This window comes from Cryptomeria japonica, chromosome 7 (genome assembly GCF_030272615.1).
Source record: "Cryptomeria japonica chromosome 7, Sugi_1.0, whole genome shotgun sequence".
NCBI classification, from domain to species: domain Eukaryota; kingdom Viridiplantae; phylum Streptophyta; class Pinopsida; order Cupressales; family Cupressaceae; genus Cryptomeria; species Cryptomeria japonica.
The window spans coordinates 12616977-12689065 of record NC_081411.1 but is presented as its reverse complement, the minus strand read 5'-3'; the positions used below and the strand labels follow the sequence as shown (position 1 = coordinate 12689065).

Sequence of the window (72089 nt, the reverse complement as noted above, 5' to 3'; positions counted from 1 at the left end):
TTAAAAAATGTTTTTGGATATTTTTCTTACCAATGCTTTTTTGGGTACCATTATAGTATTAGCAGAAGAAGAATGGAAGGGTCGATTTGTATGGTGTGGTTGTGATAAAGTTATAAAGAAATAAAGGAGACATTAATGCCAAAAGTTAAGGGAAGGATTCCGAATTAGATATGCATTGGCAATGTGAAAAGAGAGAGAGAAGAGAGAGCAGCCGAGATTAGGCAAAGCTGGGAGGTGCTAGTAATTCTTATTACGCAGAATTAAAAACAAATAATTATTTTCAGTTTAAATTGCATGATTGTGAGGATGCATTCATGACAGGGGAATACAATGAGTCAAGAAGAAAATGGGTATAAATCCCAATCCGTTTCATTCAAAAGCGTCAATGTAGGTTCAGAGAAGAAAGTAGGAAACCACATATATCGCAAAGGAATTCTGAAGTTTGTAAGACAAATTTGGGGCGAGAATTATCAAAGAATACAATAATTTTAGATTGTAGCGAGAAGAATGTGTAAGGGCTGAAACGGAGGACTAGGTGCAGCTGGGAAGATGTTCGAATAAATAGAAAGTGTAAAGGTCACAAACTCGGTCCAAACAGAGAAACTATTGATAGGAAACAGATATTTGATTGATTGAAATATAGTTGTGTTGTTTTAATTGAAATTGTATATCGGTGTGTTGTAATTGGGAGTCATGTGCTTATCCCCAGAATCAGTTTCTTACACTACTTTTATTTATATATACATATTATCTTTTTTCATTATTTATATGATCATGATTGTAAATGGTACTTAGTATTGGTTTTTCTTTTTTATTTTTTTCTACAACTATCTTATGTGATGATGAATTATAAATTGTGATCCAACATGCCAATGTAAACAAAATCATACATAGTAAAATCCAAAAACAAAACAACAATCATTATGAATTATAGAAATATAATCTATGCTACTCTTCCCTTCTTTTTAGAGATTGAGGTTCTACAATATTTTAACTTATTAGAGAGTGAATATTACATAGTAAAATGTTTGATATATAAAATCAATAGTTGTGAACTTATTGTTGGATTATTTGTCAGAGTGTGATTTCTTTTAGAAAACTAAAATATGCTCATTTGAAAGTTCATAATGTTAATCTTTGATAAAACAGTACATTTTTTTTTAGTAGCCTCTCCTCATCACAAAATATATAAAATACCAAAACAAATTAGAACAAATATCACTTAGAACTAAGGACCTAGGAGAATCCATTCCATCAAATTTGTGTGGGGCACAATCCTAAACTTATCCCTTTTTCATGTAGTAGCCTTGCACTCAGCAAGACTTGATTCATGTTGGGCTTATTAAGAACCTTTAAACTCACTATCAGACCAAGGTCCCATTAAAATACTTACTAATAATTAGCTTGATAAGAATAAGATGGACCTTAAGTATAAACTATTTAGATTAGAGAAATATAATCAATTAACAATAGATTCAAACAATTTGCTTACGATTTTTCAGCATTTGCAATAAAGTATATATTTTAAAAAATATTTAGTGTTACTTTAGGTTTTGATTTGGAATTTTAAAGTGTTACTATTTCTATATATTAGTTTTTAATATGCGAAAAATGATCTTCTAATTATAATAATATATGCATTGATACAAAAAAACCAATCACACAATAATATTAATAATGTTAAACTAACATAAATATATATTAGTTCATTTTTCTTAGATTAAAGAACACCAAACAATACATTTGAATATATGCATGTGCCACTATTAAAAACTAAGATAGATTATTATGCACGGTCTTGTTTGGTGGTTTGTTGATTGTTGTGGTCATTAAGGTTTCTATTGGTGGGTTTTTTGTTGTTGGAAGCATCTCAAGGATGAACTTTATGACATTGTTTGGGTTGGATTTGGTTCTTATGGATGGACATAGAGGTGGTGTTTTCCCATCTTAGGACTCTGTTGGTGGCAATTCTGGTAGGGTTTGGTTCATGTTTGTCTTTCTCTATGATTGTTGGGGTTGTGTTGGTTTATCTAATATTGCACTATTCTTGTCAAGATCTTGCTACTAATTCTTAAGAGAAAATCTTAGTTTTTTGCTTTCCTTGTTTTGGCTTAAGAGATGGTTCTCTTTTTTGGGTTGTCATCATCCCTGTTCGAATCTGGTGCTTTCAAGTTTCCATTGTGGTTATGTGGGCTTGAGCTACATTTATTTTGATCTTCCTTTGTGGGGTTGGCAGCTATGGATTATGGTGGTGGTATCCCTTATGGAGTTGGTGATTAGTCATATGGGAGAGGTTGGAAGTGGCTTTGGGAAGGCTTCTCTTATATTTGGCTACTTAGAGGTGGGTTTAGATCATGTGAAACTTTTCATCTTCTCTTATATTTGGCTGATTAGAGGTGGGGTTAGATCATTTGAAACTTTTCATCTTGGTGGTTTCTTCCTCTGTTGTTTCTATTGAGGTAGAGAGACTTGCCAATTAGAAACCTCTCTTAATTGTTGTAGCTAGTTCTTTCATGATTAGCTTGTATTTGTATGGTTGTGGGTTGACTACTAGTTACTTGAAGGATATTTTGTTGCATCTTTCTTCTATGTAGTGGGTTCAATTCTTGTAAATTCCAAGGGTTTTAGGTCCCTTTATAAAATGTTGTACAGGGTTTCAAAACCTATTTTTCCTTTTATAAAAAATGATTCTAATATAAAAGATGAGCATAGTTGATACTACTAATTTTAAATTTTAAGATCTTTGAAATAAAATAATAGCATTTGAGATGTATCTTCACAAAACCATTGAAAGAAAACATATCCTTGTCCTTTTCTAAAAATATTGACAAATTATGCCCTAAAACAAGATTATGTGACCCAACAGATTAGGAAAAAATAAAACTCATAAGTTCTTAGATTAACGAATACCAATTAATGAGCCAAAAAAAAGTAGCAATTGAGATGTTAAATGTTTTTTGTCAACTTATGAGATACTAGAGCATAACCTTCAATTTAACAAGCAAATACTAGCACCAAATAAGTCCCATAAATTCTTAGATTAAAGAATACCAATCAATACATCTAAGTCAAATACCAATATCAACAAAAAAAAATATTAGAGTAGTTGATAGCATAATCTAGAATTTAACATGTATTTCAAAAATAATTGAATGAAAACATACAATAGTCTATTTCCTAAAATATTGTCAACTTATGACCTAAAACACTATTATGTCCAATGAGGAAAACTCTAGTTTGAAATAAAACCTAAAATTATTATATTAAAGACTACCAATCAATACATCTGAATACATATATTGATTGGTATTTTGAATATATGTATAACATATTAACTACACTAATATCAAAACAACTAATCAATAATATTTTTTATAGAAAGTTTGAGTGTAGTTGATACTAATAATCTCAAATTATATTAGTTGTAGAAAAACAACTAATCAATAATATTTTTTATAGAAAGTTTGAGTGTAGTTGATACTAATAATCTCAAATTATATTAGTTGTAGAAAATAATGATAGCATTAAAGACGTATCTCCACAAAACAATTAAAAGGAAACATATAGTAGTCCCTTTCATAAAATATAGTAGCCCCTTTCATAAAATATTGTAGCATGGTACTGTCCGTGCCGGTGTCAGCCAGAGCGTTCTTTAGCATCTCTGACTGCATGGCTACGGCATTGTCTACCTCAAAAATCTTGTCATCCGAACTCTTCAATCTCACCTTACATTCCTTCGCCATGGCTATAGTGAGATCCTCCGTCATTCCTATCTGGAAGGGAATGTTACAGAAAGGACTAAAACAAGGATTGACAAAATTTTTTGGGGAAACTCGCTATGTAATTTGGTATATATTGGGTTTTGTTTATGTTCTTTAGAGATTCTTTTGGGAGGTAGTTATGTTTTAGGTTTTTTTATGTGTCTAATTTTTATGTTGTTTTTTTTTTTTTTTTTATATTGTGAAGTTTAAAGGTGTAATTATTGATAATAAGAGGTGAGATGTAATTAGCATGATTTATTTTGTTTTGGGAGGTGGTTAAGTTTTAGATTTTTATAAGGATGGGCTTTCTTTTTTAAATTATTATTTAATGTTTGTAAAATTTAGATATGTCATTATCAATAGTAAGAGGTGAGGTGTAATAGCATAAATTGTGTTGTCTTGGGAGATGATTATGGGAGATGGTTAAGTTTTAGATTTTTTTTATGTGTTGTGTAATAGTGTGATTTATGTTGTCATGGGAGGTGAGGTGTAATAGTTTGATTTATGTTATCATGGGAAGTGGTTATGTTTTAGGTTCTTTTAAGTTTTAGTGTGATTTATGTTGTCATGGGAGGTGAGGTGTAATATTGTGATCTACCTTGCCATGGGAAGTGGTCAATTTTTAGGTTCTGTTAAGTTTTAGGTGCTTTAATTATTTGATGTTCATGAAGCTTTAAGCTGTAATTATCAATAGTAAGAGGTGGGGTGTAATAGTGTGATTTATGTTGTCATGGGAGGCTATGAAGTTTTATCTTTTTATACGTTTTGACCTCTTATCTGTTTAATATCTGATATTTGTGAAGCTTAAAAGTGTAATTATCAAATGTAAGAGGAGAGGCGTAATAGTGTGATTTATGTTCTCTTGTGAATTAGTCTTCTTGGGAGGTGATTTTTAATTAGTAATATGCTTTATAAATAGATTGTTAACTAATATTTGAAGTTTTTTTTTTATGAATAGGCCTTCTCTATTAATTAAAAATATTAAAGTACATATTCACAAAAAAAGGCTACGGGATACAAGATCACCCTGCGATAGTCACACAACCAGAAGCCAGAGTAAAAAAAAAAAGCTATTCATCAAAAAAATTCCTCAAGCAGCCAAAACAGAGGCAACCAAGGGAGGAGGATCTGGATCCTCTTTCTCGCCCCATACATCAGTGGGGTTAGGAGTCAGGTCTGACACAGACTACCCATCTTTAGGATCTTTGTTAACTTCTCCTTACTCCCGCCTAAAAGGCGAAATCACCAGAGCCAGGTAGTGAAACTTGGAGGTGGTGGCAGAAAGCTACCCAAAGACAGAACCAACAGGAGGAGCCAAAGTCACACGAGCACCAAAAGGCCACCCTGAGGCAGAGCGGTGCCTCAACACATCGTCTCTCCCACCAAAGGAGCGGTGCCTCCATGCATCGTCTCTCCTGCCAGAGGAGCAACGAGAAGCCTAGGACCGCGCGGTCTAAGGGTGACGGGAGAGGAACTACGGCCACAAGGTGGAGTGCGGTCGGTCGAGAGAATCCAACAACACTTTGGCAATTGCACAAAGGGCGTTGCCCCAGTGTTGGAGGATCTCCTATAAGTGGCCCACCTCTAGGGCCACTTTGTTAGCTTGTACCTGAATCTGTATTAACACATTATTGCAAATGCAAGCTTTAGCATTAAGCGAGACATTAATAGCCAAAAAGTTGTGAGTAAAAAGAACTGCATTTTTATCCTTCCAAAGAGTGAATACGATCTCCTTTATGAAAGCATACCATATCTGGGAAAATTTGAAGGGGATTCTAAGCGAATCGCCCAAAAGAGCCATATGTCAAGAAAAGGGCTCAGGCTGAAAAGGATGAAAGAAATCATTGATTGAGCTCCAGTAGTGTTGATCTCGTCTATAGAACCAAAAAATGTGCATAAAAGTTTCTAGGTGACCACAAAATGGTCACTAGGGATCAGCAACCCCCAAATGCTTAAGTTTGGAACTGAAAGGCAACCCTTGAAAAACTACACACCAAGCAAAGTGTGCAATCTTGGGTTCAGTGGTGGCAGACCAGACAGTAAGAAACCTAAATCTCCATGAAGTCTAAGAAGACTACAAGTGCCATTGCTAGTTGAGAATATGGACCATAGGCAAATGGGGAACCAACCAAAGATACCACATTTTGGGTTTGTAGTTGGTGAAAGGAGTCTAAGGATACCACTTTCAACGTTTCCACCAAGGTCTGATAGACTAAATGCCAAGTTTATGTAACAAATTTGAGGGTAAGGCTGAGACTAGAAGGTCATAAGTATGTTGATCTGGTCGAGACAAATGAAATTGGACTTAGAGGTCATCCCATTATCAGAGGCTCATAGAAACTCTAGAAAAAAGATCCATATGTGTGTTGATTTCCCATTTGTGAAAACGTAGAACACTAACACTCTAGATTTTGGCCAGTGGTAACCCTTGCATCTGAAAAAGAGGTGACCACCAGAGGTTGTGTTGATTCATGGACATCCTATCACAATAAAATATCACCTGCCCATTGAAGCCAAGGCTTGATAGCTTCCCAAACACACCAGATGCTTTTAACAACAAAATTACCTTGGATCTGAACATGGTGTTTCATAATGAGTAGAATTTGAAAACCAATCCCCTTCCAAGCCATCCTGTTGGCAGAAACTCCTAAAGAAATACAATGTCAAAGAAGGACTTTCCAGGCCTCGTCACTAGACAAGGCTTTGATTATCCATTTAGCACATAAGGCAAGCCCTTGTTTCTAGGTAGAAATAAGGCCAAGCCCTCTGGAATCCTTGGGAAGACAACAATACTCCCAAGTGACCCTATGAAATTCTTGATGGTTAGACCTAGAGGCCCAAAGGCAATCCCGTGGAAGTCTTTCCAACTTCATGTAAGAGGCCTTAGAAGGAGCCCAACATGAGGAGTAATAGACATGAGCGATAGCCAAAAGCTTAGAACAAATTTGGAATTTACTAGCTAGAGAGAGGGACTTGGTAATCCAATAGGCTATCCTTTTCTCAATCCTTGCTAAAACAACATTCCAAAGATCCACAAGCAAAGCTTGAAAATAAAAGGGAATGCCTAGAAAGCAAAATTTTTTGTCATAATAAAGCCATTTCTAGTTATATTGAAGAATCCAAGGCGGGGTGGGAATAAAAGACTTCCTATAACATTGTGTCTTGTGCCATTGAATGGATGAACTAGAAGCCAAGAAAAAGGTGTCCAAACATCAAAGAGTGGTCTACAAATTGTCCTCTTCTTCAATGAGACTGAGGAAGGAATCATCAGCAAAATGACCATTGACAAGTTGAGAAGGTGACCTAGGTAGGGAGATACCATAGACACACGCATCAGAGATAGCATTACCAAGTAAGTAACCAAACCCTTCCACCACAAGAACATATAAAGAAGGACCCAGAAGACATCACTGACGAATGGATCTAAAAAGGCCAAAAGCCTCACAGTGTCAACCATTAATGGTAATACAGGCTGATGCATCTTTGAATAACATCTGGATAGACTGAATGAATCGAGGACTGAAGACAAGGGCTTTGATCATAGCCAAGATAAATGGATACTCAATGTGATCATAAGCCTTAGAAAAGTCAATCTTAAGAAAGATTGTTTGCTTTTAGAGCGTCCAGCCCAGTCCATCCCTTCCCAAACAGTAACAATATTATCCAGAATAAGCCTAGATTTGATAAATCCAGTCTGCTCTGCACGAACAATAAGAGGTAGGAGATGACCAATCTTGAGAGCCAAGGCTTTGGCAATTATCTTGTATGAGACATTGAGCAAGGTAATAGGCCTCTAATTGCAAATGTCCTCTAGGTCCCTAGCCTTAGGGATAAATTTTATATTACCCCTCTTATGTATCTCTCTAAGGGATTTAGTATGAAAAGCTTCAAGGTAGATCTTATGGAGATCAAGACCAACACAAGGCCAAAGGGCTTTATGGAATTTGCAAGGGAAGCCATCACACCCAGGGGCTTTATCATCTGCCATTGAAAAAATGGCTTCCTTGATATCATCAATGGTTAGTAAGAGATCACAAAAGGTCTGCCTAGAGTCAGAGAGCCATTTGGAAATAACAACTAAGCAATCTTACAAATCTTGGGCTCTAGCCGAAGAGTCTCCCTATGTTGTGAACACCTTCTCATCATGACGAACAAAAGCTTGTAGAATATCAGCCAGCTCGGTGAGAACAACCTGCCCCTCTTTTATTTTCTTGATCCCTATAGAGGTATGATGGGTGTGAAAAGACAAGAAAAATTTCTTGGAGGCCCTATCACCCACCTTTAGTCAATGTAAACTGTCTTTGATTTGAGCTCCTCTGGCAAAATAGATGTCTGCAACTTATTTCTGATGGCAGAGCTAGGCTAATCAGATTTTCAAGTTCAAATCAAAAGGATTGAAGGCCAAATCTTCTATAGAAACATAGAGATATTTGGTGGTCACATCATATGACCACTTGTGGTACATGGAAATTTGTCTACCATAAATCCACAGAAACCTCATAGAGCAGGTAATTGCATCATTCCACCATGCAATCCAACCAGTGTGATGATGAAGCCTTGGCTCTAAATTGCAAACCCTTTGAATGTGGGCCACCTGATAGACTTATAAAGCACTGAGAGGGTGGGGGGTGAATCAGTGACAGCAAAAAAAATGTACTTTAAACACCGAATAGTAAAGATAGTTAACCAGTTTGCTAAAAATCATGCATGCAATACAAAATGATATTAAAGCATTGAGAATAAGTAAAACATCCACCATAACACAAGTATTTATATGTGGAAAACCTAATTGGGAAAAACCATAGTGAGATGGAACTCACAAGTTAATTATCTACAGTAATAGGTAACTGAGTAGTTAGGGTCTACAAAATGCTCTGCTAGGAGCGAATCCTATTAAAGATCATAATGCCCTATTAGGAGTTGTACCTTGTTAAAGGTAGAACCTTGTTCAAAGTAACTTCGGTAGAGGATTTTAAAAAACCAAACTAATGGATCACTTGGTTAGAGGATTTGTACATAATTCTTGTTAGAGCTTACCCTACTAGGGGATTTAACTGTTATAGTGATTAGAAAATAATAGGTATGGATGATCTAATAATATAACATCTTAGAATTATAAGATTTCCACAATCCATAATGATAATTCTATTGTTTCTTCTAGATTTGATTGCCTGACATTATTTACATCAACATTTTAGATCACACTCTGTGATCCATCATTAGGATATTTGGAGAATGCTAGGATAAGATAGCACATCTTGCTCGTATAAATCCTCTTTAGCTCATTCAATACTGCATCACCGACTTACTTCTGTAATTCACAGCAACTCAAACTTGTAACATCAACTCTATCTTGCATCACTTATCATTATTCAAAATAGTTCAGCACAATGTCATTATATAGACATTAGATTTCATTTTGGCTCAAGAATCATATCACAATTTCTTAGGTGTGGTGTATCTGGACAATATAATATAACTCATCACAGATTGCCACCAAATTTATCAGTTAGGGATAACTCATCACACAATCAGTGAATACTAGTTGGAACACCGATATCAGTTAAGAGTTAACCACTTCCAACACATAAATCGATTGTCCTCCATTTGATTCTTTATGATCTTCGCTAAATCAACAAGCTTCTTTTACAGTATTCCTGCATATATCAATTAGACACCCTCTAAACTGTTTGAACTTCACTATACATATAATATCAGTTTTCCAATGCAAAGGAAGTAGGAGTAATACCAGTTTGTCTTAACTAAGATGACTAAGACAATTTGAACATATGTGTGTATACATGTGCCATCAATGAAAACACATGAAGTCATCTATTACAATCATCATCAAGCCAAAACCATCGTCGTTTGATTATGTAGGACAAATATGTTGAGGTAGAACTGTGTCTTGGAAGGACGTAGTCTAGGTGGCTTCCATTCAATGCTAAAATTTATGGGGAAGTGATTGGACAACGTCTCATCAACAAGAGGAGTCATGGGAAGATCTTGATCTTCAAAAAAAGAAAAAAAAGATTGCGCATTTATCATAGCATGATCAAAACTTTTAAGAATTTTGTCACAGCCAGCTCTGAAATTAAACCAAGTCTACCAAACCCCACCAAGGTGGCAACAATTGGTGTTGGGGTCAAAAATTTCCAACTTATTATGCATATAGTACTAGGCTTACCTCTCACCAGTTGTCCAGTGAAAAGGAAAAAAATTGTCCTTATCGGTTGCCACCTCAACCATATTGAAGTCCCCACACATGACCCAAGTTGAAGGTGGAAATTTTTTAGAAATATAACATGATAAGTGTGATCTATTAAACACATCATTGAGAGAATAAACATTAACGATCCTAACAAAATGATTATCAATTGATAGGAGAACCCATATAGCGTAGTGCATGGGATCAAAACATTGAGAAATAACTGTAGATAGCCAACGAGGTGAGATGAGTGTAGCAACTCCACCTCAACCAACTTCATGCTGGGAGAAAAAAATAAGGCTATTAAGCCAAATATCATGGCATGAAGCATTGAGCATGAAACCGAAAATTTAGACTTCCTTAAGGCAGAGAACATTGAGGCCTACAACACATTGACAAGTATCTCAAACAAAATAATTTCTTGTGTGGTTTGTGAGACATCGAACATTCCATGAGATGTAATTCATGAGAAAAATTTCATATCATCCTCATCCCCAACAAAGGGGAATATATTACACAAAAAATTTGAATTGACACAGGATGAGAGTCCCTATCAAAAATAACTCGTCATTTTTTTGAACCACCATCTACAATCTCAACACACCCCAAAGGGCTGCGAGAGTGGCACAAAGAGTGTGGAGTAGAAATCATAGATGTACCCTAAGGATTGCACACCCAAGGGGGTCAAGAGGCACCCTCAGAAGACTCCTTACCCTGTTGGTCAGGTTTTGAAACTGAAGTGGGTAGCATAGCAACTGCCTGGGTAGATGATGTCTACAGAGGAGGATCTGCCATCAGTTGGGAACTGGAACTAATGAGAGTCTTTTCGGATGAAGCCACAAAATGTTTTCCTTTGCTAACTATAGTCAATTTCAACTCTGATTAATTGCATATTGTAGATCTTTGTATGATGATTTTGCACCTCTTTCTATAGCTTCATCACATGTTCCTATACACAAAAAAAAGATAGGAAATTGTTGGGGAGAAAGGGGTTTGCATCAGTCAAACCCTAGTTTATGAATTCACCTTGAAATTAAATTAAATTGGAATTGTAATTGAAAGTGTGTTGTTAGGTAGGAGAGGCTAGAACTAAAATTGAAATTATTATACCTTCATAGGACTTCTTTGTGTTGAAATTCTCATTAAGATTGTTGATGTTGACTTGTTGTTGACTTAGAAAGAGAAGGTCATGGAGGCCATCACAAATGCATAAATCTATCACAAACTCCTTGTCTTCAATGCCTTAATGCTTGATCTCTTTCTCTTGAAATGGAATTGACGTAGAGATTGTCTTGTTGTTGATAGATGACAGATAACTCTCAAAATGAGGGAAGATACCTTGCATATATACCTATCCCAAGTATTTAAAACATGGACTACACTAGGTACAAGAGAAAATATTTCTCACTAAAACAACTCGATCATTGTGTGATTTCAATTCGGGGCCAAACTAAGGGGGGGTGCCTTATGCACCATTCTCTCTCCAAAGCGGGCCTAAATTGTGACCAAGGTCTTGAATTAGGCAAGAAAGCTAGACACATATTGTAGACACCCAAAATTGTCCTATCTAATTAAATAAATATTTTATTTATTTAATTATCTAAGCTTAATTCTTCTATTAATTAAATAAATCTTTATTTATTTAATTAATTCATTTATCCTCTTCTAGCCTTATTTCTCATTTAAATAAATACATTTGTTTATTTAAATTATCCTTTTCCTAAATTAAATAAATATTTTATTTATTTAATTGATCCCACTTCTTCTATTAATTAAATAAATCTTTATTTATTTAATTAATTCATTAACCTTTTCTACCCATGACACATGTCATTCATCTCTTAATTCATACACTACCTACCCCTTTCATTATTTTATTATTTCTTTTACCTACCCTCTAATCATAGCTGACCTCCTTTTACACCTCTCAATCTTATCCCTCCATTTCATATAGTGTCTTCTATATAAGGAGATGCTTTCTTCATTATCAAACACTAACTACTTGATCATTTTGACGACACTATGATCCTACTTGCAACCACATTTCATTCTTTGTTGAGCTCTTGTGCATATAAAATCTGAGAGCAAATATATCAAGCAAGATCAATGGAGATAGGAAGAATGGAGATCAAAACCCTATTGGACATGTGATGGTCTAATCTTTGTGATTTCATGTGATTTGCATTGTCTTAGGTAATCTTCATATGTTATGGTGGATCTCTGTTGATTGTTAGGCTAGGGTTTTGCCGTTGAATCCATTTAGCCTTTCAATATTGTTGTTATTGTTATCCATTTTCACCATATACATTTTGGCACGCCCGGTGGGACTCTTGTCCCTTTTGCATTTAACCTTTTGTTGCAAATTTTGTGTTTGAAGTTGCAGATCTGACATTTCCGACAACATTTTTGACATTTTCGCATCTGCGTACTTTCGGATCGCGTCTTTGAATTTTTGGCGCGTCTGCAACACCTATAATCGCGTCTGTGTTTTCGAGAATTTTTTATTTTGCAGGATTCAAAAAGGCGCGTCTGTGTCGTTTTAATCTGCATCTACATATGGAAAGAGCGTCTGTGATTTTTATTCGTGTCTGTGTCTCACAGAACCGCGTTTGTGTCTCGGAATTGTGTCTGTGTAGAAGGTAACTGCATTTGTGTTTCACCAGTTTTGAAAATTTTGAGTTTTATTGATTCAGTTTTTGGATTTTGCATTTGAGGTTTCAGATCTGGTTTATTTTTGGACTAACATTTTCAGATCTAGACTAACAAAATTGGTGCAGCTTGTCTTGGAAGCAAAATCGTTTGGTTGAAGGCCCCTATTTTCACAAAGTCTTTTTGGGTTTTAAAATTTACCTAACTTGTGTGCTTGCAGGAAGGGGTGATTATTTGAAACAATCCAAACTACTAACAACTCTTTGTTGCAGGACCTTGGCAAGGGTTTTTTTGGATTTTGTTGTGTGCCTTGTTTTCATAGACTAGTAAACACTTCAATTGGTGCACTAAAATTGAATCATTGTCTTTTGTGTCTTGAGAAATAGGTTCTTTTTGTTTAATCTTTAGAGGGCCTGTCTTCCCGTGTGGTCATTAGGACTACTAGTGAGAAGAGAACGACCCAAGTGGTAGCGAGGAAAACCCACCTCATCCAAACCACTATAATCAAATGTATTCATGGTGAAAACTATGAATAACGTGTGCTGATTAGATCATAACGACACTATGTCTCCCCATAAACCCGTTTGATCAAATTTATTTGATCATTTGTAGGGCGTAACCCCTACTGGCTGGGAGCCTTCTATATTTACAGAGCTGAAAGTGCTGCATGTATGGCCACATGAGCGGATGCCCTTACTAGCACCTTTTTGTTTTAGAAGCCCAAATCCTTCTAGTTGTTGGGGCAGGAGGTCGGACCTCTGGTAGCGGCCCACACACATACGGTTCTTAGTAGAGATACAAAGTTCGCCATGGGGATTTTTCATGGGGACTGATGCTTGGCTGACCCGAGAAGTGAGTGCCAAGGGTGGAGCCAGTGAGGTCAAGCATCTAAGTATCCGCTCTGAATAGTGTAGCCTCGGGGGTAAAACCCCATGTGGGATCAACAATTATTGTCTTGGCCAGCCATAAGAATTGTGCTTGACTTATGTTAAACATTCAAAACATTCAAAACCAAACAGCAAAACATTGTGTCTTTTGTGTCTTCAAGTGTATGCAAAACATTTTTACGTCAAACAAAACACTTTTCTTGGAGTCATTTTGAGTCTAGACATTTGCAAACATTGGGTCTTCATCAACACTCTGTCCTCTTATCACGAAAAATAGTTAAATAGTCAGATTGGGTCACAACAAAACAACTTCATAGATTGGAAAAATTGAACAAAATTTGCAGAAACACGTCTGTGTCGGGCATAATAGCATTTGTGTTGTCTAGCCGCATCTGTGTACCAACAGTCAACATTGCATTTGGCAAACCAAAAAATCTCAGAGGCGCGTCTGTGTTAAATAGAGAAGCGTCTGTGTCGAGAAACCACATCTGTGAAGTATACAGGCACATCTGTGTCCAGAATTGAAAAACTGTTACAGTCCAGCAAACAAACAGTTAGTTTCAGAATTCTTGAGCTTCCTAGGTCATTTCTCCAGGGTTTCATTTAGCAGTCAACCTATCTCTGGGTCTCACAAAGTCCATCATTGCTTTACATCTTGCATTACATTCACAATTGTCTAAACCTGAGTCAAAAGGTCACTTGCTTGTCCTCATCATACTTTGTCAACACACTACATACAACAACACTTTGCTAAGTGGTCCCTCATCAAGGTTTCTTACCTTTGGGTCTCATTTGGTCCTACTTAGAGTCAAGATCAACTTACCTCATCAAGAGAAACTATCCTCTCTTTGGAAGTCACACCTACTCTACTACATACATACTTGGTCTTACACTTTGGACATTGCAAGTAAACTTCAGACTCATTTACATTCCATTCAACTCTTGGTCTTCCATACTCTTTCCATTTTTCATCTAGTTTCTCACATCTTGGTCAATACCTAGTTCATGGTTGAAACCCGTCTTCAAAAATCTAGGAGAGAAACTAAAGAGGCTCAAGAGTCCGCAAACATGAGTTCTTATGAGTACGACAATGATATCTTTTTCAATTCTAATCATACTACATTACCTGACATGGATGTCTATAGAAACATTCCAAATGTTGAGAACATGGACACTATAAACAACAATACTACACACAATGACAATGTGGACAACTTTTCAGTAGATTCAATAGATGTGGAAGAATCCATTATGAATCCGCATTTCAATCGATTGGTTGAGGAAATAATGAGGAGGGATAGACAATACTTCTTACAAATGATGGCACAAAGTGGAGCCAAGATACCTCATGATTTTGACATGTCTCAAATAATGGAAAATCGACCTTTGCAACAACCTCACTCCAACATGGATCAGAGGAGACCTAATAGTGGAGGAAATAGAGGACCACACATGGTATCTGAATCACCATCAGCTTTGCTTCAAAAACCAGAGGTCCCACATACACATGGTCAAACATATGATACTTACCTTCGTAGACCATTATGGAAGTCTTATGCAGACAAATATGCTCAATCACATACTAATGCTAAGGATCAACCACCAAAACAATTGGATGTTCAAAGGAATGCTCAAAATTTGGACACAAGGAAACCTCATGTCAAATTTGGGGACAACACAATGGAACATGACATGCCTGTAGAATATGGTATACATGCACAAAATAGATATGGTGTTTCTCAACATGAATCTATACCAAGTGGTCCACATACACAGCATTACTATAGACCTCCTCCATATGAACATGTGTATGCTCAATATCATCCATATATGCAACATGCTCCTCCTCCAATTGGTGCCTCAAGCATGGGGTATGGTCTAAGAAGTCGAGCTCCACCTAAGAGCAATTTGGAGCAACAAATCAGGGACTTACAAAAGAAAATGGAGGACATAAATACACCAAAGCCAACATACACAATGAGAGACATATGTCCTTATCCATTTGACAAGAGCATTCCAATGCCTCCATTTCCTACACACTTTGTGACGCCTAAATTTGATAAGTATAGAGGAAAAGGGGATCCTAAGGCACACATAAGACAGTTTTTCATGGCTTGCATTGAGGTAGCAGCAGAAGAGACATATTTGATGAGATTATTCCCACAAAGCTTAGGTGATCAAGCTATGGAATGGTTCTCCCAACTTCCACCTGGAATTAAGTCATGGGGTGACTTAGCAGAGGCATTTATTCAACATTTCTCCTACAACATAGAGACAGACATATCAGTCACTACTTTGTGCAACACCAAGCAAAAAGAGGAAGAGTCTTTTGCATCATTTTTACAAAGATGGAGAAATCTAGCCAGCAGATGCTCTTGTGAAATCCCACAAAAACAAATGGTAGAAATGTTTACCCAGAATGTTAACAAAGACATTGGCTATGACTTAAGGAAAGCTTGTTTGTCCACCTTCAAGGACGTCATTGAAAAAGGCTTAGCGACAGAAAAGGTCCTAATTGAACAAGGAGTCATTAAAATATTCAAGGAAAACAAAGATGACTTTAAAGGAAAAGACAAGCCAAGATTTTGGAATAAAAATAAGAACACAGTCAATGATGGTGTTGTTGATGCCAATACAGTGCGACCCAAATTCATCTTTTCTGGATCAAGTTCTACAAACAATCAGATGAATACTCAAACAACTTCCAAATCATGAAGGAAGTACACTCCATTGGGAGAACCACTTGAGTCAGTTTTCAAAAAGCTAGTGGCAAACAAGGTAATCACAGTTCCAGATTTTCCTCCATATGAACCAAAGGTTAAACCAAATTGGTGGAATGATGATGAATATTGTGAATTTCATAAGAGCAAGGGTCATTTGACAGGAAATTGTCATCGACTGAAGAACATCATACAAGATCTCATTGATAGAGGTGACACTGAGATTGAGGGACATTCGTCTAATCAAGAACATGAGATGTTTAAGGAACCATTCCCAAAGCATGACAAGGGAAAAGCTAAAACCACAGAGGATCAAACTAACTATACTAGAGCATCTTACAACTATGATTCGACCATAAATCACATCTCGATGGACAATTATGTCTCTACCATTATCATCAAGGACGAAGCATCTGAGGATTCTACTCGGAGACCCAAGATTGTCCTAAAAGGTGTTGGATCTTCTTCTGAACCTACCTCTGAATGTCATGTTACAACCCGTCGAGGTAAAATCACTTTGCAAGGTGCTCCAACTAAAAACACTGCTTCTTCAGCAACCAAACCTGAGTATGACCTTGTAGAACAGTTAGGGAAGACACCCGCGCTCATCTCCATCCTTGAGCTCTTACGCATATCTCCCACACATAAAGCCATTCTTGATAAAATCTTGAGAGATACTGCTGTTCCTACTGATCTGAACGTGGACCAGTTTCAAGCCATGGTGGGATACCTTTCCATTTCACACTCCCTTACTTTCATAGAAGCCGATGATGCATCCGTAAGTCAGCCGCATAATGCGCCATTACACATTGAAGCCTTCATACACAAACATCGAATAAAAAGAGTCCTGATAGATGGAGGAGTAGGTCTAAACATTTGCACATTAAGCACTATCACACAATTGGGATATTCTGATAAAGCTGTGAATTCTACAAATAAGATCACCATTAAGGCATATGATGATGAAGAGCATTCATCCAAGGGTACAGTCATCTCACCTCTCAGAGTTGGGCCAGTTACAAAGGATGTGGTCTGTCAAGTCCTGGATTTAAATCTCACTTATAACATATTGTTAGGATGTCCTTGGATCCATGAAATGAGGGCAGTCCCATCCACATATCACCAATGCATTAAGTTTCCTCATAATGGAGTGGAAGTAACAGTTAATGGCGATCCTAATCCATTCATATATTGCAATAACCTGAAATCAAAGATTGAGACCATCATTCCCAGTAATCGTGAGGTTGTTCCTTCCTTGGCATACATTGATCCTGAGTCATTAAAACCTTCGACATCAAAACAAGGTGAGCTTAAAGGTAAGTTTCAAGACAAGGGCATGGGGGGATATACTTTAAATCAGACCATGTACTTACAGCAAGTCATAAATTCCCCAAAAGAATATGGGAGACCACATCCTAACAAGCAAATCTCCATCATGATGCTCAAATGGGACCCTACTACCTTTGAAAGATGGGGTGAACTAGAAGAGGAAGATTTGTACAAAATGCTTTTCTGAGATAATGAAGAGGAAACACAAGATCACATCAATATACCATGTGAGAAATATGGCAAAGGCTTCAAAATTCTACAAAAATTCGGGTATGATGGAAAAAGCCCTCTGGGGTTACGAAAGGAAGGCATCATGGAACCTTTACAACCTGAATTGACTGTCAAGAAGGAACGCTCAAAAGGACTTGGCTTTTCAACTTCTAAAGTCCACACCCAAAGGACAGAAGAGGCCTTGCAAATCAAGGCTGCCAAAATGCAACAAGAGGATCGCTATTCCACAGATTCTAATGAATGGGAATGGGGCTTAGACAAGTCTTCTAGTGACTACGAGCTCACCGAGATATTCAGAGAGCCAGATGAACCCACAGAGGAAGAGGAATTTTATAACAAGTTCAGAGTTGGTCAAGAAACGACCCATGAGGAATCTACACAGTCCTTGTCTCAAGGTTCTAGGTTGAAATCACATAGGATGAGAACACCTATCCTAGAGTGCGCTCTAGTGATGATAATTTGGATTCACTCGCAATCGAGGCTGATGAGGAGAGTTCCATCGACGACCTCGATGATTACCTTGACATACCCGAATATAACCACATCTTTACTCTTAGCCCCGCTAACTTCGAAGACATTAATGGCCTTCCCCTTGTTCACCACCAAGTCATTGACTGGGATCATGAAGGACCTGCACAGCTTGACACATTCCAAAATGATGAAGCTTTCATTAACTACCTGGGCATACGAGATGATCTTCCTCCGGGAGACCATAAAGTGGGATACACTATAGAACTCAATAGCGCGGCATATTTTGGTGAGAATGTCGGACCTTCTAGTAGCAAAAATGTGAAAATAAGAACAAAACAAGGGTCTTATGGCGAAAACCACATTGTGGCACTATCTGACCCCAAAAAAGTAAAAAGAAAGGACGTATCTGAGGGTGAAAACCTCTCTGAGGTGCCCGAGGATGGAAGGCTCGACATTCTCCCAGCATCATATGAGGAAAAATCATCCATGTTGGTAGAGGAGACTATCAAAACAAACATTGGTACAGAAGAGGTTCCACACAACATATTCCTAGCTCAATCACTGACAGAATCTAAAAGGTCAAAATTCATAAGTTTCTTCAAAAAGCAACAAATCAACTTCGCCTGGTCATACGCTGATATGCCTGGATTGGATCCGGATTTGGTAATGCATCATCTGATAGTCAAACCAGGGGCAAAACCAGTAAAACAGAAATTAAGAAAAATGCATCCACAAGTGGCATTACTAGTCAAAGCTGAACTTGAGAAATTACTCGAGGTCGGATTTATACGCCCAATTGATTATCCTGAATGGATCTCCAACTTGGTACCTGTTAGTAAACTAGATCGCAGCATCAGAATTTGCATAGATTTCAGAGACATCAACAAAGCTTGTCCAAAGGATGACTTCCCATTACCAAATATTGACTTGATTGTTGATCTCATAGCAAGTCATGAAATGCTCTCATTAATGGATGGATTCTCTAGTTATAATCAGATAAGGATCGCACCCGAGGATCAACACAAAACAGCATTTACTTGTCCATGGGGAACTTTCTGCTGGAATGTCATGCCTTTCGGGCTAAAGAATGCAGGTGCCACATATCAAAGAGCCATGACCACTATCTTTCATGATCTCATGCACGTAACCGTGGAAGATTATGTTGATGACCTCTTGGGCAAATCAATAGACAGAAATACACATTTGGACATACTTTTAGTCGTCTTTGATTGGTTGGAAAAATACAAAGTAAGATTAAACCCCAAGAAATGTGTCTTTGGAGTAACCTCCGGGAAGCTCCTAGGATTCATTGTATCCCAAAGGGGAATTGAAGCTGATCCAACAAAAGTCAAGGCCATCTTGGAGATGCAACCACCAAGAAATATCAGTCAACTTCGATCCTTACAAGGCAGACTCCAGTCCATCCGCAGATTCATAGCACAACTAGCAGATAAGTGCAATCCTTTTCAGCACTTGCTACATAAGAACATCAAATTCAAATGGGATGACGACTATCAATAGGATTTCCAGACGCTCAAAGATTATCTTCTAAATCCACCAGTTCTGATGCCACCAGTTCTAGATCAACCACTGTTATTATACATTTCAGCTACTCCAACAGCATTGGGGGCACTCTTAGCACAACAAATTGATGAAGGCAAGGAAAAAGCAGTATATTATATTAGTCGCACATTGGTGGGATATGAGCTAAATTACACACCAATTGAGCACGCATGTCTCGTTGTGGTCTTTGCTTCATAGAAATTATGACATTACATGCTTACTCATAAGACAAAGTTAGTTGCAAGGATAGATCCATTGAAATACCTTCTCAATAAGGCAACACTTACTGGGCGACTAGCCAAATGGGTAATGATCCTGAGTGAATTCGAAATGGAGTACATGGATAGAAAAGCAATAAAAGGACAAGGCATCGCAGATCAATTAGCAGATGCTCCCATGATAGATGATGTTCCTCTAAGTTCAGAATTTCCAGATGAATCCATTTTGACAATGTCTCATGCAAAGCCATGGCAACTATACTTTGACGGGTCATATACACAGCATGGGGCGGGAGCCGGCATCCTCTCTATAACTCCTCAAGGGGACTCTATACCAAAATCATACCGCTTATCATTTCCTTTCACCAATAATATAGCGGCATATGAGGCATTAACAAGAGGATTACGAATTGCAGTTCAATGGAAGATCCAGGAACTTCGTGTTTTTGGGGATTCCCAACTGGTCATCCGTCAAGCAACTGGTGATTACCAAACAAAAGATGAGAAGCTAATGCCTTATAAACAAATGGTAGATGGTCTGAAACAAAATTTCACAAAGATAGACATTGAGCAGATACCAAGAGAGCAGAATCGCGCCGCAGATGCCATGGCTACAATTGCGTCACTGATCGATCTACCTCCAAACGAGACCCACTATGAGTTCTTGGTGGATAACCTTTTGGTCCCTTCATATGAGATCATGCCTACTGAGACACTATGCGTTGTCAGTCCCGAATCCCAGTTATATGGTTCCATTTTCACATACCTACGTGACAATACTTTACCTCCTGATCTATCAAATAACCAACGTCGCACTTTCATTCGCCAATCCTCTCGATATGTCATTTTAGCTGATATCCTATACTGACGAGGTCTAGATGGCACTCTTCTTAGATGTTTAGAAAGCGATGAAGCTCAGATTGCATTACGAGAAGTGCATGAAGGGATATGTGGTCCACATGCTAGTGGTCCTACCTTGGCCAAGAAACTCATCAGGACTGGATATTATTGGCCCAATATGGAGAAAGACTCATATCAGTTTGTTAAGAAATGTAAACAATGTCAAATTCATGGAGATCTCATACATGCGCTAGCACAAGAACTTCAACCACTTGCATCTCCTTGGCCCTTTTGTCAATGGGAACTCGATCTCATAGGCAAGATTCACCCTCCTTCTTCCAATGGTCATAAATTCATTATCACTACCACAGAGTATTTTACAAAATGGATTGAAGCCGTGCCTCTCACACAAGTTACTGGAAAACAGATTGCTACATTCATCCTCAACTATATCATTTGCCATTATGGTATTCCTGTTTCCATTATCACTGATAATGGGCGTCCCTTCAAAAATCAGGATGTTCGCGAACTCTGTGACCGCTTCTATATCTCCCATCGTTTCTCCACACCATATTACCCCCAAGGTAATGGCCAAGCTGAGGCGTCTAATAAAACAATCCTTAAAATCCTAAAGAAGATAGTCGACGATGCTGGTCATAATTGGCATATCCAACTTAATCCGACACTTTGGGCCTACCGCACAAGTGTCCGTACACCCACAGGAGCTACACCCTATTCACTAGTCTATGGTTCTGAAGCCATCTTGCCTATTGAGGTCGAGCTACCATCTTTACAGGTCTCTTTGCAAAACATCATCATTGATGAAGACTACAGGGTCTCTCTCTTACAAGAGCTGGAACTACTGGATGAACGAAGACAAATTTCTTTTAGTCATCTCAAAGCTTACCAACAACGAATGAGTTGCAGCTACAATCACAAGGTCAAGCCTCGCACATTTGAGGTAGGTGACTTGGTTCTCAGAGAAAATCCTAAGAATCAGCAAGACAGAGAGAAGAAGGGCAAGTTCGAACCAAACTGACTTGGTCCTTACATCATTACAGTAGCATATGGATCTGGTGCATATCAGCTCTCAACTACAGAAGTTGAACCTTTGGAGGATCCTATCAACAGCATGCACCTTTGCAAGTTTTACACATAGCTCTTCAGAGCATCCTAATTCAAAAAGTACAAAAAAAATAAAAAAATTCAAAAATACAAAAAAAATTATAAAACAAAAAAATCATTACTTGGTGAAAACCTGGCAAACAGGTGCCTTGTGACACAAAAACATTGAAAAATCAAAAAAAGTAAAGAGAAATAATGTCGTCCAACAGTGAAAACCACTTCGGTGGCGCCCTGGGCAATTACCATGGTGAAAACTGGGTCACCAGCGCCATGTGTAGAGACATTGCTCCTCCCTCCTTCAGGATTCTCTTTCATCCTTTCACTTTGCACACACTCACAACCAATTCATTCATAATAAACTTACCCATTCCCATCATGGCTTGTTATTGATCTACCTAAGATTGGTTCACCATTCATAATAAACCTCCCTTTCCATCCATAATAAATCAGATCCTATCTGTGGCTAAGGCAAATCCTACGTCTAGTGATGGGTGTGGAACTAAGAACATCACGTGTTTCGAGGAGTATAGTTTCTTCTAGCTTTCTTCAGTCTATCCATGCACAATCTGCAATAAAGCAACATCTGCATCACAGATCCGCAATAAAGTTCCGTCTTCTTCGCGATAAGGTATCAGTTTCATGGATTCAGTCAGTTTCAGATGAGACAAAGCAACAACAATGGGCTTCAACAAATCAAATCTTTCAACAGACTCAGACAACATTTTGGTTCAGTGCTATCTATCCTTTCTGTGAAAGTAAACATTATGACCACAATCAAATAAGACTTATACAAGTGACAAGAGACACTAAACTTGAGGACTACAGTGGATGTTGGTGTTGAGTCTTGGTTTTCTTTTGATTTTATCTTTTTGGTGACATGTCTTTTAGCTTTTCTAGGATGTCTCTGACTAGAGATTATATCTCCAAGATGTCTTTGACTAGAAAGGCAAGGATGGGGTATCGTCACCTATTTATATTTGCTGTCTGTGGATTGTCTCTTAGTAATGCTATGACTTGTCCAAGGATATGAGGACACTGTGAGTCTAGTGTGAACTGGGGCATTCCTTGTTTGTGATTGTCTTATCTCCATGCAAACAGGTACAATGACTTTCTAGGTCGAACATATGCCTCGATTGTCATAACCTATTTTGCCATAATAAAGCTCAATGATGATAACGCATAAGAAGCTCTTTCACTTTCATATCTTCTGTCTTTCATCCCCCCTTTTCTTGATTGCCTTCCATCATCCTTCTCGAGTCCGCGTAGCCTGCTATCACATGACTGAGTACAATGACACACCAAAAACATTTGCATTTCATGTAGTTGCACCTGCATTACCACATATCAGCATTTCATACATACATATAGATATCACAATTGCATCACATCCTGCACACAACTTGTTAGCACAATTTACATTTGCATTATCATATTCATCTACATTACATACATTCACATTTGCATCATACATAACATTATAAAACATAAAAGACCAAAAATATTGCATTACATACATATTTGCATCCATAGCATAAAACATACATCATAAAACATCTCATCACATAGGTACACATGCATATAGCTGCCGCAAAGATGAATCATCTCATATATATATATAAAGTGTCATGGTACAATGATGTCAAAATCATATGGCTACAAGCAACTGCAGGTGTCTACAATGCAAAAATGATACAAAACTGATACATAGGGAGCCCTCTAAGGCTATGATGAACTCCCTCCCTCGGAGCCGCCTGGCCTTGGTGGAATCTGAGCCCCTGAAGGACCCACCCCAGGATCATCCCTCCTGTCTCCTCTATCTGGTGGTGGTGGAGGACCCATAACCCCACCACTCGATGCCTATCTCCTCTGGCTCCCTCCCATAGCTGTCGTTGTATGCGACGGTCTATGGAAGCTCCTCACCTGCTGATCTGCTGGCACTACACCATAGTAGAGGTCTCTCCAGTAGGCTATCTACTCTCCTGCCCATAGGACATAAGCATATCCTGCCCCTGTATCCTCAGCCGCTTGTCTCCCTGGCCTCAGTGCTGTCTCAGCCTCTATGTAGCACTGGATAGCCTGATCCCGCTCTCGCTCAGTATCCCTGAGCCTCGTCCTGAGCTGATCCCTCTCCCTCTCTAGATCCTGAATCTCATCTGCCTGGCCCTGGCAGATCTCCCTCAGATCTAGTAGCTCAGCCTCCACTGGGTCAACCCCCTCTGCCTCTGCCCTGGCCTGTGGCTCATCCTCTGCGAGTGCCTGCCCCTGTGCCTGTACTGGTACCTGTCTCTGTCCCTATCCCTGTATCTGCACCTGCCTGGGACCCTGTGCTGCTGCCACCTATAAGGGCAGTCCACCGCGACCCCTCACCACCCGAGCCTGCCTCTCCTCTCCACCATCCCTCCGAGGTGCAACTCGCCTCTCTCCAACTACTCCTCTCCTCCTTCGTCGGCCTCTACCCCCATCGCCTCCACCATCATCTTCGTCACCACCACCATCTCCCTCCAGTGCCTCTCCTGGATCTGTTAATCGGGGGAATGGATGCTCTGCCCAATATGCTGTATACTCAGCATCCATCCCAGTGTCGTTGATCTCGGACCACATGTCCCAAGGTAGAGGCATCATCTCCACCAGCTGAGTCACTGCCTGATCATATGACAGTAGCGTCCCAAACTGTGCCTGATCCTTGACTGTGCGGGCATACATGCCTAAGCCTCGGGGCATCCTCTGAATCCGGCCAAATTGTCGGCCAACCCTATCTACCAGCTATCTCTCTAGCACATAGGGCATCCGCCCAATCAGGTACCTGCTCCGGAAGGTGTACGATAGCTCAACTGCATCATCCTCCCACTGCTTGCAACCCAGATATGGTCGCCATATGACCTCATCAATGTCATCAATCACCCGCCGCCAATGCTCTAGCCTACCAATCCATGGCAGCAATGTGATCATATCATACAAATGTACAAAGCTGTGCCCATGACCTCTGCCCTTAAAGTGTATCGGTCGGGTAACTGGCAGATGCTCATAAGCCCATACCTGCAGCAGTGTCACTCCACAGCCCAATCCCACTGATCCATGATAAACAAACTGATGAAGCTCATAATATAGGTGCGCCAACACACATGGTCCCGAGGCATATCTAGTATGCTGTGTCACCAGTGTCTCTAGTGCTCCCCCCCAGCCCATAGCCAAACCCCATGTCGCCCTGTCCGGACACAAGAAACCACTGATAGCTCCTCCGATCACTGTCGATAATGCTAACCCTGTGGCTGTGATGGTATCCCATGCCACGTGTCCTGCCCTCATCTCCAGTCTAGGGTCCTGGAATACTCATCTCAGGGCCTCTCTGTCGCCATCGCGATCGTATGGGATCAGCTCTCCATCGATCGACACCCGCAGAATCCTATATACATCCTCCATGGTGACAGTCATCTCACCCATCAACAAATGGAAAGTACACGTCTCTCAGTGCCATCTCTCAGCAAGCACAGTCAACAAACCCATGTTTGCCCGAAACTCGGGCACATACAGTACTTGTCTCAGACCCATCTCCTCGATGGCGGCTCGATCCTCGAACGACAACTTCGGTCGCAATCTCTGTGTGGATGGGAATCTCTCCCGTGACTCCAGCATAGGCAAATACTCTTGCAGTCAAGCAACTCAATCATGTTAGTTATAGTGGCATTCACTGTTTATCACAAAATGCTACTCGCTATCTAAATGCATCTAGCTATCTACCCTAGTGACACTCACTGTTCATCACAAAGTGTTGCTTCTATCCTAGTGGTACTCCTTGTTCATCACAAAGTACTACGTGTGTGACACTCCCTGTTCATCACAAAGTGCTACTCATATTTCAGTACTCCCTGCTCATCACAAAGTACTCTATCTTGGTACTCACTATTCATCACAAAGTGCCTTAATCTATCCTAGTCTTTCTAGAGGACCTGCTTGAGTGTATCCTCTCAGCAGCTTATCCAATCGATAGCGTATGTTCATCACAGAACTGCCGATTTGACCTAGAAGATGCAAATTCATACTTTTTCAACGCAAACATGCTTACATGACATAAACACGCTTTAGGACTGCACAGACGTGCCTGCCCGACATAGACGTGCCTATGCTCTGCACAGACATGCCTGAGAGACACAGATGTGCCTTCTTGGCACAAACGTGCCTATCCATCACAGACGCGGCCACAATTGACACAGACGTAGGTCCAGACATAGACGTGCCTGGCACAAACACAGACGCGCCTAGTGAACACAGACGCGCCTAGTGAACACAGACGCGCCTAGCACCAACGCAGACGCGCTTCAACATTTTTTGACATTTTTGGGACCCTAGTCTAAGCACATTTATTATCCTATTCGGCATGCATTAATGATAAAATTAAATGCGTCAAAGTACAAGGAGGTTTGGTGGTACTTACCGGCTCTCCTGCCTCTGCTGGCCTCTGGAATCGACGAACGTGGTCAAATCTGTGAGTGAAGGCCATCGCTGCTGATTGCTGCTGCTCAATCTTTGCTCTGCAATATGCTCTCGTGGATGTGTAGATGACAATGAGCATGTATTTTCCCCCGTGGTCTATCTTATAGCCTACCCTAGCCCTCGCCTCCCGAGTCAGTCTTCATTATCCCGTGACTCTGTCACTTTATCCGGTCAGTCCATTCTATCCCGTCTTTCTTATCAAGAGATTGTCTGCAACCTTTCCAAACATTTTCATCCAATCTCTCGAGGGGGCATATCATTCCCATCCTGGGGCAACTCTGTATCAGTCCATCTTATCTTCTTTGAAACAACGCGCCAAGCCGCATTGTCTCAAAGAGGGGCAAAATGTAGACACCCAAAATTGTCTTGTCTAATTAAATAAATATTTTATTTATTTAATTATCTAAGCTTAATTCTTCTATTAATTAAATAAATCTTTATTTATTTAATTAATTCATTTATCCTCTTCTAGCCTTATTTCTCATTTAAATAAATACATTTATTTATTTAAATTATCCTTTTCCTAAATTAAATAAATATTTTATTTATTTAATTGATCCGACTTCTTCTATTAATTAAATAAATCTTTATTTATTTAATTCATTCATTAACCTTTTCTACCCATGACACATGTCATTCATCTCTTAATTCATACACTACCTACCCCTTTCATTATTTTATTATTTCTTTTACCTACCCTCTAATCATAGCCGACCTCCTTTTACACCTCTCAATCTTATCCCTCCATTTCATATAGTGTCTTCTATATAAGGAGATGCTTTCTTCATTATCAAACACTAACTACTTGATCATTTTGATGACACTATGATCCTACTTGCAACCACATTCCGTTCTTTGTTGAGCTCTTGTGCATATAAAATCTGAGAGCAAATATATCAAGAAAGATCAATGGAGATAGGAAGAATGGAGATCAAAACCCTATTGGACATGTGATGGTATAATCTTTGTGATTTCATGTGATTTGCATTGTCTTAGGTAATCTTCATATGTTATGGTGGATCTTTGTTGATTGTTAGGCTAGGGTTTTGTGGTTGAATCCATTTAGCCTTTCAATATTGTTGTTATTGTTATCCATTTTCACCATATACACATATAGTGAATTGAGTTGGCCCAAGCATACTAGGCATTGAAGTCTAGAAAATCCTACAATGAGGCCTAGATAAGAATGAATTTGCATAAAGGTGCAATTTTGTGACACTACAAGTAGTATCGCTAGTGTAATGTTAGGAACCACATTCTACAAAACCACATTATTAGTTGAATTTAAAAATCTACTGGTATTCTTAGTAGCTATATCTACTTACTAATTAGGAGGTAGAACTGGGGTGTCATGTTCAAATATTCAAATTGTGTAAGGTAGGTAATGACAAATTCTTTCAATAATATTTGATAGGAAATTAACACTACTCATTGAGAATTTGGAAAATAGTGGATTGAATAATTGATTCCAACATAATGAACAACACAAAAATTAGAGTCCTCTAGCTCATGATGTGAGATGATTGGTAAAACATAAGAAATTAGGGTTTTAAGAGAAATTACCTTTATCATTTGTCTTATTTATACTTTTTGTTTTAATATGCAAAAGGGTCTACCAAGAGGGGAAAATGTCATGTAGAAAACTAGATCAGCCCACTAGGATGGAGATTCGGAGGTGAACCGTTGAGGAGGATCTAATAGATGAGGTGGGCTAACTAACCTTGCTTTGTGTGATTGTTTTTGTTTTTGATTTGTTCATTTGCATGTAACCCGATGTGGCCAAGTGGAGCTACCCAGATAGACTGCCATGGTGCCATCAGGGTGCCATGGTTCCTGTTGGCACCATGGTTCCATAGGGGCACCATGGTCCCCTATGTTGAATGCGAAGGAGCAAAGAATGAAATAGAGTGTGCATGAAAAGACGTGCAAGAGATAGGAATAAAAAAATATTGCACAATGGAAGAGGTAGATAGAGTTTGTCTTCATACAAAAGGTGGAATTAGAATCATTGAAGAAGAATTTCAAGAATTAAAAAAATAGTTAAAAAATAGAGAGAAGAAATGAGTTAGAAGATGAACCGTTGTAAAGGAAGACAAAGCAACATTGAAACAGAGTATTCTATTGGATCATTATTCAAAATGTCAATAAGATATAAAAGTAACATGGATATCTATTATCAACACATGAACCTAAACTCAGTGTTTAGAACATAGGTCATCATACAAGATAATAGTGCTTTAGAAGAAAGGCTTCATGAAACAATAACATGATGAAGAAATGCCAACTCATAAGCCCAGTAAAGATGGCAAAGACACCAAGTACAGTCAGATCATATCCAAATTCATGGACTTAGTTATGAATAAATTTGGACAGTACAAGTAAGACAACATACATAGCATGCTTGTTAGTCCTAGAAATGATAGTGACAATTATAGGCATTAATAGTTGTCACAATTAAAATCGAAAGTGCAGACTTGAAGAGCTGCCAATCATGAGATATATGGCAGCCATAAGACTATAGAAAACTGGAAATATTTATGAAGACATTGATTACTCTATGCCACATGATGACTAGGGAAGGGATTGAACGCATTTGAGAAAATAACGAAGGCATCTTCTTGAAAGCTTTGGAGATGATTAAGGGGTTAAGTTAGCACAATAACCCAAAAACATTTTTAAGAGAATGAAGACTATTTGTAAGCATATGACGGAGAAATGGCTATATTCAAGTTGATTTGGTTGGAGAAATAAATATGTCAAAATGGGCATTCAATGCAATAACCTCTTTTGTTCTTTCAAAGAGGGAATGATGCCCTTATTTTCATATAGAATTAATTGAACGTAGAGCGAGATGTAGGGGCTTGAGGATAGCATATTACAAAGACCTTTTCATGTATCCAATTATTGTGTAAAACAAATAAGGACAGCTCATCATTTCGACATCTTGTTGAATCTTCTTAGGAGTAACAAAAGATTGATCTTCAAAGCACCCTGAAAGTGAATTGAACTGGTTATAGGTTATTGAAGGAATTAAATTCCTCAAGTGTACACCTAGAAAGAGGCAAGGAAAAGGTACTGTATAAGGGCATTCTTCACAATATCTTAGGAAGGTTTTTTTTATGTTTATGAGTAGTTATTTATGGGTTTTAGCATAACCAACATGGTAACTATATTCCATGAAGAAATAGAACAATTTTTCAGACTTGTGCTAAGATTATGTACTTTTGGATCAACAAAAGCCAATCATTTTACCTCGTTCAAGACTGCAATATTGTGTAGAATGGTGAATTATGGACCCTATTTTGTGATGAAATTGTTTGCTCCTAAACTTGTAGAATCATCAAACTCTTGATTGCCATTCTCTCCTTCCCCTTCCTATACATGTTTGATCACTTTGGTTGAATCCCCTTCACGCATTCTTAGTTTCAGATTCTTAAATGACTTACTTTAATTCATATCCTTCTAGTATATTTATATCTTTTAGTGCATTTCTAAAGACCTCTTGACCGTTCTTATGTTCTTGCTTGCTAGCTTTTAACCCATTTTGTGTTAAACATCTTTGCATGTGGTTGTTTTTTGTAGCAGAATGATATACACTTGTATTTGATATGAGTAATCCATTTTAAAAATATTAAACATACCTACCATAGTACCTATAGAAGCAGTGCAGTTGCAGTCCATCATCATAAGCCCAAGTTGAGTTTCATTAAGAAAATTTTTATCATTATTCACATCTTCCAAATCCAGTTCAATGGCCTTCCTAGCCACACTTCCAATAGTAGTGTTATAAGAAACAATAGTACCCATGTTCATGGTTGCAGGTTTAACTTCATTTTGTTCAAAGCAAAGGGAGAGAAATACCAAAAGGGGTGCACCACCCAACAACAAAAATGATAATAAACTGAGAATCATAAGGAGAGAACGTTTACATTTATCCATTTCTGTCAATCCAAAATCTATGATTATTTTTGTTTAATATGTGGACATCAAAAGCCAATTCAATTAATGCTTTGAAGTAATGAGGTTCCCCAACATAATATCTACCATACTTAAACATTTAAAATCTGTCCTTGAAGTTGTACAATTAGTATTTGAAATCAATTAATTCATCTTGACTTACAATGTTACATGTTATATATTTAAATAACGTAGAATCATGTGAAACCCATGTAAAATATAATTTCACCATAATTGGTACCCATTAATTAATAAATATTGAAATCAATGAAAGGAACATATTGGAAACGGTGATCATTTACACATATATACTTAGTGCTATTATTACTTTAGTACATCAGACTATATGTTCAAGGAAAAAAAATATGAATGGCATGAGATTATTACAAGAGAAAGCTTAAGTCCTACTTAAGAAGAATTAGCCTTGTTTTCGAGGACTTTCCAAATAAGTTTGACATCAAAATCTGTTGTGGTGTTAACTGTTACTTCGAAGTGCAGAATCTTAATTTCATTATTAGTGATGAAATTCTCACCAAGAAAAAGCCGACTGAAATCAGGCTTATTTGCAACAGCACCCACATCAGCCTTAGCCCCAATAAGAATCATTACATTTTCTCTCAAATCAAGTACTTTAAGCTGCTCGTGACCTCTCGAAATTGCTTTGCATATTATAATTGATCCATCGTCCTTCAGTTTGTTATCTCCTGCATAAAAGTTTGTCAGGAAGTCTTTTACAGCAAGGCATGCTGCCAAAAGCTGGACCTGCTTTTGAAGTGATATTATTTTCTCCAATCATAAGAAGTCTTGGAGATGGAGCTGCCTCCTTGAGGCTATCGGCAATGGCAATTACACCTTCATCCTTAAGATTCATACGGCCAAAGTAAACTTCCGTTAGACCTAGATGTCCAGAGATGATTTCCCTCGGAAGATCCCCACCTTTTGTCCCAAACATGTTATCTGTTGAATCGAGCATTTTCAACCTGCTGCCTTCGCTCAAAGGTCCTAATAAAGCTTCAACACCTCGTGTACCTAATGTCACTTGAGGAGAATTTGAAATCCTCCAGGGTAATGCATTTCTTAACAAGCACTGAAAGTGTCTTCGCTGCATCATCTCCTGACTCGTCGTCATGGAAATGCAAACTATTAATCCTTTCAACAGATGGAAGAAGCACGCAAATGGCTCCAGCAACTTGTACGGAGATATAGAAGTATCTGAATTTCAATTCTTCTAGCATTTTCTGAGATTTGAGGTTTGAAGAAGTTTTCGGCTGAAGGTTCATCAAGAAATTCTCGTTTTTGTTTCTCTTACAAATATTTTTTTGGATATTTTTCTTACCAATGCTTTTTTTGGGGTAGCATTATAACATTAGCTGAAGAAGAATGGAAGGGTTGACTTGTATAGTGTGGGTGTGATAAAGTTATAAAGAAATAAATGAGACATTAATGCCAAAATTGAAGGGAAGGGTTCCGAGTTTGATCTGCATTGGGAGTGTGAAAAGAGAGAGAAGAAGAAAGAGCAGCCTCGAAAAGGCAACGCTCGGAGGTGCCAGTAATTCTTTCTACGCAGAATTAAAACCAAATAATCATTTTCAGTTTAATTTGTCTGGTTGGGAGGATGCATTGAGGACAGGGGAATACAATGCGTCAAGAAAAAAGTAAGTATAAATCCCAATTGGTATGATTCGAAATCGTCAATTTGGGTTCAGAAGAAAGTAAGAAACCACATATATCACAAATGAGGTTTGAATTTGGAAGAGGAATTTGGGGCAAGATTTAGCAAAGAACACTAGATTTACATTAGATTGTAGAGAGAAGAATGTGTAATTGCTGGAACGGAGGACTAGGTGCAGCTGGGAAGTAGTTAGAATAAACTGAAACAATGTAAAGGTTACAAACTCGGCCCAGTGAGAAAATACTAGTGGGAAAAAGATTGAATGTGAGAAATAACATTGTAACGGATATTTGATTGAATGAAATATAGTTGTGTTATTTTAATTGAAATTGTATATCGGGGTGTTGTAATTGGGATTCATGGGGTTATTCCTAGAATCAGTTTTCTACATTTATATATATATCAATCAGCTTTTTTCATTACTTATATGATCAAGATTTTAAATGATACTTAGTATTAGTTTTCTATAGATAAGATGTTTCAAAATATGTAAGCATTATCTTTTTTCTTCTTGATTTTCTGCTACAGCTATCTCATTGGACGATTAATCATAGTTTGTGATCTGAAATATCAATGCAAACAAAATCACACATAGTAAAATCCAAAAAGCAATAGATAGTAAAATCCAAAAGCAAAGCAACCATCATTATGAATTATAAACATATAATCTATGCTACTCTTCCCTTCTTTTATGAGATTGAGGTTCCACAAAATTTTAACTATTTAGAAAGTAGATATTTGATAGTAAAATCTTTGACATATAGAATCAATAGTTGTGTACTTATTATTGGACTACTTGTTAGAAATAATGACTTTTAGCAAGCTACACATACCATAGATCCCTACAAACTATAGTGTGATCACTTTTAGAAAACTAAAATATGTTTTTTTGAAAGTTCACAATGTATTTAACAATCATTAATGACATTCTTTTATTAATTTGACGAAATAGTCTACAATTTTTTTTAGTAGGCTCTCCTCATCACTAAATATATACAACAACAAAACAAAATAAAACAAATATCACTTAAAATGACATTGCTTACCAGTATCTTTTGTCCACAAATTCATTTTAGCTATTAGATAGGGAATTGACCGTTTAGTTCAACCTCTTGAGCTAAGAGCTAAGGATTAAGGGTTAAGGGGAATACATTCCACCAAATTAGTGTGAGGAACATCCCAAACTCATCCCTTTTTCATGTGAGAGTCTTGCACTCATCAAGGCTTGATTCCTATTGGGCTCACTAAGAACATTTCAACTTCACTATCAGACCAAGGTCCCATTGACATAGATACTAATATTTTGAAAATTGAGAAAAAACAAGAAGATGAGCTTGATAAGAATAAGATGGACCTTGAGTATAAACTATTTAGATTAAATAAATGTAATCAATTAACAATAGAATCAAACAAATTTGTTTATTATTTTCACCATTTGAAATAAAACATAGATTTTAAAAAATATTTAGTGTTGCTTTAGGTTTTGATTCAAACTTTTAAAGTGTGACTATTTTTATCTATTCTTTTTTAATAAGTAAAAAATTATCTTCTAATTATCATAATATATGCTTTGATACAGAAAACCCAATCACACAATAATGTTAATAATGTTAAATTAACATAAAAAAATTATTGATTCAGCCTTCTTAGATTAAAGAGCACCAATCAATGCATTTGAATATATGCATTCGCAAATATTTAAAACTAAGAGAGTTTATTGAATAAAAATATGGACATATTAACTATTGATCTAAACCCATATTGAGTGGAGTAGTCAAGGGAAATAATAGTATCAAGTAAAACCCATGAGTTCCTAGATTAAAGAATACCAATCAATACATATGAACCAATAATTTAGTGGTTAATAGTAAGCTTAAATTAAAGAATACTAATAAATAAAAGCATGGACACATTAACTAAATGAATATCAAAGATGTTAATCAATAATTTTTGATAGAAAATAGTTTAGTTGATACTAGTAATTTCAAATAATACCAGCTTTGGAGAAAAATAGTATCATTCGAGATGTATATTCACAAAACAAGTGAAAGAAAACTCATACTAATCCTTTTTCTAAAATATCTTCAACTTATGACCTAGAATAAAATGAAGTCAAGTACGATAAGAAAATACCAATATGAGGTAAGACCCATTAATACTTAAATTAAACAATATAAATCAATACATCTCAATCAGTAAAATTCGTAAAAGAAAATAATTTCAAATATCAGTTTTGGAAAAAACATAATAGCATTTGATATGTATCTTCAAAAAACAATTGAAAGAAAACATACACTAGCCCCACCCATAAATATTGTCAACCTAAACTTCACAAAACAATCAAAAGGAAGCATAGACTAGCAATTCATGACTTCAAATAGCATTAAGCCTAAGAAACAAAAAAAAAACAGTCAAATAAAACCCAAAATTATTAGATTAATATTACCAATAAATACATCTGAATATATGTATGTACCTTTACTAAAACACAAATATTAATCAATAAAAACATGAACAAATTAACTAAAATAATATAAAAAGATTAATCAATAACATTGTGATATGGCACATAAGGGATTCGGATGACGATGCAGATGATTTTTTTTGGGGGTCCAGAGTATATCTCTACCTCTATTTATGAGATGTTTGGTTCCCTTTATTTTTTGGTCGTGTACATGGTTGTGGGTTCCTTCTGCTGTGTCTGGCTCTATCTAGCTGTGGACGTGGTTGTCCCTATGGTGAATGGAACTGCTGGTGTGGCAGTCATTTTTCCTTCTATGATTCCTAGGTTTCTTTGCTCTATGTCTTTGCAAAGGTTGTTTCCATGAGTTCAGCTGACGTTGTTGCTATGGAAGGTTTTGGTGAATTTTTCTTTTACTGGCTTTTATGGTTGCTATCTTTTTATTCAGTTCTTGGTGGTTCATTGGTTGTTGTGGTCATTTAGGTTCTTATTGATTGGTGTATTGTTGTTGGAACCATTTCAAGGATGATCTTTCTGACATTGTTTGGGTTGGATTTTGTTCTTATGGGTGTGTGTTTTCTTATCTTAGGACTTTGTAGGTGGCAATTATGCTAGGTTTTGGTTTTTGTTTGGAAGGTTTGGTCTGTGTTTGGAGTATTTGAGTCTTTCTATGTGATTGTTGGGGCTTGTCTCTCAGTCTATTGGTAATTTGCACTACTCTTGTGGAGTGGGTGGTTGGCCTTGTGGGAGAGGTTGAAAGTGGCTTTGTGAAGGCTTATGTTCTCTTTGGCTTCTTATAGGTGGAGTTAGATCATGTGAAACACTTCTTCGGAGTTTTGCGGAAGTGGGTTGGAGTTGCCAATTGGAGGCCTTTGTTGATTGTTGCAGCTAGTTCTTTTATGATTAGCTTATGTTTGTATGGTTGTGGGTTGGCTGATAGTTACTTGAGTGACATTTTGTTGCATCTTTGTTCTATGTAGTGGGTTTCAGATTCTTGTAAATTCCAAGGGTTCTAGGTCCCTTCAAAAAATGTTGTGCAGGGTTTCAAAACCTATTTTTCTCTTAATAAAAAATGATTCCAACATAAAAGATGAGCCTAGTTGATAATAGTAGTTTTAAATTATATCAATTTTGGAAACAAATAGTAGTGTTTGAAATGTATCTTCACAAAATAAATACATAAAATCATAGTGGACTTGATATTAGTAATTTTAAATTATATTAGCATTGAAAAGAAAAAATAGCATTTGAGATGTATCTTCACAAAACGATTGAAAGAAAACATATCTTTGTCTTTTTCTAAAAATGTTGTCAACTAATGACATACAAGAGCATAAGTCCAATAGAAAATGCACATTCTAGCACCAAATAAAGCCCATAAATTCCTAGATTATAGAATACCAATCAATACATCAGAGTCAAATACCAATATCAGCAAAAATTCTAAGAGCAATTGAGAGCAATTATCTAGCATTTGACACGCATCTTCAAAAAACATTTGAAAAAAAACATACAATATTCTCTTTCCTAAAATATTGTCAACTTATGACCTAAAACAATATTATGTCCCACAGGAAAATACCACTTTGAAATAAAACCCAACATTATTAAAGTAAAAAATACCAATCAATAGAAACATGAACATATTAACCACACTAACATCAAAAATACTAATCATACAAAATAATTGAAAGAAAACATACCGGAAAGACATACACTCGTCTCTTTCTTAAAATATTGTAAAATTATGACCTAAAACAACATTAATTCTAGCACATTAGTAAAATACTAATATCAAATAAACCTTGTAAGTTTCTAGATTAAAGAATACCAATCAATAGATCTGAATCAATAACAGTTTTGAAGAAACCCCAAGTAGCATTTGATGTATCTTCAGAAAACAACTAGAAAAAAACTAAAAGAAAACATGCACTATTCCCTTTCCTAAAATATTGTCAACTTAAAACTAAAACAACATCAAGTCCAATAGAGCAGAAAAATACCAATACCAAGTCCAATAGAGCAAGAAAATACCAATTACAAGTCCAACAGAACATGAAAATACCAATACCAAATAAAACCCAACATTCTTAAATTAAATAATAACAATCATTATGTCTGAATATATGTCTATACCATTATTAAAACCTAAAATAAAACATAAACACATTAACTAAATTTATATAAAAAATATTAATCAATAATATTTTTTGATAGAAAATATCAGAACAATTGATATTTAATAATTTCAAATTATATAAAAAAAGAAATGAAAAGTAGCATTTCAGATTTATCTGCTCAAAACAATCCAAACCCTAATCAGCTTATCACCTAAATCAGGATAATTCCAGTATCAAATAAAACCCATAACTTCTTGAAGCACAGAAACTCATTATAAAACTCATTATAAAGTTACTTGACAACAAAGCGTAAGTACCATGTTTTCAACCTTCACACCTGACTTCTTCCTGAACTTCAGGCCAGCCTTCTTCCTCAAACGCCCATTTTGTATGTTAAATATGCCTGATTTCTTCCTCCTCTTCAGGAGTCAAGTCATTTTGTATGTTAAATATCTCTCTGACCTCTTCTGCGCTTTTATCCTTAATCCTGTCTGCTACAGTTTGGCATATTAAATCTTGAAGATTGTGTATAACCAGGTACTGGGTGGCCATGATGAGATTAAAAAGGGTTGCTTGATCAAGGTCCTTCACGAACTCCTGATCCCATATCTTCACATCCTTCTCCGAGATGGTGTTGGCGGCATTAACATGATATGCGCAGTACTCGACCACCTTCGCCATTATTTCACTGGAAATGTTGTTCAAAGGCACGGTGCCGTCCGTGCCGGTGTCACTCAGAGCGTTCTTTAACATCTGCGACTGCATGGCTACCGCATACTCTACCTCAAAAATAGTGTCATCCGAACTCTTCAATCTCACCTTACATTCCTTCGCCATGGCTGCAGTGGGATCCTCCGCCATGCCTGTCTCGAAGGGAATGTTACAGAAGGGATTGACAAAAAAAGGTTGGGGAAACTCGCTATGTAATTTGGTATAAATAGGGGATATTTTTGTTTATGCTGTTGGGGAAACTCGCTATGTAATTTGGTATATATAGGGTATTTTTTGTTTATGCTGTTTAGGGATTAGTTTTTTCATTTGGGAGGTGGTTGTTAAGTTTTAGGTTTTGATATTTATTATTTGATATTGGTGAAGTTTAGAGGTATAATTATTGATAATAATAGGTGAGGTGTAATAGTGTGTTTTATCTTGTCTTGCCATGTAGTCTATAAAAGCTTGGATATTAGTTAGTTGGTTAAGTTTTTGGGGTTTTTTCATGTTGATCACTTATGCTTTCATTATGGATAGTAAGAGGTGAGGTGTAATAAAATGATTTATGTTGTTTCGGGAGGTGGTTATGTTTTAGCGTTTTTTTCATGTTGACCTGTTATGCTTTGATTACCCATAGTAAAAGGTGAGGAGCGTGATTTATGTTGTCTTGAGAGGTGTTATGTTTTAGGTTTTTTTTAGGTGTTGACCATTTATGCTTTTATTATTTGATGTTGGTAAGCTTAGAAGTGTAATTAGAGATAGTAAGAGGTGAGGTGTAATAGTATGATTTATGTTCTTTTGTGAATTAGTTTTCTTGGAAGGTGATTTTTAATTAGTAATATACTTTATAAATATATTATTAACTAAGATTTTAATTTTATGTAATGTAGTTACCTTAAATTTTTATATGAATTTTATTTTTTGTATGTATCCAAACTTTATTTTGAGTAAATATAAATATAGTTTTATTTGTTACTCTTTTGGACATCCATTTTTTTATTTTATTTACTTAAGCTTTATTTTATAGTTAGTTTCTTTAGGTGAACATTCAATAGTAGATATATTTGAGTGAGAGGTGTGGGTGGTTGTGGCAATAGAAGATATATAGGGTGGTTGTTGGAGGAGAGGTGTGGGTGTCAGAGTTTGATGTTTCCAAATACTAATTTAATACAATAGAGAAGCATATCTTTGGGTCCACTTGAAAAATTAGACCAATTTAGGCTTATTGAGTAACTTCTCACTCAATCTCCCTAGCTAAGAAGGTCGAAGACCAAGAATAAGAAAATAAAGCACTCTTAGAGAGGTTGGAGCAACTAGCAACAAAACTAGTTGAAGTTGAAGTTAAGACTGAAGAAGTCCATGATAAGGTTGGAGATAAGGGAAAAATGGTAGCAATAGAAGATGAGGTCCCCATACCTGACCCAGTTCTTGAGAAAGAACCATTCTTGAAGGCTTTGAGAGCCATGAGTGGTAAAACCTTAGAGGTAGTGGCTCTTTTCAGTGGAAAGATGGATCCAGATGCTCTCATAGAATGGATTGAAGGCATAGAAAATCATTTTGAATGTCATGGAATAACTGAAGCCCAAAAAGTTAAATTAGCAAAATCAAGGTTGAGAGGGGAAGCCTTAACTTGGTGGAAGTTCATCTAAGAGGAAAGAGTGAAAGAAGGTAAGCAACCAATAGCCACCTGGAAAGCAATGGTATCCAATATTAGAGAAACCTATCTTCCTAAAGACTATGAGATCCAACTACATAGGAAAAGACAAAACTTGAGACAAAAAGACTTAGATGTCAGTGGCTACACTGAGGAGTTTCAAAAACTATGCATGAGATCCAAAGTAGTAGAGGATGAGAGCATAAAAGTAGCAAGGTATTTGAATGGACTACAATCGAACATATAGGAAGAGATGAGTTTGTTATGTCCACAAATAGTTCACAAGTGTTATTAACTAGCACTTAAAGTGGAAGAGAAGAATAAGAAAAAGAAAGAACAAAACAACAAAGGCAGCAGTAGGGGTAGAGATGGTAGTGACCATAGAAGAAGTTTTGGTGGAAGAGGATATCAAAGGTCCCAAGGAGAATCCAAACTTATTGAGAAAAGTGGGGATTAATATAGCAAGAGAATCTATAGAGGAAGGGGATCTAGCAACCCAGATAGAGGTAGATCTAGTTGACCAGGAAGAGGGTCCTACTTCTCCACCATGAAATGCTACAACTATCTGAAGTTGGGACACCCTACCTACAGATGTCCAGATAAACCCACTTCATCACAAGGAGGTGAAAGAAAAGTCAATTATGTGCAAGAAAGTGCAGCAAGCAACAAAGCTCATGAAGTGAGCTTAACATCAGAAGATGGTGAGAGTTTGATGATGAGAAGAGTCTTGATAAAGGTTCCAATCAAGCAGTAACCTATTCAAAGAAAGTCATTGTTTAGAATTAATTACAAGATCATGGGAAAGGTATGCAAGGTGGTCACTGATTCAAGATCCACAAATAACATAGTTTCAGAAGAAGTAGTGAGGAAACTCAAACTAGAAATATTCCTTTTCACACATCCCTATAGAGTCACATGGTTGAATAGTGAGCAACATGTTCTAGTCAATGAACAAGCATGGGTAGAATTTACTATAGGAGGGTATCAAGATAAGATCTTATGTGATATTCTTCCAATGGATGCTTGCCATCTACTTCTTGGTAGACCTTGGCAATTTGATAGGAAAGCCATACACAATGATGAAAAGAACTCCTACTCATTTCAAAAAGATGGTGTTACATACAAAATTCAGTCTATAAATGAAGAGAAAGAGGGTAGCAGTTCAAAGAATCAAAATATTTTAATAGTGAATAAGAAAGAGTTTATTAACACACTTGAAGAGGCTAAAGGAGTGGGATTTTCACTCATAGTGGCACCCAAGGAAGAAAATAAGGTGAAGAAGGTTGAAATACCACAAGAAGTGCAGCAAATACTTGATAACTTTAAATAAATTATAAGGGATGGAACGCCTGCAAGCTTACCAACTCCTAGAGCCATTAGCCATCAGATAGAATTCATACCAAGAGCCTCTTTATAAAACAAAGAAGCCTATAAGATGACACATGAGGAGAACAAAGAAGTGGCAAGACAAGTGCAAGAACTCCTAGATCAAAATCTAATAAGAAAAAGTATAAGTCCTTATGCAGTACCTATTGTTTTAGCACCTAAGAAAGGAGGTACATGGAGATTATGCATAGATTCTAGAGCCATTAATAGAATCACTATTAGGTATAGATTTAATATTCCAAGGATTGAGGATTTGATGAATTGTTTGGGAGGTGCAAAGTATTTCACAAAAATTGATCTCAAGAGTGGTTATCACCATATCAGGATAAAAGAAGGTGATGAATGGAAAACAACTTTCAAAACAAATGAGGGTCTTTATGAGTGGCTAGTTATGCCATTTGGTCTTTCTAATTCCCCAAGTACATTCATGACACTCATGAATGAAGTGTTTCATGATTTCATAAGTAAATTTGTAGTGGTATAATTAGACGACATACTAATATTCAGTAAAGCTAAACAAGAGCATTTGAAGCATCTTGAAATTGTTTTGAACAAATTATATGATGAATAGCTAACAATCAATTTGGAAAAGTTTGATTTTATGAAATAGGAATTAGTTTATCTTGTCTTTGTGATCTCAAGTGGAGATTTGAAAATGGATAAAACCAAGGTGGAAGCCATCAAGAATTAGCCTACACCCAAATCAGGAAGTGATGTCCAAAGTTTTCATGGCTTAGCACAGTTCTACAGGAAGTTCATCAGAGGGTTTAGTGAGATTTGTGCACCAATGCTTGATACTATACAAGGTGGAGCTAAGGTAAAGTTTCAGTGCTTCCTAGTTTTGACAAGTTAATTACTATTGAATGTGATGCCAGTAATATTATAGTAGGTGCAGTGTTGAGTCGGAATAATAGACCTCTAGCTTTCTTTAGTGAATTGTTGAATGATGCTAAAAAGAACTCTTCCTATGATTCAGAACTCTATGCTTTAGTTAAAGCACTTAGAAAGTGGAGACACTATTTTTTTCCAAAGGAGTTTGTTGTTTATACAAATAATTAGGCTTTGAGTTTCTTGAATTCACAAGATAAGTTAAATCATAGGCATGTTAAATGGGTTGAGTACTTACAATCATACCTTTTTAGTCTTAAGCACAAGAAAGGACAATGCAATAGAGTAGCAGATTCTTTGAGTAGAAGGCTTCTAACAGTGTAGGAAGTACAGGTTCAAAGTATTGGTATAGAATGTTTCAAAGAAATGTATCCTGATGATGAAGATTTTGTAGCCATCTATAAGGTTTGCCAAGCATTTGATAATTCTTTTCATAGTGAATATGCTGATTATACTTTACAAAATGGTTTCTTATTTAAAGGTGGGTAGGCATGTGTTCCTAAAGGCTCAATGAGGGAGAATTGGATTCAAGAAAAGCCCAATGGGTGTTTGAGTGGACATTTTGGTCTCAACAAGATATTGGAGTTGGTGCAACATTTCTATTATTGGCCTAAAATGCAGCGAGATGTTAGAAGGTATGCGGAGTAATGTATGGTTTGCCATAAAGAAAAAGGTAATACTTCTAATCCTGGTCTTTATCAGCCTCTTCCAATTCCTACAAGGCCTTGGGAGTGTGTTAGCATGGATTTTGTGTTAGGCTTACCTAAGACTCGAGTTGGTTTTGATAGCATCTTTATGATTATGGATAGCTTTAGTAAAATGACACACTTTATTCCTTGCAAAACTACACATGATGCTAGTCATATAGCCTATTTTTTTGTCAAGGAAGTGATTAGAATCCATGGTTTACCTTCCAACATTGTTTCTAATAGAGATGTTAAGTTTCTTGGCCATTTTTGGAAGACATTGTGGAAAAGATTGGGTACTAATCTTTCTTTTGGTTCAACTTATCACCCACAGACTGATGGCCAAACTGAGGTGGTCAATAGGACTCTTGGAAACCTCTTAAGGTGTTTGACAAAGGAATATGGCCAAAGTTGGGATCAGCTCATCCATCGGGCAGAATTTGCATACAATGATAGTGTTAACAAGTCAACTAGTAAGAGTCCCTTTGAGATTATTTATGGTATGTACCCAAGGGGTGTCGTGGAGTTAAGGGATCTTAGTAACATGTAGAAAAAGAGTGGTACATCTGATTACATGGCTCAATCAATGAAGGAAGTTCATCAGCAAGTGAGAAAGACTCTTCAAGATACCTCACAAAAAGTGAAAGCTAGAATGGATGCATCAAAGAGGGATGTTCAATTTTCAGTTGGGGACTTTGTGATGGTGCATTTAAACAAGTATAGATTGCACAAGGGAGTTCCTAGCAAGCTCCAAATGAGTTGGATAGGTCCTTGCAAGATATTGGCTAAGTATGGTTCTAATGCATATAAAATTGATTTGCCTACTGATCTTTCTTTGTCTCCTATTTTCAATGTTTTAGATTTTGTGGCATTCAAAGGTCAGATTCCTAAGGATTATGATAGATTTTCAGATGTAAACAAGTCACTTTCAGACCTTCCTTTTCCCCTCCATCCATTCCTCAAGCTAAAAAGGTGTCGAACTCAAGAGTTTACAAGAAGACTCACCATCAAGTGTACATGGAGTATCTCATCAAGTGGAAAGATAAACCACTTTCAGAAGCCAATTGCGTACATGAGTTTGATTTCTCTAATTTTGGAATTCCTTCTTCTTTTCTTCCTCAAGGAGTCACATGACTTCTTTGTCTTTGGGGGAGTATGGTGCAGGAGCACCTAGTTTTGCTTATACTCTCCATTTTTGGTATTTTTCATGCTTAAGTGTTTGTGAGTCTCGTAATAGGTTTTGAATGCTATTATAGGCTGTTTTTAGTCTTTTCTAAGTGTTTTATGTCATTTTGTGCTTGAGAGATCAAGTTTTTCTTCTTAGGGCTTTAGTTTGTCAATTTTCTGCTTCTAGGCAAAAAAGGGCTAAAAAGTTGGAAATTGCCTTACAAGACTAGAAATGGTTGGGAAAGTTTTGGAACATGTTTTATGAGTATTTTTTAATCATTCCCAAGTGTCTAGGAGGGATAGATTAGTTAGTTTGCTCAAAAATGTCATTTGGAGCAACAAAAGTTATTTTCTTGCTTGGAAAAGCTGTCATTTTTAAGACAAGATTGTAAAAGAAAACCTCCTACAGCTTCTTGTCCATACATGACCTCATAACTGAATCATGATGCTATAAATATGCCTCCCTCTTCTTTTTATAGGGTTGGTAATTGTATTTGAAGACATTCTCAATTGGAAATATAAAAAATTCTGGTTTTTAATGCTTTTTCAACTCCCTTTCTTGTGATAGTCCGTACTGGATAGTTTGCTTCCATACTGTACTTGTTGGAGATTTATTTCAATGTAAATTAAGGCATTTGATGTATTAGTTTCATTGGTTTTGTATTTAGAAGTTGATTGTACAAATTAGTTTCATTTTTGTTCTTTGACTGCCCTGTCAAGGGTTTTGGCCTCCAAAATGCATCAACTTGTCTAATACCAAGTTTGGGCTCCCATGGATGGACTTAAAAAAGTTACATTGCTCAAGTATAGTGTAAATAATGCACATTTTGGCCAGGGTTGTGAGAAATAAGTGTTTTTGAGCATGTGCTAGGCATATTGGAGATGGATTTGGCTAGCAATGTGAGTAAGACCAAACTTGTTTGTGCTCAAAGATCAATTTGAGTGAGAAAACTTGAGGCAAAGGTCTACACTAGTCTTCAAGGATTTTTGGATGTATTTGGAGCACCAAACAATGTGCTTTTCACCTTGCAAGTGTGTGTTAGTTCTAGCTGGCAGCAAGTACACTAGTTTTTGGGTCTAAACTTGCTTTGTGAACATGTTCATGCCTTGGAATATTTCTCTAGGTATTGAAAAGGTGTTTTTAAGTTACCTTATACCTTGGTGAAGGTCTCCATGCTATTCTAACCTTTGAAAGTGTAGTAAAAATAATGAAAATGTAGTAACAGTGAATAAAACAGTCAATTAATTATTTGTGTAGCAAATGTTTGTCATAATGTCATGTAGGAAAGGGATGGAGAGTTGTTTCAAATTTTGTGGTAGACGTTCTACAAGTATTTGGGGGCTTGGTGTGTAGTTTAGAAGTGACTTCCCTTTTTACTTGGATGAAACCCTCTCAAAACCCTACTTATTTGCCTAAAAATATGGACAATCATTATACCAACTTTCCAGGGGCTAAAACCATAAAAATATTTGATTTTACACCTTGTTAGCACCATCCAAGTCAGGTTTCATGATGGATATAGTCATCATTATACTATGCAAGCAAAATTCACTCAATTAGGCCTCCACAGGCTAGTAGCCCTTTAGCCCTATTTTCACTAAAAAATGGACCCGATTGTCCTAAGGGTGGGAGAACCTTAAAACCTTGTGAAAAGAAATTTAAAGACACACAACAGACCTATTCCCATCAATTTTAGACAATTAAGACATAATTTTGGAGTTTGGAGCCCTAATGGAGGACTTGAGTAACTTGAGGAAGCATGCTAGAGCAATGTTGCATAACACACAATAGGGTGGTTGTTTGAGGAGAGGTGTGGGTATTAGATTTTGATGTTTCCAAACACTAATTTAATACAATAGAGAAGCATATTTTTGGGTCCACTTGACAAATTAGACCAATTTAGGCTTACTGAGTAACTTCTCACTCAATCTCCCTATCAGCAATGCATACAAATGAAATCTAATTATAAAAATTAGAAGTGGGCATAAGACACTTTGGGTTCATCGAAATGTAATGTGGGAAATAGGGTTCACTAGCATAATGAATACAAACTAGGAAACTAGTCCTATATTAGCTTTGATGACATTCAGATGGACAAAATCCACTAGCCTCAAGAACAAAGTGGATGTAGTGGTCCTCCATTGTTGAATTGAAGGGTGAAATATAATTGTAAGGGAGAATGAATGAATCAGTAGAAAGTAAGCTCAAATGATAGTTTTCTACTTGTGTAGGACAACAACAAACTCAAAAATCAATTCTAGAAAAGTATGCAAAATTAGAGAATATAAATAACCTATAGTTCAAATTTCATGAAAAAGTGTAGGGACTCAATTGCCGATCTCAACCCACACTCGACACGCAGTCACCTAGCTCGACCTACTCCATTTAGATTTGACTATAATGAATTATAGATTATGGATCTCTATCTGATTATTTTGCAACTCTTTATGTAGCTTCATCACCTATTCCTACACATAAAATAGAGAGGAAATTATTGTGGAGAAAGGGGTTTTCCTAAGTGAAACCTTAGTTTAGGAATTAGCTTTGAAATTAAATTGAACTGGGTCTGAAATTGAAAGTACGTTGTTAGGTAGTAGAGGCCAGAACTAAATTAAAATTCTTATACCTTCATAGGCCTTCTTCATGTTGAAGTGCTCATGAAGATTCTTGATTTTGACTTGTAGTTGACTTAGAAAGAGAAGATCATGAAGGCCATAACAAATGCATAAAAATAACACAAACTCCTAGTCTTCAGTGCCTTGATGCTTGATCCCTTGATCTTGAAATAGAATTTAGGTAGAGATTCATCTTCTAGTTGATAGAAGATAGACAAATCTCAAAATGAGGGAAGAAGCCTTGCATATATACCTATTCCAAGAATTTTGGGGTAAAAAACATAGATTAGGCTGACAAGAGAAACAATTTCTCACTAAGTCAATCCAATCATTGTGTGATTTCAATTTAGGGCCAAACTAAGGGTAGTAGGTTGCCTTAGGCACCATTATCTCTCCAAAGCTAAAAACATATACTGAATTGAGTTGGCTCAAGCATAATAGGCTTTAGACTCTAGAAATGCAAAACAGAGGCCTAGATAAGCATGTATTTGCATAATGGTGCAATTTTGTGGCACTACAAGTAGTATATTTAGTACAATTTTAGGAACCACATTCTACAAAACCACATTGTTAGTTAAAATAAAAAATCTTATCACACTATGTGGTAGAAACAAGTTGCCATGTTTGAATCTTCAAACTATGTAAGGTAAGTAAATGAAAAATTATTCCAAGAAGATTTGATATGAAACTAACACTAGTCGATGATAATTTTTAAATATAGAGGATTGAATCATGATTCAAATGTAATCAATGACAGAAAAATTAGAGTCCTCTAACCCAAGATATGAGAAGATTGGTAAAACATAAGAAATTAGGGTTTTAAGATCAATTACCTTTAAATAGTTACACATTCACTATTTATTTGTCTTATTCAAACTTTTTATTTTAATGTGCTTATGGGTCTAGAAAGAGGGGAAAATGTCATGTAGAAAACATGATCAACTCACTATGATGGAGAATGTATGGAAAACCATTGAGGAGGGTCTCCTAGTAGATGAGGTAGGTTGACTAAACTTGCTTTGTGTGATTTTTTTTGTGTTTGAGTTCTTTATTTGCATGTAACCCAAGGAGGATAAGTGGAACTACCCAAATAAGTTTCCATGGTGCCATCATTGTGCCATGGTTCCTATTGGTACGATGTTCCCATTGTGGTGTCATGGTCCCCTATGCTAAATTTGAAGGAGTAAAGAAGAAAATAACATGAGGATGAAGAGACACGTAAAAGATAAGAATAAAAAAAATTTGCACAGTGAAAGAGGTAGACAAATTTTGTCTTCATATGGAAGCTGGAATTATAGTCATTGAAGAAGATTTCAAGAATGAAAAAAACAATAAAAACACAGAGAGAAGAAATGGGTTAGAAGATGAACCATTATAAAGGTCATGATAGAAGATAACAATGCTTTAGAAGAAAGGATTGATGAAACAATAACATGCTAAAGCAATGAAAACTCATAAGAATTTTAAAGATGTCAAATACACCAAGTACAATAAGATCATATGCAAATGCATGAATGTGGTTATGAAGATATGTGGAATGTACAAGTAAGAGAACATATTTAGCATGCTTTTTATTCCAAGAAATGATAGTGATAATTATAGGCATTAATGTTGGCCATTTGGTAGAATTGATTATGTGTTGCATTAATGTTTTTTCATTGATACCAACACTAGTTGTTTGGATTCTTTATCGACACCCTTATAGTCCCTATAAGATGAGTGCTTTCAGGTTGATTTGGATCTGACATGCTTTGTTAGGCTTAGGTATAGTTTCGTTATGGAATTGGCTTTTTCATGATACTCATGCTCATATTCAGTAAGTTGGTTTTGGTCTAGTGATCAGATGCTATCCTGTTTGCTTAGAAGCTTGGTTTCTAGTTTCGGCGAGGGTTTCACCAGCAAAGCTTTTGATGAAGATCTTTGATGAAACACATAAGTGGTGTTGGTGTATCTTTTGGTGGAGTTTCAGGATGTTGTTGGTGATCATGTTTGAGACTTGGTGGATGGAGATCATTATTGTAGCGTGTGGACCTATAATGGGTCCTAGTTGATCTAGGTTATGGACCATCTTTAATGAAGCGTGTGGATTGGACCTCTTGATAATTTTTTAGGATGTCTTATGTGTTGGATATTATTTGTTTGGTCTAAGGCTGACATAATTTTTAATTATATAATTGGTTTATTAGCTGGTTGCTGACCTGATTGTTTATGCTCAAGGGTTTGTATATATAGATGTAAGATCTCATTGTAGATCATCATGGTAATATTAAAGGTCATGGTCAAGGGATGTAATGTGTGAATAATGTAGTATCATTCAGGCAGAGGATTTGTTCGATCATTAGAGATTGGATTGCATTTATGTAAGAGGATTTAGTCCTCTAGTATTGAGCTTAACCAAAACTGTACTCAAGCATAGGAGATGCTATCTTTTGTAGTTCAACACTTCTCTAGATTGTAGTCTGTATTTCTATGTAGTCGGTGAGACTCCTTTTTTGATGAGCAGTGTGCTCTAGGCTATTGGCCTTCCTACAGGAGCAGGTCCCTCAATTGTAGTTCACATACTTACTATAGAAATATTATGTAACTGTGGGTAGGCTTCTCACCATGGTTTTTCCCTTTACTGGGTTTTCCACATATAAATCTTTGTGTCATTTGGATGTTATTTATTTTGTGCTTATTGTTTATGTTTAATTGGTTTAACTACTATTCTGGTATTAATTTTTTGGGTTTTGATATGAAATTTTTAATTGCTAAAGGTTCTGGTAATCTGTGACAACTGATTCACCCCCCGTCTCAGTTGTCTTCTGGTTATTTAAACTTTCTAACAATTGGTATTAGAGCTTTGGTCTTCTCTACAAAAATCTTAATCACTTGAGGAAGATCCTATGGCATCTAAAAGTTCAAGTTCATCTAGTTCATCTGTAGCTATCTTTCATAGAGATATTCCTAGGCTTGATGGAACAAATTACACAGTATGAAAGATTTGGATGTAGACTCACTTGAGATGTCTTGATAAAGAGATTTGGGATATCACACATAATAGTGTCACACCTCATAATCTGACATCTGGTAGTCATCCTCCAAAAAACCTAGATAAGGATCTTGAGAATGATTGTAGAGAAAGAGAAGCCCTCTTATGTGCAATTTCTAATCAGAAAATAATGAGATTAACTGACAAATCCTCTGGAAAGGCTATATGAGATAAGTTGGAGACTCGTAATGAAGGTGACCCTATAGTAAATATTGCTAAAATTGATGGTTACCAAGTAAGATATGAAAACCTAAAGATGGAAGAAGATGAAAGTATTACTGTATTCATGGAAAGGGTAAATAAGATTGTTATGGGAATTCAATGTTGTGGTGGAACTCTAAGCGAAGATGAAATTTTTTCTTAAGTTCTGAGAGCCCTACCACCAACTTACAAAATGAAGTCTCTTGCTATTAATGAGTTAATAACAATGGCTAATACATCTATAAACAAAGATACCTTGGTTGGGAAACTATCTTTTTTTGGGCTTGAAGAATTTGGACCTTCTCGGGCTATGAAGACTAAACATGCTTTTCATGCATCTACATCTACAACCGGTAAGAAAGATTGGAAAGATTTATATAAAAAGGAATTGGATGATATGAAGAGAGAAGATGATGAGTTTGAGAAACTTAAAGAACTATTTCCTAGAAGAGTACCTAAAGGATTGGTAGGAAGTAAGTATGAAGCAAAAACACCTTTTCAATGTTTTTCATGTAATAAGATTGGTCATTTTGCATCTAGATGTCCCGAGAGGAATTCAAAATTTGAAGAAAGAGCTAAAAGATATTTTAAGCCTAACACTAGATATTAGAACAAGTATAAGTACAATAAAAAAAAAGACAAATCATGATCAACCGGTAGAAGACTCTACTAATGGTTCTGACAATGAGAAGGAATGGGTGTTCCTGGCTATCAAGGAAGATGATCCGACACTAGAAGAAAAGGCACTTGCTGATAAAATTGAAGACAAGGATGAATGGTTAATTGATAGTGGTTGTTCACATCATATGACTGGAGATAAAAGCAAGTTTCTATCTTTGCAAGAATTTGATGGCAATCTAGTTACATTTGGAGATGAGAAAGCATGTATGATAAAAGGAAAAGGAACTATATCATTAGATGGTAAGAACAATACTGACAATATTTATTATGTTGAAGGTTTAAGTCATAATATTTTGAGTGTAGGACAATTGGTAGATAAGGGATTTTAATTACAGTTCAAGGATGCAAAATACAAAATCATTGACGGATCTGGTTTGGAGATTGGAACCGGTACAAAAACAAAAGGTAATATATTTCATTTGAATTCCGGTGAGAAGATGTGTTTGATTACACAAATTTATGAGAATTGATTTGAATTTTTATTGTATTGTAAAGATCAACTCAATTAAGGCAGTGAGGGATATACCTAAGATTATGAAGCCCTATAATCCAGTATGTAAAGAATGTCAAATGGGTATATAGGTCAGAACCTCTTTCAGGAGTATACAAGATAAATCAAATGATGTTCTTGATCTTATTCATACTGATTTGTGTGGCCCTCCTAGAGTTAAACAAATTCAAGGTGATAGATATTTCATGCTAATCATTGATGATTATTCTAGAATGATGTGGGTTACTTTTCTAAAAAAAAATCTGAAGCATTTGAAAAGTTTAAAATCTTTAAAGCTCAAGTGGAAATTGAGACAAGATTGAAGATTAAATGTTTGAGGTTAGACCATTGTGGAGATTTCACATCCGATGAGTTTAATAACTTTTGTGCTGCCCAGACACCTTAGTAGAATGGAGTTGTGGAAGGGAAAAATAGAACTATCTTGGATTCTGCTAGAACAATGATGATGGAAGCTAATCTACCTCATATCTATTAGAGATAAGCAGTGAGAATGGTGGTTTATACATTCAAAAAAGTACATATCAAAGGAGAAACTGGTAAGACACCTTATGAATTATGGTTTGGCAATACACCTACAATTAAGTATTTCAAAATATTTGGTAGGAAATGTGATATCAGGAGAGATGATATCATTGAAAAATTTGATCCTAGATGTGATGAAGGCATATTTCTAGGTTATTCTAATGAAATCAAGGCATATAGATATTATAACAAGATATTGCAGAGAATTGTGTAGAGCGCTAATGTTAAAGAAGATGAGCTGAACAAAAGGGAAATTAGAGTTTATGAGAAGAAACCAAAAGTGGAAATGATTATATTTGAACCAGTTACTCCGGTAGTATCAGAGAGTTATACAGTAACTAAAGAATAGGAAATACGAATGAAGAGTCAGAGGACTCCTAGGGATGTGAGATTGAATCATTCAGAAGATCAGATCATTTGGGATAAGAGAATTGGGGTGATGACAAGAAGACTGTCAACTAATGAGGTATGTTTAATTTCATAAGTTAAACTGGTATTAGTAATTGAGGCATGTAAAGATGAATACTGGTTGAAAGCTATGGAAGAATAATTAGATCAGATTGAGAAAAATAACAAGCACCTAGAGCTTGGTATGCAAGGCTGGATAAATATCTTTTGAAGCTTGGTTTTACTAAGGGTAGTGCTAACAGTAATTTATATTATAAGATCACTGATGATGATATACTGATTATTGAAGTATTTGTTGATGACATTATTTTTGCAGGTGAAGATATGTTATGCATAGAATTTTATAAGGATATGGAGAAAGAATTTCAGATGTCTATGATTGCAGAGATGAATTTTTTCTTAGGTTTTTAGATTACTCAGACTGACAAAGGTATTTTTATCTCTCAAACTAACTATGCTAAGGAATTGTTGAAGAAATTTGGTATGGGAGATTCTAAACCGGTAAGTGCTCCTATGGTTACAAGTGACAAATTGACAAGAAAAGATGTTTCTACACCAATAAATCCTACAAGATACAAATTTATGATTGGAGGTGATGAGCTTAAAATATGCTCATAATTTGGATGTTATGATAAACTTTTAAATGCCTTTACTTTTGTTATTTCATGGCTTTTCAAACATTGTTGAAACCTTTTATTGGGATATCCTGTAGCAAGATACTTTTATATTCCTGCAGCTCATTGTGTTGACTTGATTGCATTTATTGCCCCGTTGACTCCCTAAAATGATTGGTATATCGTATACAGTTTTTGAATGATGAAGTAGATTTAAAATGTGTGATTAATGAATAGATATCGTGTATGTGCCATACGCCTTTTCTATTGTCGGTTACCTTTTGTTTCGCAGGTTGTTGAAGAATGATCGAGTCAAGGACAGCCGATCTCGGCCTTCCAGTAAAGTCCATTTCCTGCACAACTTCGAGGGAGCTCCAGCGAAGACTCTTTGACTGAAACCATAGGAAAGAATTTTAATGACAGTCAATCTGGAAAGAGTGGAGTGCTAGATTCTCTCTGGATTGGGTTGAACACATAAATTAATTTATGAAGTTTGTTCCTTGATTCAGGGATATATTTTACTTCCACGTCTTTCTTTGATGGGGTTAGTTAGTTAGTTGCTCTCCTGTTTTTAAATAAAGTTCTCCTCCTGCGTGAGAGAAAGAAGGAGGGAAAAAAGAGAGATGATAGTTAGAGTAAGATAGAATCAGAGTAGTAGATATCATGTAAGAATCAATATGATGATGAAAGACAGAATCTATTTAACTAGAGACAGAGTTTGTTGTTAGTTTCCATATCAACAAAACAATGTATATCATTCTGTTTTTATGAATAAAGTTCAATGAAGTTATGAGTTTAGCATCTGCGTAATCAGTAGATTCTTGCTAAGGGGGCCCACTTAATAAGTATCTGTAGCTGGTTAGCTAGTTGTTCTTTCCTGTTAAACTTCAATTTGCTTTCATCTTTAAAGTTTTTATACAAACTTAGCCTTATATTGCTCCTGCAGCATAAGGAATCCATCACTATGCCTGTTCCTGTAGCAAAAGGCTAGTTCATAGTTTGTGTTTCAGTTGTAGTTATCATGGTTTCTGTTTTAATCAAATCATAGTTGAGTTAAAGAACTTTGCATTACCTTCTTGTAGCGTAGATAGAATTTCTTTCCAGTATGTATTTCTGCTAAGATTTGACCAAAACGAGTTCCTAGTGCATATATTTTGCTGGGCCATTTAAAGTATACGTCCCCTGGTTTGACAAGTAAATGAACGTCTACAGAGAGAGATATTGGTCACCTGTTGGAATGCCCAATTCCCAGGAAAGGTTTTACTATGATTTTCATATCCTTTTGTGGGTGCGACCAGGAGGTCTTCTTTACTTGACTTAGACTAGCCCTAACATTATGAATGTTGTTTGTATTGTTTCTAGATTTCAGAGTGATCCTAGAGAAAATCATGAGTGTGGTGAAAAAGATTTTGAGATACTTGCAAGCTACATCAGGATATGGTTTGCAGTATCCTATGGGTGATGAATTTACTTTATGTGCATATACAGTTGCTGATTGGGTAGGAGATGTTGATAACCAAAAAAATACTTCCAGTGGAGCTTTATTTCTTGGAAAGAAGTTGGTCTCATGGATCAACAAGAAATAGTCTTGTACATCTTTATCTATTGTTGAAGCTGAGTATGTTGTTGCTGCTATTAACTGTACATAAGTTTTATGGATGAAGCAAATGTTGAAGGATATAAAAGTGGATTGTGATGCACTAGTAGTTATTCACTAGGATAACTCTGCTGCTATTGATATATCAAAGAATCTCGTATTTCATTATAAGATAGAGCACATATCTATTAAGTATAATTTTTTGAAGGAAAAGGTGGAAGTAAATGAAAATAGATTGGTTTATGTGAACACTAAAGAGCAGATTCTAGATATTTTCACTAAACCTTTACCCAAAGAATCATTTGAGTACCTAAGAGATAGATTGGGAGTTTCTTCCCCTCCGGTAGAGACTTGATTGATGCAGTTTGGCATCAATTCAGTATGCATTATTAGAGATACTATTAATTCTAGCACTAATGTGAGGATGCTACTGCTCAGGTGGAGTAGTTAGCTTTGTGATTTAGAGGTTTATGTTTTTGCTTTGATATTTTTGCCAGATTTTTGGCATTCATGTCAAAGGGGGAGAGATGTATGTATAGTTCAGAACTTTATAGAGATATCATTCACATGGGGAGTTTGGTCTTTATTTCAAAACCTCATTTCTATATCTGTATGTGGGAGATTGTTGGTTTTCTTCCATTGGCGGAGACTTGTTTGGCATTTCTTGGTACTTAGATGTTTTCACAGCTAGTCTTGCCATCAATACCAAGGGGGGAGATTGTTGGCCATTTGGTAGAATTGATTATATGTTGCATTAATTTCCTATCATTGATGCCAACACTAGTTGTTTGGATGCTTTACCGACACCCTTATGGTCCCAGTAGGATGAGTGGTTTCTTGTTGATTTGGATCCGACATGATTTGGTAGGGTCCGGTATATTTTAATTATGGAATTGGATTGTTCATGATACTCATGCTCATATTTAGTAAGTTGGTTTTGGTGTGGTGATCAGATGCTATCCTGTTTTCTTAGAAGCCTGGGTTCTGGTTCCAGTGAGGGTTTTACCGATAGAGATTTTGATGAAGATATTTGATGAAACACATAAGAGGTATTGATGCAGCTTCTAGAGGAGTTTTAGAATGTTGTTGGTGATCATGTTTGAGAATTTGTGGATGAATATTTTTGTTGTAGCATGTGGACCTATACTAGGTCTCGATTGATCTAGGTTATGGACTCGCTTTAATGAAGAGTGTGGATTGGACCTCTTGATACATTTTTGGGATGTCTTATGTGTTGGATATTATTTGTTTCATATAAAACCAAAATGTTATGTATTTGGTTTATTATCTGGTGGCTGTCCTGATTGTTTATGGTCAAGGGTTTCTATATATAGATGTAAGATCTCATTATAGATTATAATAGTTATGTTAGAGGTCATGCTCAAGTGATGTAATGTGCAAATAATGTAATATCATTCAGGTAGAGGATTTGGTCAATCATTGGAGATAAAATTGGGTTTATATAAGAGTATTTAGTCCTCCGGTATTCAGCTTAACCGAAACTATACTAAGGCGTAGAAGATGCTATCTTTTGCAGTTCAACACTTCTCTAAATTGTAGTCTGGATTTTTATGTAGTCAGTGAGACTCCTTTTGTGATGAGCAGTGCTCTCTAAGTTGTTAGCCTTCCTCTATGTGGGAGATTGTTGGTTGTCTTCCATTGGGGGAGACTTGTCTGACATTTCTTGGTATTTAGATGTTTTTCACATATAGTGTTTCCATCAATACCAAAGGGGGAGATTGTTCGCCATTTGGTAAAATTGATATTTGTTGCATTAATATCATATCATTGATGCCAACACTAGTTATTTGGATGCTTTATCGACACCCTTCTAATTCTGATAGGATGAGTGGTTTCTTGTTAATTTGGATCCGACATGATCTGGTAGACTGTGGTATAGTTTGGTTATGGAATTGTCTTGTTCATGATACTCATGCTCATATTCAATAGGTTGGTTTCGGAATGGTGATCGAATGCTATCTTGTTTGCTTAGAAGCCTAGTTTTTGGTTGTAGTGAGGGTTTCACCAGCAGAGCTTTTGATGAAGATATTTGATGAAACATATAAGGGGTGTTGGTGCAACTTCTAGTGGAGTTTCAAAATATTGTTGGTGATCATGTTCAAGACTTGGCAGATGGATATCATTGTTGTAGCGTGTGGACCTATACTAGGTCCCAGTTGATCTAGGTTATGGAGTGGTTTTAATGAAGCATGTTGATTGGACCTCTTGATATGTTTCTGGGATGTCATACGTGTTGGATATTATTTGTTTGGTATAAAGCCAACATGTTTCATAATTATGTAATTGTTTATTATCTGGTGGCCAACCTAATTATTTATGATCGAGGGTTGGTATATATAGATGTAAGATCTCATTATAGATCATCATGGTTATGTTAAAGGTCATGGTCAAAGGATGTAATGTGAGAATAATGTAATATCATCCAAGCAGAGGATTTGGTTAATCATTGGAGATCAAATTGGCTTTATGTAAGAGGATTTAGTCCTCCTGTATTGATCTTAACTAGAACTATACTCAAGCATAGGAGATGCTATCTTTTGTAGTTCAACACCTTTCTAGATTGTAGTCTGGATTTATATGTAGTCAGTGAGACTACTTTTGTGATGAGCAGTGCACTCTAGGTTGTTGGCCTTTCTGCAAGTGCAGACCTCTCAATTGTAATTCACATACCTATTGCAGAAGTATTATCTGACTATGGGTAGGCTTCCCACTATTGTTTTTCCCTTTATCGGGTTTTCTCGTACAAATCTTGGTGTCATGTGGATGGTATTTATTTTGTGATTGTTGTTTATGCTTAATTGGTTTAACTACTATTCTGGTCTTAATGTTTTGGGTTTTGGAATTATAGTTTTAATAGCTAATGGTTCTGGTAATATGTGATAATTGATTCACCCCCCTCCCCCCTCTTAGTTGTCTTCTGATTATTTGAATTGTTTAACAATTAATAATTGTCAGAGTTATAATCAAAAGTGCAGTCTTGAAGACATGACATGCCAGTCATAAGATATATGACAGCCATAAGACTATAGAAAAATGAAACTACTTATGAAGAAATATTTCAATACGCCACATTAGGAGGAGAGAAGGGGTTGAAGGCAGTTGAGAAAATAATGAAGGCATGATTCTAGAAGCTCCAAGTTGTTTGGAGTTGATTAAGGGGTTAAGTTAGCAACATAATCTAAATGCATTTAAAAGTGAATGAAGACCATTTCTAAGCATATGATGTTGTAATGGATATATTCAAGTTCACTTGGTTGAAGAAGGGAATATGTCAAAATGGGGATTCAATGCAATAAAATCTTGGTTCCTTCAAGGTGGGAATGACCTCCTTATTTTCCTAGGGAATTAATTGAAGCTAGAGAGAAATATAGGAGGCTAAGGATAGCATATTACAAAGACATTTTCATGTATCCACTTATTGTGTAGAACAAACAAGGATAGCTCATCATTTCTATAGCTTGTTGGAGCTCTTTAGGAGGAGTAACAAAAAGATTGACTGTCAAAGAACCTTGAAAGTGATTTTACCTAGTTATAGGCTATTGAAGGTATTAATTTCCTCAACTGTACACCTAGAAAGAGGAAAGCAAAAGGTATTGTATAAGGGGATAATTCATCATATCTTAGGAAGGTTTCTTTTTAAGGTTATGAGCAGTTCTTTCTGGTTTTCAGCAAAACCAATATTCTAACTTATACTCCATGAAGAAATAGAACAATTTCTGGTTTTCTTTTGATCTTCTTTTGTGTGCTGGTGGCTATGGATTGGGTTTGGCTCTCACCACAACCTTCTTTCTCTTTTGTTGTTTCTATTGTCATGGTGCCAGCCCTTGTGAACTTAGTAACTGGTCATGTGGGAGAGGTTGGAAGTGGCTTTGCGAAGTCTTCTCTTCTCTTTGGCTGCTTAGAGGTGGAGTTAGATCATGTGAAACTCTTCTTCTTGGTGGTTTCTTCCTTGTTGTTCCTATTGAGGTGGAGAGGGGTTTTGTGGAAGTAGGTTGGAGCTTCTGTTTGTATGGTTGTGGGTTGGTTACTCATTAGTTAAGTGATATTTTGTTGCATCTTTCTTCTATGTAGTGGGTTTAAGATTCTTGTAAAATCCAAGGGCTTCAGGTCCCTTCAAAAATGTTGTATAGGGTTTCAAAACCTATTTTTCCCTCAATCAAAAATGTTTCTATCGTAAAAGATGATCGTAGTTGATACTAGTAATTTTAAATTTTGTTAGCTTTGAAAAAACATAATAGCATGTGAGATGTATCTTGACATAAAAATTGAAATAAAACATATCCTTGTCCTTTTCTAAAAATATTGTCAAGTTATGACCTAAAGCAACATTATGTCCAACAGATTAGGAAAAAATAAAACTCATAAATTCTTAGATTAAAGAATATCAATATCAACAAAAATATATTAGATCAATTGATAGCAGTAATCTAGCATTTGACATGTATCTTCAAAAAACAATTGAAACATAGACATATTAACTACACTAATATAAAAAATACTAACATTTTTCATACAAAGTTCTAGAGAAGAGTGTTTCTAGTTTGGAGGGTACCCTCAAGAAAATTGGGGAGCAGAGTTATAAAATTCTCAAGGCCAAAAGAAAGCTATTGTTGAAGTTATAGAAGACAAGGATACTATGGAAGACAATGATACGAGCCCTAGAGATGCTTATGCAAGCCCAGGTAAGATAAAACGCACAAGTACTGGGAGATCAACTGGTTAAAAGTTTTACTTAGGTCTGTTTCTTGGTGGGTCCTCTGTTGTCCCTTGTGTGCATGTGTGTGCTCTCCTTTTTCTAGTTTTTGGTCCTTGTTTGTTTGTCAATTGTTTTATCTTTGTTTTTATGTTCTATCTATGTGGGTCTATAAGGTTCAATCCTATTATGTAATTCTATAAAGGCTTTCAGGTCCCTTCAAAAGCTGTTTTTCACTTAATCAAAAATATTTTTTATACCAAGTATTAGTGCAGTTGATACTAATAGTTTCAAATTATATCAGTTTTGAGATTAAAAAAAATAGCATTTGAGATGTATCTTCCAAAATAATTGAAATAAAACAACATAATATGACCTAAAACAACATTAATTCTAGGATAATAGTAAAATACTCAAATCAAATAAAACTCAATTAATACTAGTTTTTTCAATTGATACTATTATTGTCAATTAAATTAATAATAGTGTAATAATTTATGTTGTGATAATTTTACTAGCCTCTCCTTATCACTAAATATTGAAAATAGAAAAACAAACTAAAACAAATATCACTTAAAATGACAGTACTTACCAATATCTTTTGTCCACAAGTTGATTTTAGCTACTAGATGATTTTAGCTACTATATAGGGAGCCCGACCATTTAGTTAAACATTTTCAACTAAGAGATAAGGACTGAGGGGAATCCATGCCACCAAATTTGTGTGGGGCACGATCCCAAACTCATCTCTTTCCCATGTCTAAGCCTTGCACTCAACAAGATTTGATTCCTATTGGGCTCATTACGAACCTTTCAACTTCACTATCAGACCAAGGTCCCATAGACATACTTACCAATATTTTAAAAATTGAGAAAGCACAAGAAGATGATCTTGATAAAAATAAGATGGAGCTTGAGTATAAACTATTTAGACTAAAGAAATGTAATCAATTAACAATAGATTCAAACACATTTGTTTATTATTTTCACCATTTGCAATAAAATATATATTTAAAAAAATATTTAGTGTTGTTGTAGGCATTGATTTGGAATTCTAAAGTGTGACTATTTCTATATATTCTTTTCTAATATGTGAAAATTTATATTCTAATTATAATAATATAAGCATTGATACAAAAGAACCAATAACACAATAATATTAATAATGTTAAACTAATTTTTTAAAATATCAATTCCCCTTTCTTAGATTAAAGAACACCAATCAATATATTTTAATATATGCATATGCCACTATTAAAGACTAAGAGAGGTTATTCAATAAAAAAAATGGACATGTTAATGACTGCAGTTGATACTACTAATTTTAGTTATATAAAAAATAGTGGCATTTGAGAGGTATCCTTATAAAAACAATTGAATGAGAACATACACTAGACCACTACCTACAATATTTTCAACTAATGATCAAAACCCATATTAAGTCTAGTAGTCAAAGAAAATAATAGTATAACTAATATCCATAAGTTCTTAGATTAAAGAATACCAATGAATACATCTGAACCAATAATTAACATTTTTGACATGCAGTCATTACTAGTAATCTTAAATTAAAGATTACTAATTAATAAAGGCATGGATACATTGATTAAATTAATATAAAAAATATTAATCAATAACATTTTTGACAGAAAAATTAGTGTAGTTGATACTAGTGATTTCAAATTATACCAGTTTTGGAGAAAAATAGTAGCATTTGAGATGCATATTCACAAAACAATTGAAAGAAAACACATACTAATTCCTTTCCTAAAATATTGTCACCTTATGACATAGAATAAAATTAAGTCCAATTGATCAAGAAAATACCAATATCAGATAAGACCCATTAATACTTAAATCAAATAATCTCAATCAATAACTTTTTTGAGAAAAAAATAGTTTCAAATTATATCAGTTTTGGAAAAACATAATAACATTTGCTATGTATCTTCAAAAAATAATTGAAAGAAAGCATATACTAGTAACTTTTCTAAAATAGTCAACTCATGAATTCAAATAGCACTAAGTCTAATAGACCAAAAAAATATCAATATCAAATAAAACTCAATATTATTAAATTAAATAATACTAATAAATAAATATCAAAGATATTAATCAATAACACTCTTGACAAAAATACAGAGTAGAGAAGTGAACAAGACTCGAAAGGTGATATGGCACATAGATTCGGCTAAAGGAGATAGGTGTTCGGATGAGGAGGATGCAGATGAATTTTTTGGGCTCCACACTATGTCTCTACCTCTATTAAAGAGATGTTTGGCTCTCTTTGTTTTTTTTTGGCATGGACATGGCTGTGGGTTCCTTTTCTTCTGCTCGATCTAGCTGTGGACGTGGCTGTCCCTATGATGAATGCTGCTGGTGTGGCAGTCATTTTTCCTTCTGTGATTCTTAGGCTTCTTGGCTATGTCTTTGCAAAGGTTGTTTCCATGAGTTTGGTCAACGTTGTTGTCATATAGGGTTTTTGTGATTTTTCCCTTTATTGGCTGCTATAGTTGCTAGCTTTTTATTGACAGTCCTGTTTGTTGGTTCCTTGGTTGTTGTGGTCATTTAGGTTCCTATTGGTGGCTCTATTGTTATTGGAACCATCTCAAGGATGGTCTTTCTGACATTGTTTGGGTTGGATTTTGTTCTTATGGGTGCACACAGAGGTGGTGTTTGGTGTTTTCCTATCTTAGGTCTCTGTTTGGATTATTTGAGATTTGTTGCTAGTAATTTTCAAGGGCAAATCTTAGTTGTTTGGTTTCCTTGTTTTTGGTTAAGAGATAGTTTTCATTTTGAGGTTGTGATCAGGCTTGTTGGAGTCTAGTGCTTTCAGGTTTTCATTGTGCCTATGTGGGCTCAAGCTACATTTCTTTTGATCTTTATTTGTGTGGCTCATGGATATGGATTGGGTTTGGTTCTAACCACAATCTTCTTTCTCTTTCATAGTTTATTGTGATGGTCACATCCCTTATGGAGTTGGTGATTGTCCATGTGAGAGTGGTTGGAAGTGGCTTTGTGAAGGCTTCTCTTGTCTTTGGCTTCTTAGAGGTGGGGTTAGATCATATAAAAATCATCTTCTTGGTGATTTCTTCCTCTATTATTTCTATTGAGGTGGGATCCTTTTCTATTGAAGTGGAGAGGAGTTTTGCGCTAGTAGGTAGGACTTGCTAGACTTGCCAATTGGAGGCCTTTGTTGATTATAAGAGGTAGTTCTTTCATGATTAGCTTGTGTTTGTATGGTTGTGGGTTGGTTACTAGTTACTTGAGTGATATTTTGTTGCATCTTTCTTCTATGTAGTGGGTTTCAGATTCTTGTAAATTCCAAGGGTTTTAGGTCCCTTTAGAAAATGTTGTACAGGGTTTCAAAATCTATTTTTGCCTTAATAAAAAATGAAAACATATCGTTGTCCTTTTCTAAAAATATTGTCAACTTATAACCTAAAATAACATTATGTCCAACAGATTAGGAAAAAATAAAACTCATAAGTTCTTAGATTAATGAATACCAATCAATCAGCAAAAGAAAATTAGCAATTGAGATGTTAACAAAAAAATTGTCAACTTATGACATACAAGAGGATTAATCCAATAGAACAGAAAAATAGTAGCAGCAAATAAAGCCCATAAATTCTTAGATTAGAGAATACCAATCAATACATCTGAGTCAAATACTAATATCAACAAAAAATATTAGAGCAGTTGACAGCAGTAATCTAGCCATCTAGAATTTGACATGTATCTTCAAAAAAAATTGAACGAAAACATACAATAGTCCATTTTTTAAAATATTGTCAACTTATGACCTAAAATAATATTATGTTCAATGAAAAAAATACCAATTTGAAATGAAAAGTAACATTTCAGATTTATCTGCTCAAAACAATTCAAACCCTAATCAGATTATCACCTAAACCAGGTTAAGTCCAGCACACCAAGAAAATAACATATCAAATAAAACCCATAAGTTTTTGAAGCCCAGAAACTGACTATAAAGTTGGTTGACAACAAAGAAAAGTACCATGCTTTCAACCTTCGCGCTCGACTTCTTCTTGAACTTCCTCCTCAAAGGCCCACTCATTTTCACGCCTGATTTCTTCCTCCTCTTCAGGAGTCAAGTCGTTTCGTATGTTAAATATCTCTCTGACCTCTTCTGGGCTTTTACCCTTAATCCTCTCTGCTACAGTTTGGCATATTAAGTATAGAAGATTGCGTATCTCCATGTACTGGGCGCCCAAGATGAGATGACAAAGAGTTGCTTGATCAAGGTCCCTCACGAACTCCTGTTCCCACATCTTCACATCCTGCATCGAGATGGTGTTAGCGGTATTAACATGATATTCGCAGTACTCGATCACCTTCGCCAGTATTTCACTGGAAATATTGTGTAAAGGCACGGTGCTGTTCGTGCTGGTGTCAGGCCAGACCGTTCTTTAACAACTGTGACTGCATGGCTACGGCATACTCGACCTCAAAAATATCGTCATCCGAACTCTTCAATTCCACCTTACATTCCTTCGCCATGGCTACAGTGAGATCCTCCGCCATGCCTATCTCGAAGGGAATGTCACAGAAAGGATTGAAACAGTTATTGACAAATTTTTTTTTGGGAAACTCGCTATGTAATTTGGTCCATATAGAGTTTTGTTTATGTTGTTTAGGGATTCTTTTGGGAGGTAACTTTATGTTTTAGGGTTTTTTTATGGTCTAATTTTTATGTTTCTATTTTATTTTTATATTGTGAAGTTTACAGGTGTAATTATCCATAATAAGAGGTGAGATGTAATAGTGCGATTTATTTTTTTGCGGGAGGTTGTTAAGTTTTAGGTTTTTATAAGGAGTAAAGATGGTGACCAATGCAGGATTGGCTAAGTAGGTTGCTGGCCAAGAAGATGAAAACCGATTGCTCAAGGAAAGGTTGGAGCAATTAGATAGACAGCAGAAGTGAGTGGGAAGATATATGAGAAGGATTAAATATTGGCAATAGAGGATGAAGTCCCTGCGAGAGACCCTGTTATTGATCAAGAGCCATTCTTGAAGGCTTTAAAGGCAATGAGTGGAAAGTCTTTGGAAGGAGTACCATTATTTAGTGGCAAGATGGAATAAAAGTTTGTAATGGAATGGATAGAGGGTATGGAAAACCATTTGGAGTGTGAAAGGGTGCCTGAGGCCCAAAGGGTTAAAGTGGCTAGGTTAGGAATGATAGGTGTTGTCGTTACTTGGTGGAAGTTTATACAAAATGAGAGAGAAAGAGAAGCTAAGATCCCCATCTCTACTTGGAAAGGGATGGTAAGAAAAATTTGAGAGACTTATATTCCTGAGGATTATGAAATACAGTTACATAGGAAAAGACAAAACCTAAGGTAAAAGTAGTGAGATGTAAGTACCTACACTGAAGAGTTCCAAAAGTTGTGTCTAAGGTCAAATGTTGTGGAGGATGAAAGCATTAGAGTAGAAAGGTATCTTATCAGTCATAGATGGAACATACAAGAGCAATTAAGTTTGTTGAGTCCAAATACCGTTCACAAATTTTATCTGTTGGCCCTGAAAGTAGAAGAAAAGAATAAGAAGAAACATGAAAATACTAGTAGAGGCAAAGGTAGAGGCCAAGATTCAAAAGGTTATAGAGGAAGCTATAGTGGAAAAGGAAGTGATGCAAGATCACAAGGAGAGTAAAAATTGACTGAGCAGACTAATGAATCAAGTGGAAGAGGAAATTATGGTAGAGGAAGAGGTCACACAACAACAATAGAGGTAGATCTGGAAGTTCTTGCAGAGGTTCATATCTTGTAAACATGAAATGTTACCATTGCAATAATTTTGATCATCCCGCCTATAGGTGTCTAGAGAAGGCAACCTTATCACATAAAGAGAAAAGAATCAATTATGTGTAGGAGGATTCTAGTAGTGTGAAGCCTCCTAAAGTAAACATTGACTCAGAGAATGGTGAGAATTTGATGGTTAGAAGGCCAGTTAAGGAAGAGCCTAAACAAAGAAGGCCACTTTTCAAAGTAAAGTGCAAGATACTTGGTAAGGTGTGTAAAGTCATCATTGACTAAGGATCACTGGAAAATATCATCTCCGAAGAAGCAGTAAGTAAACTTGGGTTGACTAACATCCCACATAGTCATCCTTACAAGGCCACATGGTTGAATAAAGGACAACATGTGTTAGTAAATGAACAAGTATGGGTTGAATTTGAAATTTGGAAGTATTTTGATAGAATTTTATGTGATGTTATACCCATGGACGCTTGTCATTTGTTGCTAGGCAGACCATGGTAGTTTGATAGAAAAGCTATCCATGATGGAGAAAATAACTCCTATGCATTCACAAAGGAAGGGGTGTCATACATGATACAATCTTTGGTAGAGGATGAAGGAACCAAGACTAGTGGTCTTAATGTGTTGTTGATTGGAGGAAAAGAATTTCTGAGAGATCTGAAGAAAGGAGATGGAGAACATTATGCTCTCTTAGTGAAACCTAGTCAAGAAACAAAGACTGAATAAGAAAGTTTATCCAAAGAGGTTCAACAATTGTTAGAACAGTTTAAGGACATTGTGAGTGATGGAACACTCGCAATGCTACCTCCTCCTAGAACAGTAAGTCACCAGATAGAATTTATACCTAGATCATCACTGCCTAATAGAGTTGCATATAAGATGAGTCCTGAACAAAATAAAAAAGTGGCAAGACAAGTACAAGAGCTACTTGATCAAGGTCTAATCAGAAAAAGTATAATCCCATGTGTTGTACCAGTGGTCTTAGCAACCAAGAAAGGAGGTAAATGGAGATTATGTACTTATTCTTGGGCAATAAACAAAATCACCATAAGATATAGATTTCCTATCCCTAGAATTGAGGATTTTATGGATTGTCTTGGAGAAGAAAAGTATTTCACTAAGCTTGATTTAAAGAATGGTTATCACCAGATCTTGATTAAAGAAGGGGATGAATGAAAAATATCTTTTAAGACTATAGAAGGGTTATATGAGTGGTTGGTTATGCCATTTGGGCTTACTAACACCCCTAGAACATTCATGAGGTTGATAAATGAGGTGTTGAAGGACTACATAGGTAGATTTGTGCTGGTATACCTTAACGATATCCTCATATTCAGCAAAATAAGGGAAGATCATCTTGAACACCTGCAGATTGTCTTAAGGAAATTGCATGAGGAACAGTTGGCAATCAATCTTGAAAAATGTGAATTCATGAAATGAGAAGTCATTTATCTTGGTTTTCCTATATCCCAAGGTACTTTGGAAATGGATCCTAGCAAGGTGGAAGCAATAAAGAGTTGACCTACATCAAAAACTGCTACTGAGGTAAGAAGTTTTCATGGACTTGCCCAAATCTATAGGAATTTCATTCGTGGTTTTAGTGAAATTTGTGTTGCTTTTCTTGTTGCAATTAAGGGTGGGTTGAAAACTAAGCTGAGGTGGACTAAAGAAGCCAAACAAGGGTTTGAGTTTCTCAAAAAGAGGATAGCTACCCAACCCATCCTAGTGTTACCAAGTTTTGATAAGTTGTTTACCTTAGAATGTGATACTATTCAAATAGCAGTAGGACCTATTTTGAACCAACAAGGAAGACCAGTAGCATTCTCTAGTGAGAGATTGAATGAAGCTAAGAAGCAATACGAATCCTCTGACTTAGAATTCCATGCCTTAGTGCAAGCTCTTAGGAAGTGGAGGCATTATCTTTTGCCAAAGAATTTGTAGTGTTTACAGATAACCAAGCCTTGAGTTTTATCAATTCTCAAGAAAAGTTGAGCAATAGATATATCAAATGGATAGAATACCTCCAGGCATACACTTTCACTATCAAGCACAAAAAGGGACAACTGAACAAGGTAGTAGATGCCTTAAGTAGAAAACTTCTCACTGTCCAGGAATTGACTTTGTAGAGCATAGGTGTTGAGAGTTTCAAGGAGCTTTGCAAAGAAGATGAAGATTTTTTTGAAGTATACAAGGTATGTAGTGAGTATAATGATCATTTCAATAGCCAGTATACAGATTACACATTACAGAGTAGTCTTTTGTTTAAAGGTTGTTAGTTATGTGTGCCAAGAGGATCTATGAGGGAAAATCTCACATAGGAAAAACATAATGGAAGTCTTAGTGGACATTTTGGTCTAAATAAAACACTTGAGTTGGTGCAAAGATTTTATTATTGGCCGAAAATTCATAAAGATATCAAGAATTATGTTGAGCAGTCTTTTGTGTGTCAGAAAGGCAAGGGTACTAGTTCAAATGCTGGACTATACCAACCTTTACCAATTCCCAAAATACTGTGGGAGTGCATCAACATGGGTTTTATTGTAGGTTTCCCAAAAACCAAGACTAGCCTGGATAGTATTTTGTCATTGTTGACCGGTTTAGCAAAATAAGTCATTTTGTTCCATGCAGGACTATGCATGATGCTAGTTACATTGCACATTTATTTTCCAAAGTGGTGGTAAGAACTCATCGGCTGCCTCTTAGTATAGTTTTAGATAGGGACATGAAGTTTATGGGACATTTTTGGAAAACTCTGTGGACAATATTGGGAACTAACCTTTCTTTTGGTTATGTGTCCGATCCATAGATAGATGGTCAAACTAAAGTCATTAACCAAGTACTGGGTAATCTTCTGAGGTGTCTGACAAAGGAGTGTGGATAGATGTGCTCATTTCTCCCTCATACAAATTGTTCCAATTGGGATCAAGTGCTACCACAGGCAGAATTTGCATATAATGACAGTGTCAATAGAACTATAGGTAAGAAGTGGACATGCAAAGGATTTCACTCGGTCTATGAAAGAGGTGCATGAACAAGTGCAAGAAACATTGATTGACACTACATCAAGGATTAAGGCTAAAGCAGATGAGAGGAGAAAAGACAATCAGTTTTCTATTGGAGACATGCTTATGGTACATTTGAACAAGGCAAGATTGCAGAAGGGAGTCCCTAGCAAGATTCAAATGAGGTGAATAGGTCCTTGGAAAATTTTGGCTAGGTATGACTCTAATGCTTATAAGGTAGATTTACCCACATATTTGGCATTGTCCCCTATATTTAATGTCCAAGACTTAGTTCAGTTTAAAGGTCCCGTAGTAGTGCCAGATGGACCATATCCAGAAGGGGAAACTACTCTTAGTGATATTCCAGTATCACCCATTTCTAAACCACAGGTGGAATAGATTATAGATTCTAGGGTGAAGCAGAAAACAAGGCATGGCATGTATATGGAACACTTAGTCAAGTGGTGACACTTACCTAAAGCTGAATCCACTTGGGTTGCAGAATTCGATTGCAAACGACTAGGCATTGATGTCACCTTGCCGCCCCCAGGGGGGACTTGATTTTTCATGTGGGGAGTATGGGGCAGGAGCACTTAACGTGAGAAAATACCCTTTGTAATTTTGGCAAATTTGGCATAAGGACTGATTCAAGTCCATTAGGTTGTATGTTCGGAGCTTGGAGTGTTTTTTTTTGTCTTCATTTTTTAAAATCTCATGTTTCAGCTACACTTGTTCTGATAACCTGATGAGGTGCCATTGGCCATTGATGGGACTATTTCCTACCTACCCCGATAGCCCGATAAAGTCACCAGTGGTTGTAGCGAGTACAGTGGACCATCAGACTATCGGAGGTAGTTTTTTGTACCTACCCCGATGAGCCGATGAAGTTGCCAGTGGAGTGGAGTGAGCGAAGTGAGTTCGGAAGGAGCCATCAGGTATTGACATAACTTTTTTTGTTCCACCCGATAACTTGATGGGAAAGCATGCAGTTTGGAGTGCACCATCAGCTATCGGGATTACATTTTTGGAGATACACCAACAACCTGATAAGGAAACTTTTGTTGAGAGTGCACCATTGGCCATCGGCAAGAGCTGTTTGTTGCTATGCTGGTAACCTGATGAAAAAGTACGCGATTTGTAAACTGACATCAGAGATCAGAGTGAGTGTTTTGAGGCTACTCTGATGACCCAATGGAGATAGAAAGATAGTTACAGACAGAAACCGATTTATTCGATTTGGAATCTCATTCATTAAGGATGATTCACAACATGTCTAGGAGGCTATATAAGACCCAATGGGCATTCTGTAACTCGTTGGATAGGTTGGATAGGTTAGATTGGAATTGTTGGAAGTGTTGATTCCACAAGAACAGACTTATTTTTTAATAACAATTTGAAGATCATTTTTTGGTTTCCTTTCTGTTGCTAACATGGCTTACATCTTCAAGTGATAATGCAGATAATGTAGATTTTTCTTTTCTGTATTTTGTGAGTTCCAATTTTGATTTTGTGCCAAGCTTGGCTCTATAAATAAAGTCATCTTTTTGTTTCTTTTTGTTTTTGTTAGTGACAAGTAGTTGTAAATATGGCTCTATCTTAAGAATCCACCATGGGATCCACATGACCATTGGAAGTTGTCAAGAAGAGCCAGTCATGTATAATAGAGTTCCATTTGTAGAGGACTAGGGAATGGCATCGACGAGCTTGATGACAGCTTAGCTAGGTATTAATGACCAAAAGGAATCACTTGCAGGGTAGATTGGAATCTAGGCTATCAGCTTCAGATCAAGGGGAAGATGGGATCAATTGGAAGAAAGACCCATGCATGAGGAGGAGAACAACTTAGAAGTAGTTGAAGGAATAATCCATGGTAGAGAAAATCCTACAAGGTGTCTGGTTATATTCAGGGGATTAGTGAGTTGATGGATTTATGGAAGTGAATTCATAAAGAGCAGAGTAATAACCCTCAATAGTGAGGACCTAGATTGGATTAGGGGAATTGAGTGAAGTATTCTCGGGTTAGGCTGGGAAGAAAGCCTTGGAGTGAGTTAAGCTAACTCAAGCAATCTAGGATCCTCCCTATCACTAAGGTTCTAAATCAGGCAAGGAATTTGGAGAATAATACGCACTAAAGTCCATGAATGCTAAAGTGAGGCTTAGATAAGCATTAACTTGGATAAAGGTGCAATTTTGTGATACTGCAAGTAGTGTCTTTAGTACAATGTAAGGAATCGAATTCTACAAAACCACATTCCTAGTAACTATTTCTACTTACTAATTAGGAGCTACAAAAATAAGGTGTCATGTTTTAATCTTCAAACTATTTAAGGTAGGTAATGAGAAATTAGAGTCCTCTAGCTCAAGATGTGAAATGATTGATAAAACATAAGAAATTAAGGTTTTGAGAGAAATTACCTTTAATAGTTACATGTTCACCTTTCATTTGTCTTATTCAGAGTTTTTGTTTTAATGTGCAAAGGGGTCTACCAAGAGGGGAAAATATCATGTAGAAAACCATATTAGACCACTAGGATGGATATTCTGAGGTAAACCATCGAGGAGGGTCTCCAGCAGACGAGGTAGGCTAACTAACCTTGCTTTGTGTGATTTTTGTTGTTTTTGAGTTGTTGATTTGCATGTAACCCAAGGTGGCAAAGTGAAACTACCTAGATAGGGTGCCATGGTGTCATGGTTCTATTGGCACCATGGTCCCAAAGGGGCACCATGGTTCTCTATGTTGAATATGAAGGAGAAAAGAAGAAAATAGAGTGAGGATGAAGAGATGTGCTAGAGAAAGGAATAAAAAATTTATGCACAATGGAAGAGTTAGACAGAGTTTGTCTTCATATAGAAGGTGGAATTAGAGTCATTGAAGAATATTTTTAAGAATAAAAAAACAATAAAGAATCAGAGAGAAGAAACGAGTTAGAATATGACCCATTGTAAAGGAAAACAAAACAATATTAAAACAAAGTATTATGTTGGATCATTAGTCAAAATGTTAATAAGATATAAAAGTGCCATGGAATATCAACACATGAACCTAAACTCAGTGTTTAGAATAGAGGTTGTGATACAAGCTAACAATGCTTTAGAAGAAAGACTTGATGAAACAATAACATGTTAAAGCAATGACAACTCATAAGCCCAATAAACATGGCAAAGACACCAAGTACAGTCAGATCATATGAAAATTCATGAACATGGTTATGAAGAAATATGGACAGTAAAGTAAGATAACAAATATGACATGCTTGTTAGTCCTAGAAATGACAGTGACAGTTATAGGCATTAATAGTTGTCACAGTTAAAATGAAAAGTGTAGTCTTGAAGACATACCAATAATAAGATATATGAAAACCATAAGACTATAGCCAAATGTAAATACTTGTGAAGACAAAGATTCCTCTACGCCAAATTACGAGAAGGGAAGGGGTTGAAGGCAGTTGAGAAAATAATGAAGGCATGCTCCTAGAAGCTCCAAGATCTTTGGAATTGATAAAGGGGTTAAGTTAGCACCATAACCTAAATGCTTTTAAAAGCGAATGAAGACCATTTCTAAGCACATGATGATGGAATGGCTGTATTCAAGTTCACTTTGTTGAAGAAGGGAATATGTCAAAATGGGTTTTAAATGCAATAAACTCTTTGTTCCTTCAAGGAGGGAATGAGGTCCTTATTTTCCTAGGGAATTAATTGAAGGCAGAGATAGGTGTAGGAGGTTGAGGATAGCATATTATGTAGACCATTTCATCTATCCACTTAATGTGCAGAACAAACAAGGACATCTCATCATTTCTACGCCTTGTTGGAGCCTTTTAGGTGGAGTAACAAAACTCCTTAAAAGTGATTTGACCTTTTCATAGGATGTTGAGTGCATTAATTTCCTCAAGTGTACACCTAGAAAGATGCAAGGAAAAAGCATTGTATAAGGGGATACTTCATATTATCATAGGAATGTTTTATTTCTTTTGGTTATGAGCTGTTCCTTTTGTTTTTTGGCAGAACTGGCATTGTAACTTATAGTCCATGAAGAAACAGAACAATTTTTAGACTTGTACTATGATTTTGTACTTTTGGATCAACAAAAGCTAGTCATTTTACCTATTCAAGACTACAATATTGTATAGAGTTATGATTGATGGGCCCTATTTTGTGATGAAATTGTTTGTTCATAATCTTGTAGAATGATCAAAATCTTGATTACCATTCTCTCCTTCCCCTTCCTATGCATGTTTGATCACTTTTGTCAAATCCCCTTCATGCACTCTTGGTTTCAGATTCTTAAATGACTTCCTTGAATTCATATCCTTCTAGTATATTCATATCTTTTAATGCATTTATAGATCTTCTAGAGTTGGTCTTTCCTTGTTAATCCCGAAAATTTTCTAAAGACCTCTTGACTGCTCTTTTGTTCTTGCTTGCTACTTTTAACCCATTCTGTGTTAAATGTCTTTGCATGTAGTTGTGTTTTTATTTTTGTAATCATTGAGAATTCACAAACATACTAAGGGCAACTCCTACAGAAAAATGAAATACACTTGTATTGATATGAGTAATCCATTTTAAAAACATTAAACATACTTACTAAAGTACCTATGGAAGTAGTGCAGTTGCAACCCATCATCATAAGCCCAAGTTGAGTTTCATTAACAAAAGTTTTATCATTATTCACATATTCCACAACCAATTCCATGGCCTTCCTAGCCACTCTTCCAATAGCAGTATTATAGGACACAATAACACCCATGTTCATATGTGCAAGTTTAATTCCATTTTGTTGCTAAGCAGAGGCAGATAAATACCAAAAGGGGTGCACCACCCAACAGCAGAAATGAAAACAAACTGAGAATTATAGAGAAAGAACGTTTACATTTATTCATTCCTGTCAACCTAATATCTATTTTTTTTTTTTGTTTAATCTGTGGACTTCACAAAGCCAATTCAATTCATGCTTCGAAGTAATGAGCTTCCCCAACATAATATCTACCATACTTCAAAATTTAAAATTTGTTCTCGAAGATGTACATTTAGTATTCAAAATCAATTAATTCATCTTGACTTACAAAGTTACATTGCGTAGAATTATGTGAAATCCATGTAAAATACAATTTCACCGTAATTGGTACCCAATAATTAATAAATATTGAAATCAATGAAAGGAACATATTGGAGAAGGTGATCATTTTAACAGTACATAAATATACTCAGTGC

The 72089-nt window shown here is 36.2% G+C and overlaps 2 protein-coding genes and 1 pseudogene across 2 annotated transcripts in view; all 3 read right to left on the bottom strand.

Annotated features, from left to right (window-relative positions):
- The window catches only part of LOC131039906 (RAN GTPase-activating protein 1-like), a 766-nt gene extending 715 nt beyond the window's left edge, over window positions 1-51 (bottom strand). Inside the window, exon 1 of the mRNA XM_057972753.2 lies at window positions 31-51. Within this exon, the coding sequence (XP_057828736.2) occupies window positions 31-51 (21 nt within the window). The remainder of the gene's footprint in view (window positions 1-30) is intronic.
- A 37045-nt stretch (window positions 52-37096) lies between these two features.
- LOC131039905 (SKP1-like protein 1A) lies at window positions 37097-37540 on the bottom strand. The gene has a single exon (XM_057972752.1). It carries the CDS (start codon window positions 37538-37540, stop codon window positions 37097-37099), a length of 444 nt encoding a protein of 147 aa, XP_057828735.1.
- A 24578-nt stretch (window positions 37541-62118) lies between these two features.
- Window positions 62119-62638, bottom strand: LOC131039904 (SKP1-like protein 12; annotated as a pseudogene).
- Between the last annotated feature and the right edge of the window lie 9451 nt (window positions 62639-72089).

Excerpts from the sequence above, each read along its gene's own strand:
- LOC131039905 (XM_057972752.1), bottom strand. The coding sequence starts at position 37,540 with ATGGCGAAGGAATGTAAGGTGAGATTGAAGAGTTCGGATGACACTATT.